At 50.3% G+C, this 70,237-nt stretch overlaps 2 protein-coding genes across 2 annotated transcripts; both read left to right on the top strand.

Moving 5' to 3' along the window:
• The first annotated feature begins 13,516 nt into the window (after positions 1-13,516).
• WNT6 (Wnt family member 6) lies at positions 13,517-27,574 on the top strand. Its single transcript, XM_084892131.1, has 4 exons — positions 13,517-13,744; positions 24,114-24,334; positions 24,550-24,884; positions 26,315-27,574. Exons 1-4 carry the CDS (start codon positions 13,665-13,667, stop codon positions 26,774-26,776), a joined length of 1,098 nt encoding a protein of 365 aa, XP_084748257.1. The 5' UTR covers positions 13,517-13,664; the 3' UTR covers positions 26,777-27,574.
• A 6,806-nt stretch (positions 27,575-34,380) lies between these two features.
• WNT10A (Wnt family member 10A) lies at positions 34,381-47,117 on the top strand. Its single transcript, XM_084892153.1, has 4 exons — positions 34,381-34,940; positions 35,923-36,185; positions 43,431-43,810; positions 46,059-47,117. Exons 1-4 carry the CDS (start codon positions 34,825-34,827, stop codon positions 46,554-46,556), a joined length of 1,257 nt encoding a protein of 418 aa, XP_084748279.1. The 5' UTR covers positions 34,381-34,824; the 3' UTR covers positions 46,557-47,117.
• Positions 47,118-70,237: the final 23,120 nt, after the last annotated feature.

Below are 70,237 nucleotides of genomic sequence, written 5' to 3'. Positions count from 1 at the left end.
ATGGGCCCAGGTGGGAGGTTTGGGGCAAGGGCAGGACCTCGGGATGATGAAATGGTCAGGACTAGCCTGGTTAATTGGACACCAATTAAGGAATAGGAACTGGCTTCCAGTATGATTCCCAAAAATGACCTTTTGGTCCTCGCCATAATGGTCTGCGACTAGAAGTTAGGTCTGGGCCCCCAAAGGAGGTCTGTGTCCTGGAAGAGCTTTGGGGGCCCTGAGGGGGTTTGGTACCTCACATGGACCTCTGGGTGATAAAAATGTTGGTCTGGGTTACAAATGGAGAAGTACACCCCTGATACAAGTCTGGATTCTGTGTCTGAGCCCTGGATGTAGGTCTGGACATTTAGACTCCAATATAAGGATAGGCAATGGGTTCTAGTCTGGGTCCCCTGAGTGGCCTTCTGGTCCTAGCCATAAAGGTCTGGCTCAGTGGATAGAGCATCAGCCTGCGGACTGAAAGGTCCCAGGTTTGATTCAGGTCAAGGGTATGTACTTTGGTTGTGGGGGCATCCCCAGTGGGGAGGTGGGGGTGCAGAGGCAGCTAATTGATGTTTCTAACTCTCTATCCTTCTCTCTTCCTTTGTATAAAAAAATCAATAAAAATATATTTTAAAAATAAAAAAATAAACCTTTCCTTACTCCAAACACTGAAATTTTGAGTTCATTTTTTAAAGCATTGGTTACATGGACTTTGGACCTGATTGGCAGAATATGGGCTGGGGGATGTGGAGTTAAGAGAGAGGGAGAGATTCGAACAAGGTGGGAGTAAGATTTATTATATTGTCCTGATTTTCCGGACTTTATAATGTGTTCCACACTCAAAATAACAAAACATTTTTAAATGTAAAGTTTAAAGATAGAAACAAAAATAATGCATAATCTTCCTACCAGATATTCCCTGTTGACATTTTAACATGATAATACACGCACATTGTTAGAAAATTATAAAGCAGTATATGGGAGAGTAAAACAGAGAAGTAAATCTCCATTTCCCATTGTTAACAGAGCACTAAATTACTTGTATTTCCTCCCAGAAATTTACCCTTCTCAGGATTTATCCTGGTGCATTGTTCTTGTTTTCTTCACAAATAGTATGTCTTTTTTTTTTTTTTTTTTTTAAGTGGCATCGCCTCTCCTCCACTTTCTTTTTTTTTTTCTTTTTTTTTTCTTTTTTTAATATATTTTATTGATTTTTGTACAGAGAGAAAGGGAGAGAGATAGAGAGTTAGAAACATCAGTGAGAGAGAGTCATCGATCAGCTGCCTCTTGCACACCCCCTACTGGGGATGTGCCCACAACCAAGGTACATGCCCTTGACCGGAATCGAACCCGGGGCCCTTCAGTCCCCAAGCCAACGCTCTATCCATTGAGCCAAACCAGTCCCGGCAAATAGTATGTCTTGACCCCATCGGTATCTGTAGAAAGTTTATATTTTATGGTATTTAGGTTGTTTTTAGTTTTTTTTGGCAGGTTTTTGTTGTTGTTGTTTTTACTGTTACCAGCAATGTGCTAACAAATTGTCTTATTTAAACATCTTGAAATGATAAATTCACTTTGAACTTAGATGAGGTCAAAATGTGGCGTTTGCGTCTTCTGCAGAACATGATCATTTCCATGATGCAACATTTCTTTTCCCCAAGTATTTTTAAAAATTTTTTTTGTAAGGGGAGAGAGAATATGCATGAATCTAACCTTCAAATGTCATCCAATAGTGGAAGCCCCAAGAGAAGTTGGTACTGGAATGAAATGTTGCCTTTGAATACCATCCAGTTGGTCTCTAATTGCCATTAGCCCGGAGCGGTAAAGTGCCTTGCCCCAAGCCAGGCTGGGGTACCTCTGGCCCTGTTCCTACACAGAGATTTTTTTCCTGAGCAGCCCTGTCCCTCCATCTTCAGTAGGACTACCCCATCACTCTGTCTCACTGTGGTTCTTTCTGGATGGTCTGAAGGTTGCTTTGAATCTGCTCCTTAGGGTCTGCTGCCCTCTGCTGGCCTTAAGGACCCACCACAGTCGTTACGGGACTGCCTGACCTGCACTCACCTTAAAGCTCATCCATCCCCACCCTTACTGTCATATGGGGAAACTGAGACAGACAGCAAGTGGGGACGTGAGTTGCTTAAAAACACAAAGCAAATAAGCTCCTCAAACCAAAACATAGGCCTTCTGACTCTTCTCCCAGCATACCTTGGTTGGAGGGAATGAAGAACATAGGACATGTCAGACTGGGCTCCCAGGCTGGGGAACCTGCCTTCCACACATGCCCCCAGGAACTCTCTGGAGCAGGTGACCCCTGCTGGCTCCCAGGATTGAAAGGAACAAATGTTAGCTGTACTCTGCTGTGCTTTGGGCAATGGACCCTTTACCTTCTCTGGGACTCCCCATTTCTGCCCTTAGAGCATGGATGGGTTTAATGACCTCGGCATAGGCCGTGCTTCCCCAAACACCATCATTTGCTGGCCCCTTCATGGATTTGCCATATCCACATACCATTTAGATTATAATTTGCCTAATACTATTCTTAAATTGTCTCATTTTAAACTGAAAGGTGGAAAGAAATGCATCACCTTTCCTGGATGGTAATGTGTAGATGCATCTGGTTGCCTAGGCATTGGCTGGGAGTCCTGTTGTCTATCTTTAGGGCAAGAAGACTTGGTCCTCACCCTGAATTCTTCACTTAAAAAAACAAGCATAGCTAGCAAATGAGAACCTGGTATCTTCCAGGCACTGATCTTGTCGAGTGTCTTCATCATATTGTTCAGTTCGCACTACAGCTGCAAGTGGTGGGTATTCTTATCTGCATGGGAAATCGAGGCATGGACAGGCTAGTTACTTGATCAAGCCCCTACAGTCTGTAAGTGGCTGACTGAATTTAATCCCACTTTATTTCCGAAGCCAACCAATGTGAACTTGCTTGTCTTTTGAAATTAAAAGTAAAATGATGCAGCCCTAGCCGGTTTGGCTCAGTGGATAGAGCGTCAACCTGCAGACTGAAGGATCCTGGGTTCAATTCCAGTCAAGGGTATGTACCTCTGTTGCAGGCTCCATCCCTAGCCCTGATCAGGGATCCTGTAGGAGGCAATGTATTAATGTGTTTCTCTTACATCGATATTTCTCTTTCCCATTCTCTCTCTAAAAATCAACAGAAAAATACCCTCGATTGAGGATTAAAAAGAAACAAAGTAAAATGATGCAAAGCTGTAGTTATGAGATAATGACTGGGGAAGCATCAGTGCTATGGAGGGGTTTGTTGTGCATGAGGAAGTTAGATAGTGCACATATGAGTGTTGTCCTAGAGGCATGAGGAAGTGTGATATCCTGGCCAATAGGAATATAGGAAGGTCAGAAACAGGTGGGCCACAAGTCCTGGGAGTAGAAACAGAGAGAGGAGATGAAGTGGATTCGAGGGGCATTCCAGGATCTGCCTTTCTGATGCCCCAGGTACCCTGTGGCCTCTTCTGATCACTTATAGGCTGTCTGTGACATTGGCATGGGAGCCTTCCTAATTGTGGCTCCACCTGGGCCTTCTCTTGGGGTAGAGCTGGGCCACTGGCAGACAGACAGAGGAGGATGGGGATAAGGCAGAAGTACAAGCTGGACTCCTCACTCTATTACTCGATGACTCTGACCTTGGCCTCAGTTTCCTCATTTGTCAAAAGTTCCATAGCAAACATGGAGATGCACCACCCAGGTTCCCCTTTATGGAAGCACTTGCTGCCCAGCTATAGGGAGTGGGGACAGCAAACAGGCTCCAGCTGACAGCTTCTTCAGAGTCAGCGTCAGAGAACACACTCTGCCTTTCTTGTGGCTGCCCACCTATCTGGTGACCAAGTGAAGTAGAGGTGTAAAGGCCCAGCCACTTCAATCAGCCAGGGGCATTCTGGTGGGTAACCCTCTCTCCAGAGCTGTTGAGAGAAGAAGGACAAGGAGGAAGACGGTCAATATTTCAGGCAGTTAGTTAATTGTTTTCATTTAGAGCAGGGGTGGGGAACGTATAGCCCGGCTGATAAAGCCAGAGAAATCATTTGGTCTGGCCCTGCCAAGGTATTAGAGGTGAGTTAATTAAGTTTTTGACCAAATATAGCAGGATAATCCCCTCCCGCCCCCCCCCCCTTTTTTTTTCTATAGCAGGCTAATTTTTTTTAAAATATATATTTTATTGATTTTGTACAGAGAGGAAGGGAGAGAGATAGAGAGTTAGAAACATCGATGAGAGAGAGTCATCGATCAGCTGCCTCTTGCACACCCCCTACTGGGGATATGCCCGCAACCAAGGTACATGCCCTTGACCGGAATCGAACCCGGGACCCTTCAGTCCCCAAGCCGACGCTCTATCCATTGAGCCAAACCGGTCTCGGCAAATTTTTAAGTTGATAACTTTAGTGCTCGCTTCGACAGCACATATACTAAGTTGATAACTTTATATGGCCCGTGAATGATGTTTTAAATTTCCAAAGGGCCCTTGGCAGAAAAAAGGTTCCCCACCCCTGATTTAGTGGCTCCAGAGACATTTATTGAGTACATCTATGTGCATCACCTTGTGCTAGGAGGTGGGCAGTTTTGGAGAAAAGCCTTAGAGAGGGTCTCTGACCCTGATTGCCCTTAAGGGAGACTCCTCAGCCCCATGAGCTTTGGGCATTTTCCTAATCGGTTCTCTCCTTTATTTGATTTCTTTTCACTGAATAGCTGAAGCCTTGATAATAATAATAATAACAACAAGCTTCAATTGAAGAGTAAATAAGTAGGCAAAACTAAATCAAAGCAAAACAAAAAACAACTCAAAATGCATCTTCAGTATTGAAGAACATCAACTACTTCTAAGATTTTTAATCCTCTTCTGATCCCCATTGCTGCATGTGCTGTTTCTATTTCAATCTATAAAAATAACATTTGGGGTACTCTTTTTGTCACTTGAAATTATTTTATAGATATTATTCTTTGTTTCAAATCATATGTGCTTTAGCTGTACCCTGTTGTTGGCTAGGCATTACATAAGTTTCTAGCTCTTCACAAATATAGAAAATACAAATAATTACATTTGCATGCATTGTATAGCTCCTCCTACTCCTACTCCTACTCCTACTCCTCCTTCTTCTCTCTCTGTTAAATCTCACCTAAGGATATTTTCCCATTGACTTTTAGGGAGAGTGCAAGAGAGAAGGAAAGACAGAGAGAAACATTAATGTGAGAGAAACACATCAATTGGTTGCTTTAAGAGGCCCGACCAGGGCGTGGGCCAGGGATGAGCCTGCAGCCAAGGTACTTGACTAGAATCGAACCCGGGACCCTTCAGTTTGCAGGCTAATGCTCTATCCACTGAGCCAAACTAGCTAGGGATTTCTCTTAAGTAACTTACACTGGTTATCACCCCAGAAGTAAAATCATGCAAAGTATATTAGCAGTTTTGCCAACATGCCCCCCAGAAGCATGAGCAAATTTAAAATGCCAGCAACACATGGAAATTTCTCCTCACCTCTTCCAATTGGACTTTTACTTCTAAAATTTTGTTGGTAATTTAGCAGGTTGGTGTTCTTCCTGGTTCTCATTTTTTATTTGTATTTCTCTGCTTTGGAGATAACCTTTCTTAAGGAACAGTGCTCCATCTTGGCAGGAGATGGCGCTGTGACCCTGTGCTTAGGCTCCCTGAGAAGAAGCCCTGAGGTCAGGGTGGGTTGTATGTGTGCTGCAGGAGAGGGGATGTTAAAAAAATCTCCTGGTCTCCAGTTTCCAACCTGAGTTCAGAAGACTTGGTTTTGGTGAGGAGCTTAGACCACGCCTGCTGAGTTGGCCTTGCCCTGCCAGCCAGCATATCTTTCACTCTCTCGAAATTCAACAGAACCCAAGGTTATGAAATGTCCACTGCAGGCCAGACATAGTTCTCACCCTCAAAAAAGACTCCTAGACAAGTGGGAGAAATTATGCAAACAAAATCCGTAGAAAGGCTGTACTTCCTATACAGGTTCAAAGTGCTATGAGTTATTGGGAATCTGAGTGATTGCCTCCAACGTCAGGTATGCGGGGTCTTGGAGGATGTGGGGGTTGAGCTGGGTCCTCAGAATGTCGGGGCAGGATATGGAGGCCTGACCAAGAGCCACTGTAAGCTTGGAGCTCAGGTGGAAACAAAAAGGAAGATGAGGCTGGGATGACAAAGAGACAAACTGTGTGGTGGGGCCTGAATGCCTCGCTAAGAAGCACGGGCTTGATTTTGTAAGTGAAGGTATGCTGATGGACGTTTTATAGCAAGAAAATGGTGGGGTGGTATTTGTGCTTTGGTAACCTTAGGCTGTGGTTTTCCTGGTTTATTCTGTAGATACATGTTCCTTCCCATCTCAGAAGTGGTTGGTATGGTTTTCCATGCTCTCTTCTCCAAGTGCTGTCTTTCCTGTGAACCAGAGCGCTCTTTCCATTCCTGCCTCTGGAGCCCCTCCTTCACCCCCGTTGCAGCCTCTTCCTCCCCATGCAGCCATTAAACACCGCACTTCATCATGGCTCCTCTCACTCTTCACTCTCCCCTGGGTGATCTCAGCTCTGCTCTGGCTTAATTACACCTTACATCAAGACTCGCTGAGGCCTCGCTGAGGCCTCCCCTCCGAGCTGCAGGCCCATATATCCTACTGCCTACTCGACAGCTCTTGCTAATGTTTCAGAAGCATCTTTAATTCATGTCCCAAACTCCCCCACCCGACCTCACCTAATGCTGGTCCCCTTCCAGTGTTCTCAGCTGAGTAGACACACCACCATTCATCCTGTTAGGCCAGTTAAGTGTTCAGAGGCATCCTTGCCACTTCTCTCTTCCTCACCCCCATTTTCACCCCCTCCCCAAGTCCACTCACCCCTACATCCCCAGTACCAGTCAGAACTGCTGGCTTTTTCCCATCTTCTCCACCGCTGACCCAGGCCCACGCCACAAGGGCTTTTCACCTTGGCCACACAGAGCCTCCAAATTGGTCTTCCCGCTTCCACGCTGGCTCCAATCCACTCTTCACACTGTGGCCAGAGCCATCTTTTCAAAATGTAGAACTGGCCCTGTCACTCAATGTCCCAGTGAAATCTTCACAGGGCTTCCTGTTGCTTTTTACCTTAAACCCTTTGATTAAGATAATGCAGAAAAGAGCACAGATCAAATGTAAATTTGAAGAGATTTGAAAACAACTGCCATGAAAGGAGACATAATTTTGCCAGCCATACCCCTCAAAATAGAACTGCCTCCTTCCCTCCACCCCAGAGCAAGTACTATCCTGAATTTTATGACAACTTATTTTTGTCATCCAAGCATGCATCTCTAAATGCTGTAGCTCAGCCAAAACCGGTTTAGCTCAGTGGATAGAGCATCGGCCTGTGGACTCAAGGGTCCCAAGTTCGATTCCGGTCAGGGGCATGTGCCTTAATTGCGGGCACATCCCCAGTGGGGGGTGTGCAAGAGGCAGCTGTTCGATGATTCTCTCGCATTGATGTTTCTAACTCTCTGTCCCTCTCTCTTCCTCTCTGTAAAAAAATCAATAAAATGAATTTTTTAAAATAAATAAATAAATAAATACTATAGCTCACATTTGTTTTGTTTTTTAATTTATACTAGAGGCCTGATGCACAAAATTCCTGCAAGGGGCTAGGACCTTGCAACCCCGGTTTTGTCCGGAAGGTCCTCTGGACGGCCTTCTGCTGTTTGGTCTAATTAGTATATTAGCTCTTTATTATATAGGATGTCTGTAGTTCTCCTTTAAACTAGAGGTCCCCTCCATCTCTTTTTTCTTCCCTCTTGTGATATATTTGTCTTGTAGAATTCCCATTGCTTTCAAAATAAGAAAAAAAATTTCCTTCCATGCCTGTAAGGCTTTACTTGGTCTGATCATCCAAATACCTTCACTCTCTCATCTCCCCCCAGGCTGCCTTTCACTCTTTCCCACCTTGTGATTCAGTGCCAACCTTAATTCAGTGCCAACATACTTTCTCCATATCCCCACATGGCTTTAAAAAAATCCTCACCCCAGGAGTGAGGATATTTCTTTCATTAATTTTCAGGGAGAGTGGAAGGGAGGGGGAGAGAGAGAAAGGAAAGAACTATTGATGTGAGAGAGACACTTTGATTGGTTGCCTCCTGCTCCCTGGCAGGGAAAGGAGGATTTCTGGCAGATTAAATCTGCACCCTAGGTACATGCCCTTGACCGGGAATCAAACCCATGACCTTTTGGTCTGTGGGCCAACATTCTAACCACTGAGCAAAACTAGCCAGGGCCCCACAGGGCTTTTGCAAAGGCTGTTCCCTCTGCCTGGAATGTTCCCCCCTCCATTGTGTCTCCCAGTTAACCATAACGTATTTTTGTATCTCAATTGGAGCATTCCCTTCTCAGAAAAGCCTTGTTCACCTTCCTGACTTGGCCAGTCCCCCAACCAGAGCCTCTCACAGCTCCCTCCTTTCTCCTTCACAGGTCAAGGTTGTGGATTTTCTATTGTTTGTGAGATGCTATGATTAATGACTGTCGGCTCCCTAAGGGTAGGGGTTATGTCTGCTTTTGCTCACCATTGTTTTTCCACTATCTGGCTGGGTGTTTGGTACATAGTAGGTGTTCGATTAAAAGTTTGCTGACTGCTGCTCAGGGAGGGATGATAGCCAGCAGACACCAATACAATTAGGAGAGAGTCTGGGTCTGAAGAACTGATTAAGGAGCCCGGTTTCCTCAGAGGTGAGAGCTGACACAGCCTGGATAACTGGTGTCACTTGGAAAAGAATGGAGCAGTGAGAAGAGGGTAGGGGCTCCCCCAGAATACCCAGGGTCCTCCTGCCCACTCCACTATCCATAAAGCAGGAGCTGGGTCTGGACTGGGATGGCTGGAGCAGCTCCTGGGTCCTACCGCTCCCACTCAGAGCCACTGGGGCCGAGCTAAGTGGAAACAAATGTTCCTTGGCTTTTCCTAGCCCAGTCCTGGTGGGCCAGCAGCCCCTCCCTCTCATCCCCTGCTCCCTCCTTCCCCCTCTTCTTTCTCCCTTTGACTGATGGGGTGATAGGAAGGTTGGGGACATGGATAGGGTTGAGAGATGTGGAAGATGGGAGGCAGGTGGGCTCTGTGGGGACCCTGGGCCTGGAGTGGGGGTTCCCTTGGACAAAGGCCCAGAGGGAGTCTCAGAGGAAACTTAGCCTGCAAGGCAGGGACAAGCCTGGCTAAAGCTTGGACATTTGAATTCCCACCCTCTCAGCTGGAAAGGTGCGTTCTTTTTTGTTGTTGTTGTTCTTTTTTCTTTTTTTTAACTATAGTGGTTTTTTTTTTTTAATATATTTTATTGATTTTTTACAGAGAGGGAGAGGGACAGAGAGCTAGAAACATCGATGAGAGAGTCATCGACCAGCTGCCTCTTGCACACCCCCTACTAGGGATGTGCCCGCAACCAAGGTACATGCCCTTGACCGGAATCGAGCCTGGGACCTTTCAGTCCTCAGGCCGATGCTCTATCCACTGAGCCAAACCAATTTTGGCAGGAAGGTGCATTCTGATGTCTTCAGGTGGGCTGGGAAAAGCTGGAGTGGAGGGATTTGGGGTACAGAAGGGAAAGGAAAGTGACTCTTTTTTCTATCTGTTTCCTTCCCTCCATCTCTCCAGAGAGTTGGCCTTTCCTCTGTTCTCCTGGGACCCAGAGACCCAAGGCCCTGAGGAATTCTGAAGCCCTGCCACCATCCTAAAGGAATGAGAGTTAGATCCCATTGCTGGGAAAGAAGGGAGGGAGGGCAATGGGGAGGGAGGAAGAGAGAGAGGTTATTGGGAGGGGAAGGGTCACAGGCCCAAATTCCTGGGCTCCTGCAGCTCCAGTCCTTTTGAGAAACAAAGAAATAGAGAAAGTGATTTAGAGACAGACACAAATAGAGACCAAATCATGGAGACAGGAGAAACGTGAAAAGACACTGAAAGAGAGAGAGAATCCGACAGAGACAGAGGGCTCTGCTTGTGCCTGCAGCAATTCTGATGTTATCTTTCTCCAGGTGCCTCCCTCCCCCTCCACAGTCCCCAACTCTACCCCTCCTTCCTCTCAAACCCACAGCCAGACACCCATGTCTCTCCTTCCCATCTCTCTCTTGCATCAGAGCCTAGACTTGGAATTAACAGGTTCTTGGGACTTAAGGCAGAGCAGTGGGGGGAAGAGCAGAGGGTGCCCAGTGCCCAGAGGACAGAGAGAGGGGGATTAGTGGGGCACCATTCCATTCATGTTGCTCACGTCTGGGCTGCTGTGTTCCCATTCCAATCTCTTGTGACCCTTTCTCTACATGCATGTCTGTGCAGAGGTGGTGTGTGTGTGTGTGCGCGCGCGTGCGCACACATTTGATATCCAGAGAAGCAGGTATGAGTCTCATCATGAGCCAGCCCATCTGTGTGTCCATCCATATGTGTGGGTTATCCAGCATTGTCTGGGGGAGATGAGGCTGTCCTGTGGTTTCTGTGGAGTTCTCTGAAAGTCTGTGCCAAGTTGTGTGTGGGGGAGGGGGTGCGGGCGGGGTGCATGCATCTTGATCTGTCTTTGTGTGTGTCTGTCTCTATATCCTGGTCCTTCTCTGTGGAAAGTCTTCCAGGGTGATAGTGATGGATTGAAGTCTCAGTAACTTCTGAATTCTACATGAAGGTTTGGAGGGCATATGGGCAGAAATTATAAAATAGGGGCTCTGGCTCTGCCCAGATGCCAGCCAACTCCTAGATGAGAATGCAGAGAAGGCAAAAGGAAGTGAGCAGAGGCAAGGTTTCCCTTGGAACCCAGGCCCTGGCAATTGAGGCTTTGGGAACCTGTCCATCACAGACTACAGCTACACCTGTACTGCCCCAGTGCTTCTGCAGGCACCACTTAGCCGATTGATTCTAGAATGGGACTCTGGGGTGGGAGGAGAAGACAAGGAACTGGGGAGTCCAGGGTTGGCCAGCTATTCTGCAAGATCTGGCCAGACAGAGTACTGCAGGAGGGGTGGGGCTATCTGTGTGTGTTTGTAGGAAAGGTGGGGGGGGGGGGGGAGCAGAAAGGCCGCCTGCGGGGGAGAAGGCTTCTTGGCAAACACCCCAGTTTCCTGAGCTGATCCCTGCTCCCTGCCACTGCTCCCAATTCTGTTGTTTCAATAACATCATTTTTATCCACCCCACAGAGAGACTGTGTCTTAGAAGGGGGAGGCGAGGGGCAGAGCTAGGGCATGAGGGGGTGGTAATGGAGAGAAGCTGGGGTCTGGAGGCAGCTGGGACCAGATTTGGGGCGCTCCCTCCTCAAGCAGAGGCAGGGCGGTCCCAGAGCCCTGGTCCCCTGATGACAAAGACAAATACATTAAAATTCTTGCCTTCAAGAAGAATGCAGGATAGGGAGAGCATTTCATAATCTGCAATAACAGTAGCAGGGTGGGGGCAGGAGGTTCAGAACCCAGGCAGTGGATGGGAGGGGGGGCTGATCATTGGCCACCTGCAGCCTCCAGGGACCCCCACAGAGCCCCCAACAGTCTGTTCTGGCACCATCTGGCCTGAGTGTGTGCCTAACCTGGGCATGTCTTTGAGTGTGCAGTGCCCAGAGTTGGCATTGCCTTGCAGAAACAGCAACCGTGGACAGAATTCATAGGTGCAAGGCTATGCGTGGCATCTGGATGCTTGTGTAGAGGGTTAAAATGGGAAAGGGCAGCACTAGCACCATGTCCTCCTCACCAACTCCCTCAGTCACCAGCTCCCCCCACAGGGCCTGTCCCCTTCTGGAGTATCCCAGCCCCTCACCTGAACTCTCTGTACCCAGGAATTAGACCAACAACACAGCCCAGACACTAGGGCCCTGGGGTGGAGCTCCCAGCAAACTCAGAGGCTTCCCTGTGTGCCCAGGGGAACATGTCTCCATTTCCTTTTCCCACTTCGCACCCATCCTTTCCTTTCCCGGATCTGCCTCCTCCTGTGGGGTAGGCACCTATGGTCTTCTGTCCCATCGCCTCGGTCCCCAGTCTCGTCTTGATCCACTTGTCTCTGCTCTCTAAGGGACTCAGAGACCTGCCTTCTCTGTTCACCACGGGTGTTTTTCTTGGAAGTGGCTGACCTCTCCAAGTTCAGAGGCTCCCCCACCCATACCACCAGGAGTCCTGCCGTGGGAGCCTGAGGTGTCTGCACCTTGGGGCTTGAAGTCGGTGCCCTCCCCACCCCATACATTCCTGAAGGTTGATGGCCACTCTAGATAGGAAATGGTGGTTTGGAGACAAGGCCCTTGCTGTGGAATGTCCCCCACCACCTGTCCCTCAGCACCCCTGGGGCATGTGGGGCCGGAGGGGAGGAGCAGGGACTGCAGCCTTTGCGAGCAAGCGAGCCCGAAGGCCGTGATGAATGGAGCTGTCCCTCCTTCCCACGGAGCCTTTGATCTCCCCACGTGGGGAGGGGGCCAGGGGCATCAAAGACATTTTTGTAGCATTAGAGAATAGAATAAATGCCATCTCACCTGCAGCTGGCTCTCCTACCCCTTCTGGCCCCCGCTACGTTGGGGAAGCAACGTGAGGCAGGAACCTGCTGGCACTGCGAGGCCTGGCTGCCAAATTCTGACCCCTCAATCTCCCTCCATGACCCCTCAATCTCCCTCGATGACCCCTCAATCTCTCTCTATGACCCCTCAATCTCTCTCTATGACCCCTCAATCTCTTGCTATTCTGCAACCTCTGCTCTATCGCTCGCTCCTTAGTCTGAAGAGCTGTAGCGCGTACCGTGGAGAGGCTCCTCTTGCTGTCTAATCTCCCCTCCGCACCTCCCTCCACTGCACTCGGGCTTGAAGAGGCGGGGTGGCTGGGGAGCCAGAGTGAAGGCCTAGGGCTTCCTCCTTTTCTGCAGGAAAGGCTGAGAAAGGGGCGTGAGGGGCGGAGGGGTGACCCCCTCCTGGGTCCGCCCGTCCCTACCCTCTAGTTCCATAGACACCCCTCCCGGGAGCATCCAGAGCCCCAGGCGGACTTCCTCGTCCGGCCCCCCGCTCTGGCATCGCCCGCACCACCCTCCCCGCCCCCGCCCCCGCCCCCCACCCACCCAAACTCCCTCATTCCTGGGAAGTTTTCTCTCTTTACAGTCAACAAACCTGTCAAACGTCTCCCTTCCAGCCCGTCCCCCATTCCTCAGCTCCTCTTCTCCCCGCCACCCCCACCCCACCCCGTTCCACCCTGTTTCCCCGCCCTCCTTGCCCCCGACTCCCGCGACGGCGGGGGGCTCCCATTCCGCGAAAGGCGTGGTGAGGGGGCGAGGCGGGCGGGTCGGGCGGCCACGAGCGCGGCCCCGCCCCGGACCCTCGCTCCCGCCCTCCGCGGCGCTGCGCCCGCCGCCCCGGGGCTCCCGGCTCCCTCCCGAGAGTCCCGCCGCCCGACTGTCGCAACTGCCACCCCGACAACCTCCCGGCCCCCGCCCCCGCCCGGGCCCGCTCCCCTCCCTCCCCTACCCCCGGCTCTGATTTCTTCTCCCGAGCGAGCTCGGCAGGAGACTCAGGCGCTGGCTGCCCCGTCCGCTCTCCGCCTCCGCCGCGCCCTCGTCGCCCGGGATGGGCCCCCCCGCGGCCGCCGCCGCCGCCGCCACCGGAGCCGTCGCCTCCCGGCCGCCGCCGGAGCCGCACTCGCCCTGAAGCCCGGGCCCCGATTGTACCGACTGGCCCCGCAGCCAAGCCCCTCCGCCCCCTGCCCGCACCGGCGGGCGGCAGAGCGGTCACGATGCTGCCGCCCCTACCCTCCCGCCTCGGGCTGCTGCTGCTGCTGCTCCTGTGTCCCGCGCACGTCGGCGGACTGTGGTGGTGAGTGCTGCAGCGCGCTGTCGCGGTGCGGCTCCCGGCACTCGAGGGTGGGGACCTCGCGACGGATGGCTCCGGACCGCGGTCCCGCTGCCTCCCGGCTCTACCTGCGCGCCGCCGGGGCGGTGCGGGGGAGGTGCGTACCGCTCTCCCGCCGGCCTCCACCCGTGGCACTTCTCACCTACCGCTCCGGCGGCTCTGATCTCCTCCAACCGCCCCCCCCCCTCCCGCACACTATTGTGTTTCCTCCTCCCGCCCGTGCCCTACACGCCAGCTCCCTCCCAGGTTATGCGCTCAGTCCAGGTCACTGAGGAATTTGGTGGGTGGGTAGGGAAAAGCTACCTGGGAGACAGGGGGGAAGAAGATCTGTCGTTAGAGATCCGAAGAAAAGAATTTGCGAGGAGGGCTCTGGGTTTAGGGGAGTTGGACTAGATTTGGGGGGGGGGGGGGGAGGAACAAGGTAGGAAGTCATAAGCAGGGTCAAACAGCTGCCTTCCCCCTCTTCCCCCCCCCCCCACTTTGCCCAGAAATCTACCTACTTCTCTCTGAGCTCCTTCAGTGTGGGCAGTAGTGGCAGGAAAGGGACGAAAAGGGGAAACTGAGTCAGGACCTTGGCTCTCTGCTCGGGGAGGAAGGACCCAGGCAGGAGAGGGACCCAGGCGCCTGGACCTTGCGGATATGGGATCAAGGGTCAAGTAAAGGTGCAGCTCAGGAACCCGGGAGGGTCCGGTGGAAGGAAGGGAGGCTTGGTCAACTAAGAAATGAAGACATCTCTCCGGAACTGGCCTTAGCTAGAGCAGACACCTAGGCAGCGAAGGGTGCAGGAACTTTGAGTCTTGGAGTAGGGACTGGGAAGGTGGGTGCCAAGTCAGGACCATTCGGATGTGTGGGTCCCGCGGACTTTTTCCTTTCCAGTCTCCAGGGCAGCAAAAACCACCCCGGAATAGCTTAGTGTCAAGAGAGGAGGGACTTGGCCGATATCAGCCAATCCTAAGAAGGCAGGGTCTTGCCTATTTGCATATAGCCATGTCATTGGCTGGATTCTCTACACTCCACTCCTCCCCCATCCCAGGATTTGGAAGGAGGGGTGAAGCAGGCAGAACTGTCTCTTCTAGGGAGATGGAGAGTAGGATGCCCACACAGGGAGCTGCTGGCGAGAGAGCATCCCTTCGGGTGTCAGTGAGGGGGCAAATTGAGGACGACCCAGGTTCCGGCTAGGCAACATGTGTCCCTTGCTTAGATCTTAGCATAATCCAGTAGCAGCTTTGAAATAGACCTGAGATCTAACCTGCTCCTTTTGTTAAATCTGCTACCCTTGGGCAGGTCACTTTTTTCCACTGCCCCACAACGTCTCAGCCATAAAACTGGGAGACAATCCCTCTACCTGGCAGGCTTAGTCGGAGCATTAGGTGGGATGATTTGCAAAATTATCTGACATTGGGAGGCACTCCTTAAACATGGTTCCCTCCTCCACACCCCCAGTTCTCCTCAGTGTAAAGGGATATTCATCTAAGTTTAAAGTCCAGGGTCCCAAACAAAACTTGGTAAAGGGGGTCTCTCTTTTACTCTCCAAAACCTTTCTTTTTTTTATTATTTTTATTTTTTTAATTGATTTTTTTACAGAGAGGAAGGGAGAGAGAGATAGAGAGCTAGAAATGTCGATGAGAGAGAAACATCGACCAGCTGCCTCTTGCACACCCCCTACTGGGGATGTGCCCGCAACCAAGGTACATGCCCTTGACCGGAATGGAACCTGGGACCTTTCAGTCCGCAGACCGAGGCTCTACCACTGAGCCAAACTGGTTTCGGCTCCAAAACCTTTCTTAACTTTGCCCTCGCTCAGGATGGGACAGAGGTTTCTCCCTGAGAGTTGTTTCTTTACCTCCCCCCTCTCTCCACTTGTCCAAATTGTTCTCATCCTTCCAACTAAAATGACACTTCCTCTAGGAAGCTGTCCCCCTGTCTTCTCTCCCTTGCCTTCTCTGTGCTCCCAATGCACCATCCCATGCATTGGGCAACTATGCCAGTTACTGCATTTTGACAACCATCTCCTCTTGTGTCTCTCTTCCCTGGTCTTGGAAACCAGAGCCTTGGCCTTTGGGGTCCTGGAAGCTAGAAGTGCTGGGGACAATTTTATGGAGTGTTTACTGGTGGGTTGATTCACTTTTCTGGGATTTGTATCTGTGGGGGTGCTTTTGTTCAGGAAGGGTTGCTGGGTAAGAGCCAAACCAGAGGGAGGGAGACCTGCTCCCTTGGAGACTGACCCTGAAACTGGGAAGCAGGGAGTGGGGGAGGAGGTGAGGAGGGCAGGTGTGGGAGAACACAGAAGCCTTCATGGCCACAGCTGCAGGGCAAGCAGGGTGAAGAGTGAGGCGCTGGGCTGATAAGATGTCCAGAGACTGCCTCTCAGATAGAACCTGCCTCTCCTGCCTGCCTTGGCCCTTCGCTCCCCTCTGTCTGCTTCTGATACTTAATTCTTTTGGTCTGAGCCCAGATTCCCTTTCTCAGGACCTTTGACTCTGGTTGCTTACACTCCTGTTCCCACCACACCCATCACTGCCCTCCAAGATCAGGAATGGGCTGATGGGCCAGACCCAGCATCCCAAGTGGCCTGAGGCTCCTGCCACTCTTCACTTCACCCTCACCCTCCAGCTTCACTTTGGCTAGGAGCTTCTTCAGGCCAGGGACTTCCAGGCTGTTCTCTGATGTCTAGGACCTACTCGCTGGCCCTCTTCTCCCTACTTCTCAGGTTAGGGCACTAGTGGTGGAGCAAGAAGCAGCGGCCTGCAGCAGCCCCCTGCAATCCTGCTCTGACATTCCAGCAGTGGCCAGACTAGGAGCAGAGAGGAGTCCAGGAACTATGAATGACAGGACTAACCTGGTTAGGAAAGGAGGGTCCTTCCTGGAGGGGAGTGGCCCCAACCCTGGAGTAGGCTCAGGGACCTGGCTCCTGGTTCCAAAGATTTCTCTCTCACTTCTGTCCCTCTCCCCCTTGCTCCCCTGATGGAACTGATGCTTTCTAAACTCTGCCCCAGCCTCTTTGCCTGTCTCTCTCACATCTATAACTGTATCCTTGTGAATTTCAGAATCCAAGATTCCAGGACACTGACCAGGCTGTCTTGTCCAGCCAATGTGCTGCCCCTGACAGACCCCATGTTGAGAATGAGTCAGAGAGAGGAACACACTATAGCTTCCTACTCACCAGCTCCCTTCTACCTGTTCCCTGACCGTCCCACCCTGAAAGTTCTTCTTATTGTCTGACCCATCTTTATTTATCCTTTAATTAGTGGTTGTAGAAAATAGCTCACTTTCACAGAATAGCCAAATTAATCTCCCTCTTTCTCTTTTCCTCTTTCTGTTTTATATTTCCTATGAAAGAAACTAACCCTCCCCTTGTTCCACTGGGAAAAACACCACCCAATTCCACCCTGTTCCCCCATCTCATCTTGCCTTTCACCACCACCCCCTTCCTATAGAAACAGGAACCGTGGGCCTAAGATAGCCTCATATCTGGCCCCACAGGGAGACAGGGGAAAAGACAAGGCTCCTTCCTGAAGTCCAGGTTTTCCAGCTGTGACCCCCACCCCACGCTGGGCCTGGCCACCCTTTCCCATCCCACCTTTATCTGGGGCCCTCCCCCTTTGTGGGCAGTCCTGTTGCTGGTCCTTGCCAAGCTCAGGGTGCGGTGGGGATGGGGGTGGGGTGGTCATCCAGTCCCACCCTCCAGGCCTCCTGCCTTGGCAGCTTCCCCTGGAGGAAGACAATGGGGCTGTGAGCAGAAAAGGGCAGGGGCAAAAGGAGGCTGGCTCAGTCTGGGCCAGAGCATGCCCTGAGCCCACCAGAGTCCTGGCACCGTGACACTTCCTGGGAGGTGCCAGCCCCCTCCTGCCCAGCTCTCATCAGAAGCCAGGAGTTGGTGGGGGGAGGTCAGAGGGAGGCTTGATCACCAGGGCTCAGCGAGGGGGATTCAAATGTGTACTTTGATGAAGAAATGCAGCTGTGGAGGGGATGAGGCCAGGGCGGGGCAGGCAGCCAGGCCTGGGTCAGGCTGGCAGCAGGCACCCAGCCAGCCAGAGCAGGAGGCACTCAGGGAACACAGAAGGCTGTCCCTGGGGACTGGGTAAGAGTCCTCTAGCCTGCGCCCTCCTTCCTGCCTGCAGTGGGATGGGAGGAGATCTTAGGCACTGCCCTGGACCACCTGAGGAAGGGAAAGGTTGCTGGGAGGGTTCTCCCACTTTCCACCTGGCCTCTTTGGCTGGCTCCTCCAGCTCCGAGCCCTCCATTTAATTCAGAAATGAGACTGAGAAAGGTCTTATATATAGATCATCTGGTCTCATCTTGTCACTTATAGTAAGAAGTCCAGCAAAGTCCAGGGATAGGAGATGGCCAGAGGCCACACAGAATTCAGGCAGCTGAGGGTGGGAGCCAGGAGCCTACCTCCTGCTGAGGATCTCACCCTGGGTGCCATTGGGTGTGGGCCTCAGAAAAGGGGTACTGGGCCTCCCCCATCCCTGCCCCCACCTAAGTATGGGAGAGCAGAAAGCACAGATTGGGGCGGAGGGGGGCGGGGGGGAGAGACCAGTAGGAGGTTCAATGTATCTACTCTTTGGCCTTGCACAGCCCTGATCAATAGGAAGCCCTCTTGTATGGTGAGGATGGGAAGGAGAGAAGTGTGAGGAGGTGGGAAGGCAGTGTCCAGGACAGGGCAGAGGGAACCAAATTGGGGTGGGAAAGGGGGTGGTGCTGGTGGTGGTATAGGGTGGCTGGTGGGTGGTGGGGAGGCAGGGGTTAATGGAGCTGGGGCATCACTGGCTTTGATGTGGTGGTTGGGGTGGGAGTAGGGACTGGGGGAGGGGTAGCAGTAATTAGGGAGTTAGACAGAGCAGGACAGGACAGGCGGGCGGGCACAGGCCCGGGCCCAGCCGCCTCCACAGCAGTCAAGCAACATTTTTCTGCCCCTTCTCCACCACCCACCTCCCCCACCCCCGTGCAGCCCCCACCCACAGCCCCAGGGTTCAGGGCTCCCTCTGCTGGCTCCTGGAGGTGAGGGTCAGATGAGGGACCCCCCTCCCCCGGTGGGGGGGGGGGGCGGATAGAGAGCTGGCTGTGAGACCTTTCAGAGGAGGTTGGGCATCAAAAGGGTCTGTGATCCCCTTGGCCTCATTAATCCACCCAGGAGTGCTCATCGGGAAGAGGGGGTGGGAGTCCTGGAGGGTCCCTGGTCCATGGGCAGGGCTGGTAGGGGAGGAGACACAGGCTGAGAAGTGTAAGTTGGAGAAAAGAGAGTTCTCAGGAGTCCACAGACACCGCCTGCACTCCCGCTGTTTGCTCTGCCCTGAGCAGGCCAGGAGGTGAATAAGGGTGTGAAAGGCAAGACAAAGATCACATGTGGAAGCCCACTCTCTGGACAGGCTCTTTTCTTTCTTTTTCTTTTTCTTTTTTTTTTTTTTTTCTTTTAATATATTTTATTGATTTTTTTACAGAGAGGAAGAGTTTGAAACATAGATGAGAGAGAAACATCGACCAGCTGCCTCTTGCACACCCCCTACTGGGGATGTGCCCTCAACCAGGGTACATGCCCTTGACTGGAATCGAACCTGGGACCTTTCAGTCCACAGGCCGACACTCTATCCACTGAGCCAAACCGGTCTCTGCTGGACAGGCTCTTTTCACATGTCACCTGGGAAGTGGGCAGGTGTTATTATTTGCTTCCATTTCACAGTTGCAAAAACCGACTCAGAAGGTTAAGTCTCAGCAGCCATTCAGCAAATACTAAATGCCAACTGCACGTGCTAGGGATTTGCTCAACATCAAAGAATAAGCAAGCAGCAGAGCCCAGATCCAACCCCATGTCCGCTGGATCCCCAAAGCCCTGCGTATACTCTACTACTGATATTATGCTTCCTCATGAGATCCTTGTCTTTAATGAGTTTCCTATCTAATTGGAGAGATAGACAAGAAAGCATGACAAAATAATTATGCCACTGGCAGGATAACAAGCACCTGCCCCTCTCCCTCAGTGAGTGACAGGCAGAATGAGGTAGAGGGAGGCATGGGGACCAGAGGAGGCACCTTAGGGCAAGTGGTATCTAAGGTGAGCTTGGAGAGACGCTGAGTTAGGTTTTCATGACTTAGGATCTAGGGAGGGGCTGGCTCTCAGTCCAGTAGAATCTAGGATGGCTGCAGAGTTACCCAATCCTGCTAGGAGTAAGGGCTGTATGGAAGGAGGCTACCTAATGTCTTCTGATACCTTTGGTGGCTATTTCCCCCTAGCCCTTTGGTTTTTAAAATATTTGCCTAAGTTTCTTGCAACGAGACACCCTCCTCCCCCTCCCTCCCCCCACACACACACACTGAGTGGTCAGTGTTAGTCACCTCCCTTCTCAGACTGTGCATCTGTATTAGGAAGGTCAGGTTGGTGGAGCTGGCCTGCATGACCTTGGGCATTCTCTTAGGCCCTGAGAATATGGGAAAGGAAAAGTAGAGCAGACCAGGACTCCGGGCCCACAGAGCAGGATCTACAGATGTTGTGCCCTGGGAGGAAGATTTTGGCGCAGGCCAAGCCAGTTAGAATGGCTAACCCTAGGCTTGTCCCTTCTTGTCTGCATACTGATTTCTTTTAAAACTAGCCTCATTGTTTCTATGCCCAGGAATGTCTACTTGATTAGGATCACAGACCCTACATATTCTATATTACATATTTCTTACCACCCTGTGTCCCAGCCCCCAAAACATGCAGATGTTCCCAAAGGGGCACAGCCTCTGTGGGCTGATCCCAGGACAATGCTGACTCAGAGCATGAAGAGCAGAGTTCATTCCCTAAGGAAGCAGAAGGGAAGGAAGGAGGGCAAACGAAGAGGAGGGATGGGGGAGTTATTTTTTTATGTGGAGTCAAGTGTTAAAGTGAGAGGGGGTATGCGAGCCTTTCATGCTAGCTCCTCGTGTTTCTGAAACCCAGAGAGGGAACTGACTTGCCCAGAGTGGCTCAGCTCACCCAGAGCTGACAGAGAACAGGGTATCCAAGTGAGGCTTGGTGTTTTGCCCAATGCTGCCCGGCCACTCGTTTTCTGGAGTTCCCTTTCCTGTGACTTGAGGATGGGAGCAAGAACAGGAGGGCAGGGAGCAAACTGGTCCCTTGGGATTCTGGCTGCTACTACTGCCCATCCCTTCTCCTGACCAGCTTGTAAACAAGTCTAGTTCCCAGGCAGCCAGGAATCCTTCTGAGTCTTCTATCTCTAGCCCCTGGGAAACAGATAAGGTCAAGAGATTTCTGCCTTTCTCCCCTGCATACCCCCTTCATCCCCTGGGACTGGAGGAGGGAGAGGAGAGGGATGGGGCAGAGTAACCTTGGGAAGATAAGGCCAGTCGACCTTGGGAAACTAGGGAGTTAGCACAGGGTTTGGGGAGGAGAATTGGGGAACTTAGTAGCATGGGGGAGTGTTGAGTGTGCAGAGCCCCAGACTCCTAAGTGGAGGCCTGGACATGTGGTGGCAGGAGAGGACCTGGACAGCCTGGGGAGGCCTGCTTCCCTGCCTCTGAATCCAGTGGGAGAAATAAAATGTTTATGGAAAGCAATTAGGAGGAGTCATGAAATGACATGTGGACAGGGGCTGGGCTCAAGTAAGGATTGTCTCCTTAGAAGGCTCCTTTCTTCATTCAAAAACATGTATTAAATGGTATTCATTGTAGCATTATAGTAATTGTTTATAATATGCAAATTTTCCATTAAAATCCAGGGGAAATAGGAATTAAGCATCTTAAAATCTGCCTAGGAGACGAAAGAAAATGATGCTAATAGCTCTCGAGGTGCTTATATCTTATCTATTGACCCTATATGATCTTATTGGAAGCTTCCTCAAATTCTTTTTGTAATGAGGTGAAATAAGTGGCAGGAGGTGGGGATAGATAGATAAATAGATAGAGGTCAACTCTTTTAAAAATTAATATATATATATATATATATATATATATATATATTTCAGAGATGAAGGCAGAGAGAGATAAAAACATGCCTCACACTGGGGATCGAGCCTACAACCAGGCATATGCCCTGATCAAAAGTCAAACTGTGAACTCCTAGTTCATGGGTCAACCCTCAACCACTGAGCCACACTGGGCAGTAGAAATCAATTCTTGAAGCACCTAAAATTCTTGAAGGTCACTGAGCCACTGGGAGCCAGCTTGGCTGTCCTACCCTTGGCCCACTCCCCACTGCTCCATCCATCACTTCTCTAGGGTTGGGAAAGGATTGGGGCTAGACCTTCCCAGGATACAGTTGGAATACAGTGATGGGCAGGTCCTAAGCATGGAGGGGAGAAGGTCTGGATCAGCGATTTTCAACCTTTTGCATCTCATGGCACACATAAACTAATTTCTAAAATTCTGTGGCACACCAAAAATGTGTTAATCTGACCCAAAAATTAGGTATAATTTTTATTCACTCACACTGGACAACTATTGTTGTCATTTTTTTGTTTATTTGTTTAACAATCTAAGGAAAAAGAGGTCAGTACCACCCTAGCTGGTTTGGCTCAGTGGATAGAGCGTGGACCGGAGGATCCCGGGTTCGATTCCAGTCAAGGGCACATGCCTGGGTTGTGGCCTTGGTTCCCAATTTGGGGGGGGGGGGTGCAGGATGCAGCTGATCAATGATTCTCTTTCATCATTGATGTTTCAATCTCTCTCCCCCTCTGAAATCAATAAAAATATTTAAAAAAAAAAAAAAAAAAAAAAAGGTCAGTGCCCTGGCTCAATAGTCAGTTTTAAAAATTCTTGTGGCACGCAGGTTGAAAATCACTGGTCTGGACTATGAGTCTCTCTCTCCACTGAGGAGAGAACTCTGGCTCCTGGACTACTTAGAAAGGGATGATAACAAGGATGTCGGGTGGTGTGTGTGTGTGTGTGTGTGTGTGTTAGACCGTAAAGGACTTACATATCTCCCTGCAACCACCTCTTCAAGCATCTCACTCCTTAGTGTTAAGTTCTATCTTAAGACCTAAATTCCTCTTGCTGCTATTTAAGCCCATTACATTTCATTGTTGCTGGGCCAGAACATGCCTGGGAAGCCTGTACTTGTGGAGCAAATGGGGACAGTGGGGTGGATGTACACTGAAGCTAAACTGAAAAGAAGGCCACCTTGAACTTTGGCACCTATCTGCCACCATTTTCCTCTACATTTTCTATTTCCTGATGCCACTTTTCTCTCCCGGCCCAGAGAGTCTTTTTCTGCCCTCTGCTGAAGGGTTTTCGAGTGGTCTCAAATTACCCTCAGCTCCCCAGTGCTCAACGCACTCATTCCTACAAGACAGGCATACCAGTTAAGCATTCAAATAAGAGCAATCTGATGAAAGCCCTTTCATCCAGGTGTGAATACCCAGCCAAGTTAACCTTCGAGGGCCTGGTATGGAGACCAAAGGGTAACTAACTCTCTTGTCAGAATGAAGGCTGGGAATGTGTGTGGGAGCCAGCATGGTGGTGGGAATGGAGGGATTTCTGAAAGTGTGTGGAACTTCCCACAAGGTCTTTACCCACCCGCTCAGTGTCCCCCCTTCTCCAATCAGTGATGTCACCCCATTGCATAGGGCTTGGCTTGCTGCCATGCTGCTCTGGGAAGGCCACAGCTCGTGGAGTGGGAGAAGGGTCACTGTCACCTGCTTCACAATGCTTCAGAGACTCAGCCCCAGCTCCTCCTTCCTGCTCTCCAATTCAGGGAAACAGAGGATCTGAGGGTGGGAGGGCCCTCCTTAGAGGTCAAACCCATTCTTCCATTTTACAGAATGAGAAACTTGGGCTGGAGAGGGAGTGTGACTTCTCTCAGAGGCTCCATTCCCCAGCCACACTAACATCAGATGGTTTTCTATGTCCCTTGGGATTGCCCATGCCTTGCTAGCATCAGGACTATTCAGCTGACACATATCCAGCTTGTGGTCCACTAAGACCAGTTATTTTTCTGATCGTTTTCTAAAATCTTTTTCTTTTTCTTTTTTTTGACAACCTTCTTGATCTTCCTTCTGTTAAATTCTTCCTTGTCTCCCTTTGGGTGAGGCCTGTTGAGTTTTAGTCTTGGCCTGCCTGCTGCCAGCTGTCTTTACCTTGAGTCAAATTAGATAAGGATTTATTAGTAAAAACATGCATAGAAGGATAAGATTGAATTCTTGCTCTACAGTGGACTTCAGTCTAGACTCTAGTTAAAAGGGAACACAGACATGGATGAAATGGCAGGGGAACCAGATAGGAGAGTCTCAATCTTAGTTGGTGGTGGTGGGAGGCATAATCAGGCTGATTGGGGGGTGGGGGTGGGGTGTTGCTCTCCCTCTCTGTCACCCCCTACCCTTGGAGTTATACCCCTGACTTGCTGTGTTTTGCTTCCTAGGGCAGTGGGCAGCCCCTTGGTCATGGACCCCACCAGTATCTGCAGGAAAGCACGGAGGCTGGCAGGGCGGCAGGCTGAGTTGTGCCAGGAGGAGCCAGAAGTGGTGGCCGAGCTAGCGCGGGGTGCCCGGCTTGGGGTTCGAGAGTGCCAGTTCCAGTTCCGTTTCCGCCGCTGGAACTGCTCCAGCCACAGCAAGGCCTTTGGGCGCATCCTGCAGCAGGGTCAGTGTGTGTGTGTGGGGGGGGGCGGGGGGAGGGCTCTGGGCTCAGGGGAGAGGGCGGAGGTTTGGGGAGGCTGCCCGAGCCCCACCTCTCCCAGAATCTTTGGGCACCCTGTCCTGACCCTGTCTGCCAGCCCCACCTCACTGCCCCGCCCACCACAGTCCCCTAGGACCCAGCTTTGGTGCTGTGCTGACTGCTCCTCCCTGTCCCCACAGACATCCGGGAGACCGCCTTCGTCTTTGCCATCACGGCTGCGGGCGCCAGCCATGCAGTCACGCAGGCCTGCTCCATGGGCGAGCTGCTGCAATGTGGCTGCCAGGCACCCCGCAGGCGGGCCCCATCACGGCCCCCTGGCCTGCCAGGCACCCTTGGGCCCCCTGGCCTTGTGGGCTCCCCAGAGGGCAGTGCAGCTTGGGAGTGGGGAGGCTGTGGGGACGATGTGGACTTCGGGGATGAGAAGTCCAGGCTCTTCATGGATGCGAGGCATAAGCGGGGAAGTGGAGACATCCGAGCATTGGTGCAACTTCACAACAATGAGGCCGGCCGGCTGGTGAGTATGGGCAGGGGTGCGCGAGTGGGTGTGTGCACGACGGTGGAAACGTGTGCGTGTGTCAGTGGATGTGGGACAGTTGTGTGGCTGGGTGGGTGTAGGACAGTGTGGTGAATGTGTAGGAGCACTTTGTTGAAGTGGGAGAAGTGAGTGTGTGAGAGAGGGTGTGTATGTGTAGGAGTATGTTAACGTGTGTGGGAGCTAGCGTGGCGGTGGAGGGCCACTTGGGAAGATTGGTTGGGGGCCTGGGACAGGGTAGGGAAGGTCACCCAGGGGAGAGGCTTTTAGGGACCCCAGGTAGAGAGGGCATACCTCTGAAACAGGACAGGTGAGATAAAGCTTGGGGTGGGTAGAGATGTGGCTGCCAGGGCAGGGACAAGAGGATGGAGACAAATGTCTTAAGGTAGGGGAACCAGGAGGTGTGAGGGAGGCCTGGAAAGGGGCTAGACCAAGGAGCAATGGGCTGGATCCTGGCGGAGGCAGGAGGGGGTCAGGCAGAGGCCAGGAAAGCTGTGTCTGAATCGGGATTCTTGTCAACTGGCTTCCCAGAAATCCTAGACCAGGCCCTGCCCAGAACTCTGGCAGCCTGTCCCGTCCCTCTGCAGTGAGGAGGCCCCAGGAGCTTGTTTAGGGACAGAAAGCTCTCTGGGTCAGAAGTCTCCAGGGGGAAGGACAGAACCTGGGAGGGGAAGGACAGAACCTGGGAGGGGAAGGGACACAAATGTCTGTAATAGATGCTGAGATTCCAGAGATGATCTTCCTAGGGCGTTTGGCTCCATAAATCTCTGGTGGGGTTGTGACTCTTAGACACAAACAGCAAACAGAGGACAGGACTCCTGGGGTTCTAGTTCTCAGTAGTACGTCTACAGTGGGCACCCTGCCTCAGTTCTAGGGTGCTCTAGAGGCATCCCCACACATAGCCTGTATCTTCTAGAGTTTGCGGCTGAGGCATGGGCAGAGGGTGAGAAGGGGCCCAGAGCAGTATGTCCTGACAGGCCCACATACCTGCCAGAGAGGGCTGGGGAGGGATGGTGGAGACAGGCACCCAAGGAGCGGGCTCTGCGCCTCCGCTCAGCCCTGCCTGGTGCCTTGAGGGTTGGCAGAAGGGAGAAGGTGCGACAGCTACCACCGCCACCTCCCCTGCTCCAGGGAGATTCTCACCCGGCGCTGTCCCGCTGTCCGTTCTACCTTCTCCCCATTCTCTGGCTTTGGATCCCAGAGTCCCTACGCTGCATTCTTTCCCCCACTCCCCACTTCTACCTCTCCATCATTGTCATTCTTACCTTCGACTCCAGGCTGTCGCTTCCTTAATTTTTTTTATTTTTTGTCTGCTCTTTCCTTTCTTCCAACCCCCCTATTGGTCCATTGGGCCTTTCCGAGACCCGTACCCCACATGTGTCTCCTTTTGCCTGCTCCTCTGCTCCCCGCAGGCGGTGCGGAGCCATACGCGCACTGAATGCAAGTGCCACGGGCTGTCGGGCTCGTGCGCTCTGCGCACCTGCTGGCAGAAGCTGCCTCCGTTCCGGGAGGTGGGCGCGGAGCTGCTCGAGCGCTTCCACGGCGCCTCGCGTGTCATGGGCACCAACGATGGCAAGGCTCTGCTGCCCGCCGTCCGCAATCTCAAGCCGCCCAGTCGCGCCGACCTGCTCTACGTCGCCGACTCGCCCGACTTCTGCGCCCCCAACCGGCGCACAGGCTCTCCAGGCACGCGCGGCCGCGCCTGCAACAGCAGCGCGCTGGACCTCAGCGGCTGCGACCTGCTGTGCTGCGGCCGCGGGCACCGCGAGGAGAGCGTGCAGCTCGAGGAGAACTGCCTGTGCCGCTTCCACTGGTGCTGCGTGGTGCAGTGCCACCAGTGCCTCGTGCGCAAGGAGCTCAGCCTCTGCCTCTGACCCGCCGCCCGCCTCTCCCCCAACGGCGCGCAGCGCTGCCTCTCGTACCTGTGTGACCTCTGGGCTCCAGCAGGGGGCGCTGTCGTGGCCCAATTTACCCTTGAAAAAGTCCATCTCCCAAGCCTCTGGAAACTGAGGTTGGAGTCATTCGCGTGCCCAGGAAGGCCCAGTGCATCGCAGGGATTCCCAGGGGTGCTTTAACGCGTTCTGGGGAGACTATACGCTGTAGGGAGCTCTGCAGTTTCCCTCTTTTGGTCCCAGATGGAAACTTCTCTAGGCCTCTGGATGCGGGGTCCCTAAGAACTGCTGGCCATGTGTTGGGTGGGTGAGTTTAGTATCAATAAAGATATTTAAACCAATAGGACTGGGACCACCGTTTGGGAGGGGGGCTGGTCTCCTGCGGGTTAACATGGGCCAGGTTCTGGAAGGTGGTTTTGATAGAACTGGGTCCCTATCCTCTCCTTCCTCTGCCCTCCCATGGGACTGGGCTCTCCTGTCAACCATGGTGAAGAGTGCCAAATCTCCCCTTGGCATTCTTCTTGTTCACTCTTGTCACACATGTAGAGCCTGGGTCTACAACCTGGGGAAGAAGTAACAATCCCTCTTTAAAGGAACAGACTCTAGAGAGGGTCTGGGGAAAGCAGGCGGAAAGCCTCTGCTGGCGTACTCAGCTCTCATCAACATTCTAGGGGAGTGTGACACCCTCATCTGCCCTTCTGTTTCTGTGATCCCTGGGGGATTTGTGGGTAGACTTTTAGGGCCACCCAAGCCCATAGGATTAAAGCACTTTATGAACCGTAGAATGTGATGAAATATGTTATTACTAACATCAGACTAAACATTTGAAACTAACTTTACCCCCATTAACACTGAAAAGACTGCTCAGAACAGCATTTCTAATTACACGTAGAGGGAGACAAAGAAAAGTTGTTCCAAGGTTTTTCCTGGCACCCAACTACATTTCCTTCCTTCTAGTTCTTTCTCGGGAAGCTGATGGTTAGTGCGGAGGGAAGAGGAGAAAGGTGTGGGAGATCTGGGCTCTCCAGAGCTGAACTTCATGCCCCCATCTTCCTCCAGAGAGAAGGGGAAAAGGGAGAGCCAAAAGGCTAGCATTCAAAGCCCCCAATATTCTCATAGTCCAAATACTGTACATGCCCCCTTCAAGGTATATAGGGCAAAGCAAGAGCTTTGGGTCTGAAGCTGGTGCTGCTGCTTAGAAGTTTACAGTACAGATCATGTGAGTCTCGGTTTCTTTACCTTTATAATGGGGCTATCATCCTGTTCCAGTTATCCATTGCTGCATAACAAACAACCCCAGCATAACTACTTCTCACAGTCCTTTTGGTCAGGAATTTGTCAAAGCTCAGCTTGGTGGTTCTGCTCCTTATGGCAGAACTATTGGCTGTAGTCATTCACTTGGCTTACTCCACTGGTGGCTGGGCTGGGCTGGACACTCAAAGGGGCTTCACTCATATGTCTAGTGCCTCAGAGCTTCTCCAGTGGCCTCCTTCTCTCCATGTGTCTAGCTTGGGCTTCCTCATAGCATGGTGGCCTCCGTGTGGCGGGACTTCCTACATGAGGCTGACTTTTGACATAGACTGTGCCAGCCTGGGAGGCAGAAGCTGCCTTCTCTTCTTTTAGTCCCAGCTTTGGAAGCTGCACAGCATCTCTGTTACTCTCTATCGGTCGCCACTAGTCATAGAACCAGACAAAACTCAAGGGGAAGAGAAATAGACGCCACCTCTCCATGGGAATGTGGCAAAGAATTTGCAGCCATTACAATCCATCCCACGTCCTCATAGAATTGTGGGGAGGATATCTTTCAACTATGAAAAGCACTCAGCACAGAATAATTTATGTTAAATTTATGCTAAATAATTGATAGTTGCTGTAAGAATGAGAATAGAAAGCTGTGGGATGTTGTTGTTTTTGTAGGTATTAGGCAGGCCCTGATTGGAAATAAAGATACCCAACTCAAACTAGCTTGGTCCAGCCTGGCCCATGTGGCTCAGCGGTTGACCTTTGACCCAGGAACCAAGAGGCCACAGGTTCTATTCCTGGTTAGGGCACGTGCCTGGGTTTTGGGCTTGATCTCCAGTAGGTGTCGTGCAGGAGGCAGCTGATTAATGATGCAGGAGGCAGCTCATCAATGATGCTTCTCTCTCATTTCATTGATGTTTCTATCTCTCTATCCCTCTCCCTCTTTTCTCAATAAAACTCAATAAAGACATATTTTTTAAAAAACTAGCTTGGTCCAAAGAAATTTAATTAATGGGTCTTATACCTTGGAAGTCCAGGGGTAAAACTGAATTCAGACACAGCTGAACCCAGGGTCCCAAAGCGTGTCATACATCTCTTTTCCCACCTCCACCCCACATCTACTGTCTCTGCTTACCTCTGCCTCTCTCTCTCTCTCTCTTTCTCTCTCTCTCTCTCTCTCTCTCTCTCTCTCTCTTTAAAATATATTTTATTGATTTTTCACAGAGAGGAAGAGAGAGGGATAGAGAGTTAGAAACATCGATGAGAGAGAGTCATCGACTAGCTGCTTCTTGCACACCCCCTACCAGGGATGTGCCTGCAACCAAGGTACATGCCCTTGACCGGAATCGAACCCGGGACCTTTCAGTCTGTAGGCCAACACTCTATCCACTGAGCCAAACTGGTGCCGGCTCTGCCTCTCTCTTCATGCCATCCTCATTCTTGCCTACTGCAGATTGATTTTCTCTAAATGATAGCTCTATGCCTACATTCTTAGAGCTAGTGATATGAAAAAGAATGGCCTTCTAAGCAGAGGTCCTGAGGAAGACCCTGACTGGGTCAGCTTGGGTTTCTTGCCTATTCCTGAAGCAATAACAGTGTCAGAGAGATGTACTTCTTTGACTGGGATTGACAGCCCCACCAAGACCACAGAGAATAAGGGCACAGGGAGGATGGCAAAGTTCTTCAAATGAAACAGAAGGAAGGAGAACTCATCCTGGACATGCCAGACCCTAACTATGGCTTTTAGTGCATCTGTCCTCCCCCCTCCATGCCCCTCCATCCACATCTATCACTTACTCTGGCTAAGCTCTCAAGGATCAGGTCGGGCCTCAGCATGTGGCATGTATGGAGAGGGGGTATAGTCTGCTGTGGGAAGGAAGGAACATCTAGGTTTTTCCTTCCTGCTTCTCCTGGCTCCCTCAAGTCAAATGCCTGGGCTTCAGGGAAGCATTGTGGAGAATCTGGACTCAGACCTTCTCGTGCAAGAGGACTTGGGTAACTTACAAAGGGAAGAGAGAGGAACTGACATTGTGAGCCATGTGGAAGGGAAATAGGGTTTTTATTCACATCTCTGCCTTCCCCAGAGCTCTTTGATAAAAAATAATCTCCCGAACTTCTTTCAGAGACCACCAGAGGGTGCACAGAGCCCAGTTTCCCTATTAAAAGGGACCATCAGAACCTGCAGAACAATTAGGGAACTCAGAATGGTAGGCAGGAGAAAGGATGAAAGGAAGCCAGAAGACCCAGAGATAGTTTAGGATAAGCTGCTAGGGCTCCAGACTGTCTGGGATGCCTGCCTCCCCATCTTTACTTCCAGGTCCAGGAGAGGGCGGGGGGAGTGGAGAGTGTATGGGGTGGGTGATTCTGGACATTCTTCTCCATGATGCCAGAGAAGGAAACTGAGGCAGTGGCATGAACTGATACCAATCCAAGCATGTTAAAAGGAATTCAGAGGAAGTAGCCTCATACAATGAACAAAAGACCTATTTTGCTAGCTCAACCTTGATCAAATTAGCTAATCTCTCTGAGCCTCAGTTTTCCCATTATGAAATGGGGGGGGGGGGGAGAGGGGAGAGTGCCTGGTAGTTTATTAGTACTACACTGTAAGAGTACACTGCAATCTTTTTTAAAAATATATTTTATTGATTTTTTTTTTTTACCGAGAGGAAGGGAGAGGGTAGAGAGTTAGAAACATCGATCAGCTGCCTCTTGCACACCCCCTACTGGGGGGGAGGGGGATGTGCCCACAACCAAGGTACATGCCCTTGACTGGAATCAAACCTGGGACCCTTGAGTCCACAGGCTGATGCTCTATCCACGGAGCCAGACCGGTCAGGGATACACTGCCATCTTTAAAGTGCTAGTCACTTGTTAGTGGTCCATCTTCTGTGACTGTGCCTAGCAGGAGTCTGGGAACAGCTACCTGTGAAGGGTGAGAGTGATGGCTCCATAGGCACCATTTTAACCATTATCCTGGCCCGCTTTAGGATCAGGCTCTTGCACTGCTGCCTGGGAGGAGGCTGGAAGCAGAACTCAAAAATATCCCATCATACACACACACACACACACACACACACACACACACTTGCTGGCCCAATTGCTCAGCCCCAGACACAATCTGAGTCACCAAGGCTTCCTGCTGGCTGTGTGATGGAGGACATGTGGAATCAAGGAGATGGCGGGAAAGTACTGAGATGCTCCAGATGTGTGAGTGACCAAATCAAGAACAGCCTGGCCGAAACCGGTTTGGCTCAGTGGATAGAACGTCGGCCTGCGGACTGAAAGGTCCCAGGTTTGATTCCGGTCAAGGGTATGTACCTTGGTTGGGGGCACATCCCCAGTAGGGGGTGTGCAGGAGGCAGCTGATCGATGATTCTCTCTCATCAATGTTTCTAACTCTCTATCCCTCTCTCTCTTCCTCTCTGTAAAAAAAATCAATAAAATATATTAATAAAAAAATTTTTTTAAAAACACAGCCTGAATGCTAGATGGATGGGGAAGCTGGCTGGAAGGGCCAGGATCAGCTGTAGGCTGAGAGCTCCAGAAACATTTCTCCTTCCCTTCAATGACTAAACAAACTAGGTGTCTGGGAGACCGAAGCAGCAAGCTATGCTCCCTTACCTTGCTGAGTGTTGGTGGCCCCTGAGACCTAGACAATAGGACAACAAACTCCCTCATCCGTCTGAGACTCCTTCCCTCTCTTCTTCGCTATGACAAACGTCTCCGGCAGAGCATCAGGACCGAGGGCCCACCTGTTCTCACCCTGGTGCCTCCCCAGCACTCCCCTCCCTGCCACCTCCTCCAGAGCCGCCACAGCTGGAACCATTCTCAGAGCTGCTTTTCAGCCATGGTGCTCCCCCACCCTCAGTGGCCCCTGTAATTGTGGTCTCAGGCTGCGCTGAGGCTGCTGCGGGGGCTGGGGCTGGGCTGAGGGCCAGAGCCCAGGGCAGGGCCAGGGTGGGGCCTGGGGGCTGCCTGTGGCGTGGGTCATATGAGGCTGGGGCAGGCACTCTCTCTGGGCTTCATCTGCATGTAGGCCAAGACCCTACATAGGCCCTCTCCTCCCCGAACTGTGAAAGGTGCCCCAGGCTTGGTGCTTCTGAACCCTCATGACATCAGGCCAGAACCACGCCCTGGTGCAAGCAGGGCTTGGGCAACATTATTTGCCTCCTGGGGATTTTGAAGAAAGGGCCTTCTCCCTCTCCTCCACATGTCTACGGTTCATGAACAGCAGGGGGTGGGAGAGCAAAGAGACCCTCCCTCATTAGAAGGAGACCGAAGGAAAAAAACCAGCCACTCAAGCAGATCAGTGTTTCCCAAATGTGATCCTCACAAAAATCACTGGGATGCCAGTTAGAAATGCAGATGTCCAGGCCTTGCCCCTGGAAAGGATGATTCGGCTACTTGGGACTGGAAGCAGTATTTCCCACAATGGCCCACCCCAAGGGATACATATGACACATGGGTACTGGGAAATGCTAGAGTGAGCACTAGGCAGGGAGTAAGGATGAGGAAGCCATTCCTCATGGAGCGTGTTCCTTTCTGGGCCTCCGTTTCCCTCACAGCCAATGGGAGCATGGCTTCCCAGGCTGGCTTGCCCCTGCTGGGGCTCTCTCTCACCCTGGGTCCATGCCTCCTTCCTGTGTTGAGGCTGGTGCTGCCCTGTCCCTCTCTATACCCTTCCCAAGTTTAGTTCCAAATTCCCTGTGCCTGCAGCATGGTGCCTGAAACATGGGGGGGGGGGGGGGGAGCAGAGGGCAGCTGGGGTCAAACAAGGCTCTGGCTGACACAGACTGCTCTCCCCGCCCCGCCCCCCCCCCCCCCGCTGTTTTCCTGCTGTCCAGCCAATCTTCTCCCCTCCTCCTTGCCACCCTCATCCCCCACAGCCTCAAGTCCTTAATTCCTGACAGCTGCAGTGGCTACAGGCAGAGAGGGGGGAGAGAAGGGGAGTGTGCCACCAGCCTGCTGTTGCTCAGGCTGCCTCCACCACCTGACAGTCTGGGGACAGAGAAGGCCCCACCCCTCTCCGCCAGTTCCCCCGGGGTGGGCCAATTCCAGGAAAGGGCCCCTTTTGTCTCTGCGGCCAGAGGTTCTGTACTTTGTCCTTAAACCAGCAGAGGCTCTCTTCAGAGAGGGAGGGCCGTGAGGTTGGCAGGGAGGTGTGTGTGTAAAGTGGGAGGCTTGTGCCCATTTTAGAGAGGAGGATGCTAAAGCCTCAGTAGGAATAGGATCCACTATCAGGGCACAGATTAGAACCAGAATCAGGCACGGAAGCCTCTCTCCCAACCCTTCGGCTCTCGGGTGCTTGCCTGGATCTAGTACACTCACCCTGTATTGAGGTGAACCCAGTGTTCAGCTACAGAGAGAGGACAGGAAGGATACCAGAGAGGAGTGAGCCTGAGCCTGAGCTGGAAGCTAGTGTTGGGGAGCTCCCAGCGGACCAATTACCAGTGGCAGGGCCAGGGCAAGCAGTCCCTGGTGTTGGGGCAGTTGCTGCTGTGCTCAGGATCAAGCAAACCTGTTTTGGTTCCAACTCTTCCACCTACTTGCTGTGTGACCTTGAGTAAATCGCAACCCTCTCTGAACCTAAATGTTTTCTTGCGAATAAAAGAGGGTGAAATAAGGCGCCCTTGAAGCACACCTTTGGGATTAAGAGGCTCTCTAACCCCACCCCTCCCAGGGTGTGCCACCTCTGGGTGCTCTGCGCCCAGACAAGCATTTACTACTGGAGTCCCAGCAATTTTATCTTCCTTGGCTGGATGAGGTGACTAGACGAGGGGGCCCTCGTTAACCTCATTTCACAAAGCAGCTAAGGGTGCTCAGTGAGCAGCAGGCACCTGTTTAAGGTCACACAGCGAAGGAGAGAGCAAGATCCAGAAGCTGCCAAGCCCCCCTTTGCAGGATCCAACACCTGCCTCGCCAGCCAAGCCTGGGAAGTCCCCCCTGAAGTGGGGGAGGCGAGCAGAGGGGCCAGCCCTCCCCCATCCAGCCCTCGCAGGTGTGTGTATGGGGGGGGGAGAAACCGCTCCCCAGCAGCTGTGTCTCCGCCAGGCACCCACACCTCCCAGTAACACACACCTTCCAACACAAACCAGCATGTCCGGAGTGCCGGCACCTCCCTGTGCCTGCGCGCACAGACCCCTGCCCTCTCCTCCTCCCCACCCCCCGCGTGTCCGCTCCCACCCAGAGTCCCGAGCGGACGCAGTGGCCTCAGGACGCGTACACGCCTCCACTCCTCCACCCCGTCGTGACGTCACGTGGGGTAGAGCCCTGAGACACTCTGGGGGGTGGGGAGGCGGCGGAGCTCCCTGAGCTGGGACAGTCACTCACTCTCTGGGCGGCGAGGCCAGCACAGACAGCGCCGCCCCCCCACGGCCCCCACCTCTGCTCGCCCTACACGCCCTCGGAAGCGAAGGCTCGGCGGGGCAGCGCCAGGGGGCTGCCCGGCACCCCAGCCTCTCGTCTCCAGCCCGCAGCACCTCCGGGCCCCCCTTACCCTCAAGAGGCACCAGGAGTTGTCGCAGGGGGGCCTCGGGAAATTCCCTGGACCCCTGTGCCAGGAGGTGCCCGGTGCGCACGCCCGCTCCCCCCCCCCCGGGGGCGGTGCCCGGGGGCGCTGCCCCATGGAGCGGGGAGGCGGGCGCCGTCTGCTCCCGGAGCCGTGACCCAGGTCGGAGCTCCGTGTCGCAGCCACCCCGACCCCCGCGGATCATGCGCCGTCGCCCCTGGCTCGAGGGTCCTGCCGGGCTGTGAGCCCCCTGCTCCCCGCCCATCACGGCCCGCGCGCCATGGGCAGCACCCACCCTTGCCCCTGGCTGCGGCTTCTCCGACCTGGGCCCCAGCCGCGGCCCGCGCTCTGCGCGCTCCTGTTCTTCCTGCTGCTGCTGGCTGCCGCCCTGCCCAGGTGAGCCCTCACCTTATGCTCCGCCTTCCCAGAGAGCCGGGACCCCCAGCCACAGAGGCTTCGGGGGACCCTGGAAGGAGGGAGGGACAGTGTCGCAGGAAAGTCCTGCTGCCCAATGAAAGACAGTGTCCTCCTAGGAGGTGTAGAATTGGTGACAGAATATGGGCAGTGCAGGGAGACAGGGCAGTGCCCAGGAGAGTGATGGCTACCAGAAGGGAAGGTGTGTGTGTGTGTGTGTGTGTGTGTGTGGCAAGTACCAAGTTGGAGTCAGTGCTGTACTGGGAGCATGCACCCCTACCCCAGAAATAAGTCCAAACTGCCTTGCTCCACCTTGGAGATGGCTCACAGGCAGGGACAGGGCTGGGGGTTGGAAGGGTGTAGTCCCAGGTGGGTTCAGCGAGGTACTGAAAATGGAAGGGTTGTGTGTGTGTGTGTGTGTGTGTGTGTGTGTGTGTGTGTGTTTGAGTGAGCCCAGCAAGGTGTGTTATGTAAATAGCAGTCTGTGTGCACAGGTATGTGAATGTGAGAGCTCCTAAATGTTAACATGAACACCTATGTGTACTTGTTTGTGTCTCTGTGTGTGTAACCATGTCTGGTAAAGTGTGCATGCATGTAATGGGTCTGGGTGTTCACCTAATGTGTCTTCAGGAATATGTCTGAAACATGTCTTAAAGGGTGGTCTTCTGGGGAATGCTGTGTGGGTAAGCATCCATGTCTGCAGATGTACTTATAAGATACTGTGTGTGCAGGCATTCCAGATGTGTGCGTTTGCACATGTTTACCTGTGTGGGTGTGCCGCTGGGTGGGTTTTGTTGGAGTTGATGCTGGTGAGAAGGTCAAGGAAAAGAGAATGCTTTAGGGGTACACCGAGGGGCCGAAACCCAAAGGCCAGGGGATTAGAGCCTTTGGGACAGGCTGTATATCGTTAGATGGGGTCCTCCTAGTCCCCCAAACACTCACCCACCCCCATCCCACTCTGCAGGTCTGCACCCAACGACATTCTGGGCCTCCGCCTTCCCCCGGAGCCCGTGCTGGATGCCAACACCGTGTGCCTGACATTGCCCGGCCTGAGTAGGCGGCAGATGGAGGTGTGCGTGCGCCACCCTGACGTGGCCGCCTCGGCCATCCAGGGCATCCAGATCGCCATCCACGAATGTCAGCACCAGTTCCGGGATCAGCGCTGGAACTGCTCTAGTCTCGAGACTCGAAATAAGATCCCCTACGAGAGTCCCATCTTCAGCAGAGGTAGCTGCCCCTCATCTTGCCCCTCTGCCTGCCCCTCCCAGCACCTCCACCTTAGAACCTATCTGCCAGCCATCCCCAACCCACTCCCTCAAGCTGGCAACCTTCTCAGTGCCCATTTGCCAGCCATGCTACCTTTATCTGGTCTCAGAAATGCCCCTCCCCACAGTGAGGGGGGTAATGGGCAGACAAATGGGGGAAGAGTTGGCTTGAGGCTAGGCTGTGTGGCCCCAGGGTGGCAGGTACCATGCTTGAGAAGAGGACTCCTGAGTTACCCTGCCCTGTCACTGGCATGGCATTATCCCAGGCCCAGGAACTATCTATATCTGTGGCCTGCCTCACTTACCCTCCTCCTAGCAAACAGCACTGAGGTTAGAACGCCTGTGATAAACTACCCAGAATCAGCATGAGGAGGCATGGGGGACTTTTGCCAAATGGCGTAGGTGAGGGAAGCCTGGGCAGGTAAAAGGTCTGTACTTCCGAAGAAGCTCTTCCCAGCAGGATATGCCACCGGCCTCTGTGTCATCCTCACCTCCCTGGAAAGCTCTCTCTGAATCAGAGGCACTGGGTGTGTGTGCCTCCAGCCCAGTAGGCCTGGAGGCCCTGCCAATTTCTTTTTCCCTCACGACACAGAGAAACTTAAGACTCCTGCCCTCCCTCCTCACTGCTAGGTGACCCAGGTCTCACCTGGGCAGTCCCTAGAGTGGCCTGGGCTGGAAATCTAGGAAGGTTTTGTCACTCATTTCTGCTCTTCTACCTCCTGGGTTGGAATCTTAGGCCTTGAGTAAGGTGCTGTGGGAAAGATAGGGGTCCTGTCTCCTGGCCCGGCCGGCTGGATACCCATCTCTCCTACTCAGCTGCTTAGGGGAGACAATGTGGGGACCCGTGTGTGGGGACCTAGCTCCTTGGGATTTGTCCAATTCTAGTTGACGGTGAAGAGGGAAGGAGGGGTACTCCTCTACCCTTTGGCCTAGGGGTCTGCGGCTTCTGGGGAGAATAAGGCTCCAATGAACCCCCAACAACAGAGAGAACGTAGAAAGCCAGCGCCTTCCCCTTTCCACCAGGACCCCTCCCAGGACCCCTCCGAGCATTCCCAGTCTCCCCCAGCCCAACCCCGGCCGCCCGCCCCGCCCCCGCGCGCTCTCCCTCCCGCCTCCCCCGCGAGCCCGGGGCGCTGTTTCTCCCTGGCGGAGCCCAGCCCGACGCGTGTGGCGGCATGCAGCCGCGAACTAATCCCCGCGGGCCGCGGCAGACGGCTCCCGGCCCCGCCGCGCCGCTCCGAGAGGGCGCCCCCCGCCCGGCCCTGCGCTCCCGCCCCGCCCGCCCGCCCCGCCGATCTCCAGCCTCTCCAGCCGCTGGAGGGCCGCGGGCCCGGACCCCGCTGGCGGGACCCCCGCGCCCGCCCTCCCTCACCGGCGGGGCGCCGACCAACCCCAAGTGACAGGCCTCCGCATCTGCCCCGCCCTGGCCGCCACCGTGTGCCCGCTTCCACTCCGGGGGGTCTCTAGGTCACCCGAGTTCCCCGAAGCCACGATCTCCCTCCAGCGCCATGAGGACACCGCGGTGCTTTGCTTCGGTTCCGCTCCCTGGGACTCAGCCCTGCCGCTTCCGAAGGGCGAGGCAAAACTAGCTCTCTACCCCTCCTGGCCTCGGCGCCCCTCTTCCCCTCTGGTCCTCCTGTCCCCTCCAGACCGAGCGAGCCAGGCGTCCCGATGGCTGCGCCCTGGCGAGGCCCTGCGCCCGGCGGAGGACGCAGGGTCTTGGACACGGGGGGCGAGTTCCGAGCGGTGGCACCGAGCGGGCTTGGCGCGGCGCCAGGCGCTCCCGGGTTCACCTGCAGTTTAATAAGCGGGAGGTGAGCTGGGGGGACGGTAGGGGGAGAGGTTAGGGGTGGAGGGGGAGACTTGCCAGGGCTAGCCGGGGCGGGGCGGCGCCCAAAGCGGGGAGGGGGCGGGACAGCGACTCCTGGGCTTGGCAAAGAGGCTGGGCTCCTTCCTTTGGCCTCAGAACACCGTCGCACACCTCTGCGGCTTCTGCTCCAGGCATTACGACACCTCATTGTACCTCTCCCTGGAGGATGGGACTCTAGGCTTCTGGAACGGAATTGCCACCCCCATCCCCCCCTACCCCCACCCCACCCCCACAAAGGACCTCTCTCATCTCCACCTCTCAGTTCACCCTAATGGGGGTCATTTCCTGCTCTACCTGAAGGACTAGCTGAGTTTAAGTCCCATGGAACCACTTTTGGGGGCAGCCAGCCCCTGGTATAGGCCCTTTCCACAGTGTCACTTCTTTTTAAGCTGTGGGCTGTCCATTGTGAAGCCAGGTGACCTCAGTTCTGCCACATAGAATATCAAGGTGCTGAGCCTAGGCTGCCAATAGGGCTTCTTGAAGGTGCATCCTGCCATGTTTAAAGTACAGAAACTGCTGGGAAGAGGTGGTCCCTTGGGCCTTCCACTTTAATGCTGTTGCTGTCATCTAATTGTCCTGGCATGGTTCCTGAGATGGGTTGGGCTGAGGGATGGGGTTCTAATGTAGGAGAGAGAAGGAAAGGAGGTTAAGTACCTGGAGTGTGTTCTTGGGAAGGCAAGGCACATAACAGGGCTTTACCCAGCCAAGGAGAGGAGATGGGTGTGTGTGTGTGTGTGTGTGTGTGTGTGTGTTGGAGAACAAGGAGAGGGGCCTCTAGGAGGCTAGAGTCAGAAAAAAGCTGTGAGAGGACTCCCAGCCCATACTGGCTGTTTTATCCAGCGCAAGGGCAGCTGTGACCTAAATGTCAAGGGCACTGGCATTCCCAGCTTTTAGTTCTAGGACCCAGAGGGTTAGTGCCTGGGTGGGTGGAGCGCTGGCAGAAGACCAGCTAGAGGGGAGCTCTTCCTTGTGAGAACTTGAGAACCCATCTCTCACTCAGGGACCAGAGGGAGATTTGAGGAAAGGGCTTCTTCAGGCTGGACTTGGACCCTGGAGTGAGAAGGGATCGGAGGACAAAAAGAGGCTTGATGGAGAAGACGGCAGGAGATTCACACATCAGGTTCTGGAGCTCCCACACAGTTTGGGTACTGCCCTCCCTCAGACCCAGACCTACTGGAAACTGATAGAAGGCCCCACAACAAGCCAGGCTCCTAGTGCAGGAAAAGCCAGCAGATTAGAGTCCAGTCTCTGTTCTCCAAGGTTTTGGTTCGTTCTTCTCCCACTTCCTCTTCACATTCATCCTCACAGAGTCTTGGTTTCATGCCTAGGTCTCCAGGCTTGGGGTAGTTGGTAGAACTCAGATGGGGACACAGAGGCACAGGCAATCGTATCTCAAGGTCACCTAAGATCCCACTATTCTAATGGCATCCAATAGATCAGACAACACATACTAAGACTTGCTTTGTGCCAAGCACTCTTCTAAAGCACTTTATCTGTACTTTAGGGTCCTCAAACAATCCCCATTCGTAGGTCCTATTATTATCCTCCTTTTCCTAATGAAGCTAAGAGAGGTTAGGTAACTTGCATTTAGTCACACAGCTTGTAAGTGAGCTGTAGAACCAGGACTCAAGTGCAGGCCAGCTGACTTTAGAGAGTCCACTCAACTCCTGCCATACTGCCTCCCAAGCTAAAAGGCCACCATGATCTCTGTGCCCAGAGGTGAACTGTGCAATGTAAGTGTAGTCCAAGAACTAAAACTGACATGCACACACACACTCCTACCCATGTTTGTGCAAGCATGTAGCCACATTCAGTGTCATCCCTAAGTGTTGCCGTATGCACACAATTCTCGCCCTCTCAGCCCAGGCACATGAGCACACACAGATTGTTTGCATAGAGGGAATGGGGACCAGACCTTTCCCCTTTCCTGTCTGATTCAAATGGGCAAGGCTCAAGCTTCTCTACCCCCTCCAGGTTCCCACTGGCTCCTGAATCCTCTCTCCTCCACACTTCCCTACCCTCCAAATCTCCTCCCCCAGCCCTTTTCTGGCCATTGACTTCAGCCTGTAGCAGCAGCTGACTCCACTTAGATGCTGGCAGTCCCTGTCCCAGATCAAAGGCAGAGAGGCTAATTGTGCGTCTTAACGAGCCCCCCACCCCCACCCCAACCAATGCTCCGGGCAGCCCAGCTGGCCATGGCCCCACCCCTCTCCCCCTCCAGCTGGCCAGATGGCACAGTGCCTGCGTCTGCTCCAGACAGTCGGGGCCAGGACCGAAACTGGGGCCCTGAATGGGAACTGGAGGCAGACCCAGTGGGCTGGACTTCTCGAGGCCTGGATGCTTAGAACAGAGGGTGGCCACACAAACTCTGCCTGGTCACACCTACATGGGGCTGTGACAGCTACTAGAGACCACGAATGGTTTCTCTTGCTGCCTGTGGTAGGTATGGGTGGTCATTGCAGGCTGTGGACTAGATTTCTCCAGATTCCTCCAGCCTATCCTTGAATGTAACAGAGCCTAGAATATGATGGTTGGCTTAGCACATCCCCCTGGACCAGCCTCTTGCTCTTTCCTGGTGCCATCCATAGTCAGGGCCATGGGAACTGGGACCTGGGCTACCTGGTCTCTTACTCAGCAGCAGGTCTTCCCTGTCAAAAGGCCTTCAGTAGAAAGTTGTCAGGCCTGGAAACTGGGAGAGCTGGGGCTGGGTCCAGCTCCATAAGCCCCATGACCTTGGGCATCTCCCGTTCACTGTGTGTGTGTGTGTGTGTGTGTGTGTGTGTGTGTGTGTTTGGGGGTAGATTTCTGAGGTCTGGGCTTCCCCTTGAGGTTTGAATATTGCCATTTGTCTAAGGAGCAGGCTGGTGACTCCCTCAGCAATAAGAGAAGTGCTTCAGAGATCCACAGACAAAAGGCAATGGATAAACACAGGGTGTGCTCCTCAGCGTGAATCTGTCCTCCTTTCTCTTGGGTCCCATCTCCCAGAGCAGTGTCTACGCCTCTGCAGCTGCCACCAATTCCCAGTATCCCCTTTGAAGGCTCCAGCAAATACCCATCTCTTTTTGTCTGTTCATAGCTGGCTTCTTATGGAAAGATCCCAAAGATACCACAAGTTGGAAAGAGAAAATAGAGAGGGACAGTCTGCTGTATGGGCTTCTGGTGAACCAAGTAATTTATTGTAGAGTGGGTTGTGAGCTTCTGGGCTCTGTCCCTGATCAGGGAAACAAAAAGCAATGGGCTGAAACTATAGAAATAGTGAGTGAGGTCAGACAGCAGGAAGAACTTAATAGTTAATGTTTATATAGTACTTACTATGAGTATTTTTCTAAGTACTTTAAATTTACTAACTCATTTAATCCTTAGAACAACAGTGAGGCAGATAATAATAACCCTGTTTTACAGATGAGAAAAGTGAGGCACAGAGAAGTCAAGTCACTTGGCCAAGGTCATATAGCTATTGACATCTAGTAAGTGGAAGAGCTTAGATTTGAACCCAGGCAATCTGATTTTAAGTTCTTAACTACTACTATATATCTTTGGGGGCGTGGGGGTTGTTTGTTTGTTTGTTTTTTGTTTTGTTTGTTTGGTTTGGCAGGAGTGCACATGGTAAGGTTGGGCTGGGGTCTCTGTCCAGTCTTGGTTGGCTCTCTGGAGCTGTAAGTCCTCTGAGAGCTTGTCCTTCCATTCTTTGATGCTGAATGGAAGGCCCTAGTTTTTCCTCTGAACCTCCGGCATCCCCCAAGGCCTTCAGCCTCTGGCTAGTTTTGGGTTTCCTCAGCAGAGACCTATGGCAAAAGTAGACTCTCTTTGTGTGAGGACTATTGTTACTTTTAGCGTCTTTCATTGCCATCACAGGTTCAGAGACTGGTCAGAAACTTGTACCAGCACCTGCTCACAGCTGGTCCTTTCTCAGATGCAGAATAAGCAAGAAGCAGCTGTGGTTGAGAGCCAGATACCCTTCTGCAAGTAGGCCTTCCCCTGCCATAGGCCCAGACCTACCAGGGATGCCCCAGAGAAAAGCTCAGGCTGGAAACACCAAGGAGGAAAACAGTGTAGATAAGTCAGTGGCCAGGTTAGCCCAACCCTGAGCCCCTGAGAGTGGCTCATGAGGGAGTCTTTGGCCCCCATCTCCCCTTCACCTACCATCACCAGCGTCTCAGGGAAAGTGTCTGCCTTAGCTCGAGTCCCTCTCAGTTTTCAACACTATTTTGCTTGACCCCATGCAAGGCACAGGGCTCACCTCTAGTACCCCTCAAACAACCTCCAGGTGACCTAGATGTTCAGGAATGTCCTGTGGACAAGAAAAGGGGAAATTCTGCCAATTGATTTCCCTGCCTCTCAATTCTGGCCCCAGAAAGGTTCTATGGTGAACCTGGAGAGGGTGGGGGGAGAGACAACCAGGCAGGCAATCTTGGGGCCAGGAGCTTTAGAAGGACACCAGCTCCTCTGACTTGCCCATCTGCCCAACATTTCCTGCAACCTAGAATTCAATCACTGGTGATTTATTCTTTAGGTTACCTAATTTGCCTTCCTTCTGCAGGCTTATTTTTACAATGCAAATATTATAAGAGAGGTAATAGATTAAGTCCCTGACTTTGTTTTATTTTAAATATATATCAAGTCCACAACCCAGGCATGTGCCCTGACCAGGAATCGAACCTGGGACCCTTCAGTTCACAGGTCAACACTCTACCCACTGAGCCAAACAAGCTAGGGCAAGTCCCTGATTTAAAAAAAAAAAAAAAAAAAAAAAGGAAGAAGAAGAAGAAGAAGAAGAAGAAGAAGAAGAAGAAGAAGAAGAAGAAGAAGAAGAATGTTTAACAGATACGATACCTTCTGTCCAAAAGGAGAGATGTAGACACAAATTCTGAGCTTGTTAAGGGTGATGTTAATGAAACAGGGAAATAAGTGCCAAAAAGGAGGGTTATGCTGAAATCGGAACTGAAGGCTCCCAGGTTCTATTCTAGTCAAGGGCATGTACCTTGGTTGTGTGCATATCCCCAAAAGGGGGTATGCAGGAGGCAGCTGATCTATGTTTATCTCTCATCAATGTTTCTAACTCTCTCTCTCCCTTCCTCTCTGTAAAAAACCAATAAAATATATTTAAAAACAAAACAAAAAGGAGGGTTATGAGGGAGACTCCCACCACCTGCATGCTCTGGGCAGGATTTCTGGTGTGCTTTATGACCCCCTTTGACTTGGTGCCCTGTAACAGGCCTTCTCCCAACACTGGGCTTCAATTTCCCCTCTGTTTGGTGAGAAGCTTGGGTAGGGAAGGCAGAGGGATGGCTTGTCAAGGCTGCTCAGAGCCTAAGTTTCCTGGATCTCTACCTGCAGGTTTCCGAGAGAGTGCCTTCGCATATGCCATCGCTGCAGCCGGCGTAGTGCACGCAGTTTCCAATGCCTGTGCCCTGGGCAAACTGAGGGCCTGCGGCTGTGATGCATCCCGGCGCGGGGATGAGGAGGCCTTCCTTCGGAAGCTGCACCGCCTACAGCTGGATGCGCTGCAGCGGGGTAAGGGCCTGAGCCACGGGGTTCCCGAGCTCCCAGCCCTGCCCCCTGCTAGCCCTGGCCTGCAGGACTCCTGGGAGTGGGGCGGCTGCAGCCCTGACGTGGGCTTTGGGGAGCGCTTCTCTAAAGACTTTCTGGACTCCCGGGAGCCTCACAGAGACATCCACGCACGCATGAGACTCCACAACAACCGAGTTGGTAGGCAGGTAAGAGCTACCCTTCCCAGCCCCTCACTCTACTCCCTCTGCCATGGGCCCTCCCCTTCCCCAGCTTGCCTCTCCCCTGGGAATCACAGGGCTCCCCCTAACTCAGCAACTTTCTCATCGCCTCCTCCTAATCCAGTCAACAAACATGCATTGGATATCTACTGTGTGCCAGGCACTTGAGTAGGCCTGGGGATAGAGGGCAGGAACAACCCCTGCCCTCACTAACTCACCCTCTGCTGGGCAGCCTGCTCTGCCCATTTCCTCTGGGGAATATGGTGAGAGACAGGTTGTAGTCAGACCTCAGGGGTCTAGGCCTGGCTCTGCCACCCTCTCGCCTCCCCTATGAAGTGGGAAATTTGGACTGGATCATCCAGAAGGCCATCCACTCTAGTGTTCCATGATATCCTCTGCTGCAACCCTTTCTCCCCCAAGCTTTCTGTGCAGAATGGGGAATTTCTCAAAGTGAGGTTCCTAGGAACCTCTGTAGGACTGTGTCCCAGGCTCCCCTAGCCTCTAATGGTCATGCTACCTCAAATGTCTCATTCATTTGAAGAGAGAGAGAGACCAAAGTAATAATAAACTAGATTTATTGAGTGCTTACTCTGAGTTAGGTACTGTTTGGAGCACTTTACTACATATTAGCCTATTTAATCATACAACTAACTATTGAGGATACTATTATGAACCTCAGGTTAAGATATGGAAACTGAGGCACAGAGCGACTAAACTGACTGAAGGTGATGTAACCAGTGAGAAAGGGGTAGAAGCAGGATTCGCCTCTGGGCAGTTGAGCTCTGAGACCCTGCTCTTTTGCTTACATCTACACTAAGCCTCATGGTAACTCAGCACTCTCCTTTCCTGGCTATTCCACCCCTACCCTGCCCCTTTCTTGCCCTGCCGGGCCTGCTCAGGCCTTGGTCCTGGCTTCCCTTCACTCTGGCTGGCACCTTCTCCGTCTCACTCCCCTTTCTCCTAGGCCCTCGGTCAGGATGGTTCACCCTCTCCTTCCAAAAAAAAATCTCCAAGCTGACTTAGCTCTTCCCATTTCACTTTAGAGGTGAAGTAAACTGAGGCATATCCACCCTCAGGTCAAGTCTAGCTCCCACCCAGCCCTGCCCTGTCCATGCAGCTCTTTTCCCAAGCTTCACTACTCTCCCAGCCCATACCAGCAGCGCCTCCTCCTCATCGTTAAACTGGTTAATTAATGGCTGCTGCCTGTGGGAAGCAGATGTTCTGGAGCTGTTGGCCAGGGGAGGCTTTGGGCTGTTTCCCACGTGGTGCTGACACCGCAGGCTGCACATACAGGCTGACGAGCCCTTTAAAACATGGATGAGCAGGGGGTCTGTCTGTGGCCCTCTTGCCCAGGTCGAGGGCCCCAGGTCATTGCTCTCCCTGTCTGAGGGTGCATTTTTTATGTGGAATGGGGAGAGAGAAGGATGTGGTCAACGCCCTCTGGGTCCTCTGGTGAGGATCGTGCCAGAGAAGAGCAGGGCGTGAGTAGGTTCTGTTCCCTAACTACCTCCTTTGGAGGTCTGGGAACCTCTCTCCACTTTCACTGGGTTGGCGGGTCTGGCGGGTCTTTGGGTTCTGTTCCCAATCTGCGTTCAGGTAAAGCCTTTGAGCCCAGTCGGTGTTCTGCTTCCTAGGAGGAACTGTGCTACTCGGCATTGGACAGAAAAAGCCCCAGACAGTATACTGTCTCTCCCCCCTCTCCCCCCTCCTAAGTTCCCTGCAAAGGGTTTCAGGGCCCAGAGAAGGAAAGGGGCTTTTTCAGACTCCCCAAAGCCCCCACTCACAGCCTGGAGCAAGGCCAGAGGCTTTGGGGTTGGGATGTAGTGGGGCTAGCAAACCCCAGCTCTTGGCCCTCACCTGAGGGATGGAAGGAGAGGGAATTTCCCTGAGGATCTGGGATCCCCCCTCAGGAAGCAAGAGCCTCCAGCCCCAAGGGCCCCCTGCAGGTGCTGGGAAAGGCGGGAGGGAGGGAGGGGGGAGCAGGAAAGAGGGAATTCCCCCAAGGCCTGGCCTGTTGGGAGGTGGGTGCGAGAGCAGCAGAAGAGCAGGCAGATCTCTCTTCTGAACCGCTTGGCTCAGGGGCTGTGCGACCCCCGCCCTCCAACCCCCGCTTCGGGCCTCAGTGCAATGGGAGTTGGTTTCAAAAAGCCTCTGGCTCTCTCAGACCAGTTGTCTTGTGTTGGAAGGAGGGCAGTGGCGTGGCCTGGGTCACTTCTCACCGCGCCTCCCTCTGCAGGCCGTGATGGAGAACATGCGGCGGAAGTGCAAGTGCCACGGCACCTCGGGCAGCTGCCAGCTCAAGACCTGCTGGCAGGTGACGCCGGAGTTCCGCGCGGTGGGGGCGCTGCTGCGCAACCGCTTCCACCGCGCCACCCTCATCAGGCCGCACAACCGCAACAGCGGCCAGCTGGAGCTGGGCCCCGGGGGCGCTCCCTCTCCGGCCCCGGGCGGCCCCGGGCCGCGCCGCCGGGCCAGCCCCGCAGACCTGGTCTATTTCGAGAAGTCGCCCGACTTCTGCGAGCGCGAGCCGCGCCTGGACTCGGCGGGCACGGTGGGCCGCCTGTGCAACAAGAGCAGCGCGGGCCCCGACGGCTGCGGCAGCATGTGCTGCGGCCGGGGCCACAATATCCTGCGCCAGACGCGCAGCGAGCGCTGCCACTGCCGCTTCCACTGGTGCTGCTTCGTGGTCTGTGAGGAGTGCCGCATCACGGAGTGGGTTAGCGTCTGCAAGTAGCGGGAGGCTCCCCTCCCTGAGACTGGCCCTTCCTCTGCCGCTGGAGACCTTGACAGAGTCGCCTTGTCTCCTGGGAGAGGAGGCTGAGTCACATGATCGTATAGGAACCTTACAGTTCTGAGGGTCCTCAGGTGTGTAATGGCGGGGAAAGTCTAGACCTCATCGCTCACTTCTGTGGGCTCCAAGCTCTGGCTGCTCAGTTGGACTGGGGCGAGTGTCAGCCGCCAACCCCACGCCTGTCTCCTTTCATCCTTCACCCCTTCCCCTGAAGTGGGAGGGAATGAATGGAAGCTGCTGGGCAGCGGGAAGAGGATTGAAAAGAAGAAATGGACATAATGGAGCTGCAGAGATCCTAGAGAGGCCCAGACACCCTCCCTGACAGGCTTCTGCCCCTCATCATTCAATTAACAGATATTTATTTTGCACTCTTTGTGGCCTGGTACTCTTCAGGGGACGAGGGGTGGGTGCTGGGAATACAGATGTGAGTGAGAGAGACAGCACCTGCCCTCTTGGAGTTTACACTGTGGCTGGGGGAGATGGACAATAAACAAGTAAATACGTAAACAGGTTCATTTCAGATGATGTTCATTTCAAAACATTGCAATGCTATGTGCGATGAAGAAAATAAAGCGGGGTGCTGGATGCAGAGTGATTTGGAGGAGTGGGGCTCCTTTGGATAAAGCCATTGACTGGTCTGGAGTTGTGACACTCTTGCTGGGGGCCCCATGATAAGGACAGCCATACACAGATTGAGGGTAAGGGCTTTCCAGGCAGAAGCCATGAGAATGCAAAAGCTCTGATAAGGAATAGCAAAGAGGCCAGTGTGATTGGAGTGAAGAAATCAAGGGATAGATTAGCAGGAGAGGAGCTGGGTGCAGGGGGAGGGTCATAATCTGTGTCCTGGGTCAAGGTAAGGAGTTGGGATTTCATTTAAGAGGAATGGAAATCTTCACAGGGTCTTAAGCAGGTACAGGCAAATGTCACGGTCTAATTCCCACCTGGATTGCTGCATGGGGAACTGGCGGAAGGAGGACACGTTGACAGCAGGGGATCCAGTTAGGAGCTGTCTTCCCACCCAGAGATGGGGCCCAGACTGGATGGAGTGGAGGCAGGGGATGTTGACAAGGGGCTGGATCAAGAGCCCTTGATGCCAGAGCTCTAGCAGTCCGGCTTGTATCTGAACCTTCTGCCACAAGCCAGGACGAGTGGCTGTGCCCAGCAGCACCCGTCAGCAGAGACAGGAGGCACTCTGAGAGGAGTAATCCTGGGCAAGACCCAGCTCAACCCAGCCCAGTGCCCCAGGGAGCAGGTGGGGTTAGGAGGTGCGGCTGGGAGAAGGGTGGCGGGGGAGGGCCAAGGAGACTCACTGTCTGGATTCTGGTCTCTCTGAGTCCGGGCAGGGGAGGTGGGGTATATAAGGCTGGGGTGGGGGAGAAAGGCATCCTTCCTGGACCTCTTGTGCCCCTAGATCCCCAACTCAGGGTGCCCTTAGGTCAGCAAGCACATCCCCATCCCCATGTCCCCGTGAAAAGTGCTGAGCTGGTTCAGTGTCACAGTCTCCTTGGCTCTCAGATCTGATGTTTTCTGGAACAGATCCTCAAAGAGGAGGCTGGAGTGGAGAGGAAGGTGGGATCAGGATCTTAGGGAAAGATTGCTTCACCTCTTCTTCCAGGCCTCCTCCTGCTCACGGTTGGGGATCCTGTTGTCTGCCTCAGTTCACCCCAGAATGCCACCCTTCATGACCCACTGGACAAGGACAGAGTGTCATTCCTCTCCCCAATTGCCAGCCTACAAAAATTCTCCATATTTCCCCAGCCCTGCCCCATGTCTCCCTACCCCTAGGAAAGGGTAAGAAGTAAAGGATGGACCCCTGTAGGCCCACCAGCTGGGAGATTTGACCTCACTAGCTTGTCTTCAGCTCCTTCCCCTCCAAATGCCTGCTCCCAGACATGCTAAGGCAGCATGGCTTCCTTTCACATGCTCAGCTCTTCTGCCTCTATGGAAGACAGGGTTTCTCTTACCATCCCCCAAAAGACAGCTCCACAGTGAGGCAGGCAGGCAGGTAAGAGTCCCCAGGGAGGAGGGGTAAGCAGGAGCAGCCAGACACACCTGCCTCATTCCTTTCCTCTTGTTCACCCAGGAGAGCTGTGGGGGCTGGGTTCCCTGCCATACCATCCTGAGGTGAGGAGGAGGAGGAGGAGGGAAGGGGAGTAATGGTGGCACGTGGGGAATGGAGGACTAGGGGGTGGACACTTCCTCCCCCAGCAGTGTCCACTACAGCAGAAGCTTTGGCCCCATCCTCCTCTGCCTCCCATGCTTAAGGGAGACAGAGCTGGGGGAGGAGAGACTGAAAATGGGTGATATAGGATCAGGGTTGGAATTTGGAGGCAGGAGGTGTAACTTTGGAGAGCATGCTGCCTCTAGAAGGAAGGGTGGGCGGTGAGGTGTGGCAGAGGGCTGGACACCAGACCAGCTGAGTCATAGTGATCTGATATATGCTAGTCTGACATGTAAAGGAAGACAGGGAAAGTTGCGGAACAAATAGGGTGTTGCCCACCCCCATCCTCTGTCTGGGCCAGAAGCTGACTAGAGTCCTGAGACCAAAGCTGGATCCCACAATTGAACAGGCAGGGGTGTGTGGAATTTGGGAAGGGCCCGAAGGGAGATGTGGAGATGATGAAATGGGGCCCAGGAGGCATTGGGCTTATGCATACTGGCTGAAGGGCGAGGCGGGAATCAATATACTGATTGCAAATAGGGGAAATGGGCTGAAATAAAGTGGGACAGGGGAGGTAGATGGAAGAACTGTCCAACAGCTCAGAGAGGACCGTGGCTGAGATTTGGAAATGGGAACAGAGGGTGGACCAGAGAACATTCAGAGGAGAAGGGGACCACTCCACCCTCAACACCTTTCACCTTGATGGACACTGAGTCATCTTGCCGAAGGAAAACGTTTGGTCTAATGGAACCTGGAAGGTCCCAACGGGAGGAATGGGGGGAACTGGCAGAATGAGGGTGGTGGACAGATCAGCAGGCAGCAGGGGGGAGCAGCCAGCTTAGTGTGGAGACCAGAAATCCAAACCTCCCAAGACCCTAGGGTTGGCAAAAAGAGAGAGGCAAAGGTAGACTTTGGTGGCTGTTGTAGGAGGGCCCTGGTGGGTGAGAAGCAAGGTCAGGGGTATCCTCACCCTACCCCTCCTTCCCGAATTAGGGTGCCCCCAGCTAGCCCCTGGCAGGGGGCCTTCCACATTGGAGTTTGGCCAGGCCCTAGTCGCGGTCCCCCTCCTCCCCTCCCACTCCCACTTCTTATGTGGTTGCCGGCAGCTGCCTGCGGTCGCCCCAACCCCTGCGCTCAAGGCGCGGGGACTTTCCAACAGGGGAAAAAATGACTTAATGAGAGTGGGAGCCGGGGGCGGGAGGGACAGGTCCCTGTAATCACCGCTCCGCTGTTGGGCCTGCGCGCCTCCGGGCCCTACCCCAGCTTCCTGCTGCCAGCGCCCCCCTCGGGCTCTGCTGCGAGGGGAGGACGGGCTCTTGGGGACAAGGGGGGATTCCTTTTCAGGTTCCAGGCTCCCTGGGGCTCTCCAGCTGCTTTTGCTCCCTAGGCTTGCAGAGCGTCGAAGCTGTAACACCCCATGATCCCTCCCTGGACTCTGTCCTGGAAGCTGGGGGAGGGTGGTCCCCTGCAGGAGCCAGGGTCCTCTGCTGGTGAATTAGAGGCGCGAGGGATCGCGAGCCGAGCAGAGCCCTTTGCCACTTCGCGGTTGCGCACTTCGGAACGCCCCCGGTTGCCGTGGCAACCAGGGCAGTCGAGGTGTGTCCGCAGGGCTGGGAGGCGCCCCCCGCCTCTTCTCGCCGCCCTTCGGGCCAGGCCGGGCTGCTGCGGTGCGCGGGGGTGGGGGTGTGCCGTTACCATGGCAAGGGTGCGCTAGTAGGGCACATTCTTCCCCAGGGTGGGAGCGCCTTAGGGATACGGGAAGGGGGGGAGGTGACGGGGGTGGCAGAGAGAGGAGAGGGAGGGGGGTGTCAGGACGAGGGAGGAGACTCGGACAAGACTAACCAGGACTTCTGGGGTTGGGGTGGGGAGTTTGGAATCTTCCCCTCCCCCCCACCCTTCAGCTCCCGGGGAGGTTCCCCTCCTCCTCCTCCTGCATTCTCACTGGGGTTTAAGCCCCCCAACTCCCAGTTTCCGGGGAAGGGATCCCCGAAAGCCCTGCAATTAAGCCCCTCGGCTGCCCCCTGGTCCTCGGCTAGGTAGGCCCACACCGCCAATTACAACAGCGCAGCAGCTGATTGCTCCCGAGTCCGGGAAGCGGCCGGGGGTGGGGACGGCGGGCAGGTCGAAAGGGCGGTTCCCTGGGGTTGTCCTCTGCCCAGGGACCTTAATTGGAGCTTAGGGGTGAGGCCTTCTTAGGCCAACTTCTCTGCTCCAGACAAGACGCAGAGGATGGCTCTACTAACTGTTAGTTCCGTCCTGCTGTGCCTCAGTTTCTCTCCTGGAAAGCACACCGCACCCAGGACAGGAAGAGAGCGCCGGGAGAGAGAGAGAGAGAGAGAGAGAGAGAGAGAGAGAGAGAGAGAGAGAGAGAGAGAGGGAGGGAGGGAGGGAGGGAGGGAGGGAGGGAGGGAGGGAGGGAGGGAGGGAGGAGAGAGAGAGAGAGAGAGAGAGAGAGAGAGAGAGAGAGAGAGAGAGAGTTGGAGCGTCTGAAGTCGAGGGTTGGGTATTTCAGAAGGTCAAAGCCCTCAAGGCCGGTTCTCTTTCCCCCTGCAGACGGTCGCGTGGATGTCTCCTGGCCCCGGGCCCACCCCGTGGACCCGGCTCTGTCTTGCTGAGGTCCCCCTGCAGGTCCATACCGCACTTCTGTGGGAATCAGAAAACGGCGCCCCCTCTGGGCGAATGGCTACCAGCTTCTGTTACACAAGTGAAGGCAATCTGGGAGCCTGCGGAGCGCAGACAGTGGGGGACGCTGCCACTCCCCTCACCCCCTGCCATCCCTTCTTCGCTCTCACCCCGCCTGCCCTGCGGGTCTGCAGCGGCTGGGCCAGAGCTCAGTCCTCCCGCGGTCCGGCAGTACACATCTGGCGGGCAGCTGGGACCCGCCCACTGAGAACCTCTGCGGTCCCAGCGCCCTCTGTTGGCGAGGAACGGCGGCGCACCAGCTTTTGAGCCTGGACCGCCCGCTGTCGCAGCAGGCCTGGGTAGGGTTTGGGGTTCCACCATTCCACGCCTCTAGCTCTTGGGTACCACCCATCCTCTGCCGCCCATCGTTCTCAAATCGACTCCTTTAGGCCCTATGCATTGCGCCGGTCACACCCTCCCTGACCTTCTTTCCCCCTTTTCTGCGTGCTTAAAATCTTGTCCGGTGATTTAACCATTCCCCATTCTTCCATCTTTTCTAGTCCTTTTTGGCTCGTGCTGCGGTGCGATCTCTTGGAGCCCACGATAGAAGTCATCAAATAGGAACATGATTACATAAATCACCGCCTATCTGCTCAATGGAATTCCTCACAGCGTCCTTAAAAATGAGGTGGTTGGAGTATATTTAGTTACTGAGACAGTATTTGCTCTATTTGGGGTGTGAGTGCAAGATATAAAATAGCAGAGGGCAGGATCCCTCCTTTATTGCAACACAAAATTGTAGGTGTGTTTTGCATTTAAAAACACAGTCTAAAATAGGCAGTAAAACGCGAACAGAAATTATTTTTGGATGATGGGGTTATAGGTGGCTTAAAATTTGTCTCCTTTTTATCTACATTATTAATTTGTCCATAATGAACATATATTACTTGGGTACAATAATAATTCCACATCCAGGATAATTTTGCCCAAAGTGTGAGCATAAAATTATATCATTATAATATACCAAATTTAAGAAAGACCATTTTTAAAACTAGGTGCTAGAGACCTGACCTCCTAGCAAGAGCTAATATGATTATGTCACTGGGATTTTCTTCTTAAAATCTTACTGATTGTAATGAAAACAAGTTTCCAACCTTTGAATCTCAGGGCTCAGAAAACCCAAGAAATTATTAGAAGGGTCCTCAAATCCATATATCCATCAGTATTGTTGTGAATGGAATTGCTGATTTATTTTCCATTGTACTGCAGATGTATAAAGATGCTGCCATAATTCTCAATATAAAAAGTTAAATTTTAATACCTTTTCCCAATCTTGATCCTCCTTGATGTCTTTGCAACACTACACATTATTAGCTGTCCTCTGCTTTGACATATTCAACCTTTTAGTGCACATATTTGATGTTATACTGCCTGGCTCTCCTCTCATTCTCTACTGCTTCAAGCGTTCCATTCACTCTTTCTTTGTCTTTTTTCTTTTGTTGTAACAGAAAGTTACAATAGTACAAAGAAACTTCCCCTCCCTGAAACCACTTGATGATAGGTTGCCTACATGATACCCCATCACCCCTAATACTGTAGTGTATGTTTCTTACAAATAACAACATTCTCTTACATAACCGAATACAGTGCTCACAGTCAGGAACTTAACATCGATACATTAATACTATCTAACCCCTAGACCTTATTGGACTTTCATCTGTTGGCCTATAATGATAGAATATAGTCCCGAGCTATTCACTGCTTCAGTCTGAGGCAATTTCTAAGGCTTCTTTTGCTTTTATGATTAGGACATGTTAGAGACTACAGACCTAGTGCAAGAAGAATGTCCCTCAATTGTGGTTTATCTGTTGTTTCCTCTCGATTAGATTGGGGCTATGTATCTTTGGCAGCAATATTACAGATGTGAGTATTTTACTCATTGCCTCATTATTTATGTTCATGCTTAAAATTCCCCAGAATTGGCCAGCTGCCAAGATGGCTCCTGTCACCATAATTCTTTTGAGTATTTCCTTACTTTCTGGCACAAGATGTTCTGGGCTCATCTTATACTTTCTCTGCTCCAGCCCTGCAAGCAGCCATTTTTCCAAGGCACCTTTGTTTCCTTTAATGGAGAACAATAGGTAGAAGTCAAGATCTGGGTGCTAAGGATGCTCACTGTCTCTCAGTGGACAGTGCTAGGAAATAAAAGTATGATTGATCACACATTTATATCTATTTATCATCTATCAACTTTTCTATGTAGAAAATCTTGAGTTCACATACCTTCAATTCCAGTCCAGTACCACAGGATTTATTCTAATTTTCTTCCTATTTGTGTAGCTTCCTTCTCCCTTCTTGTTGGATTAATCCCTTCGTAACTACTAACCTATTCCCCACCACTGCTGCCACCCCCTTCAACTCCCTTGCAGATGCCATCTTCTCCCATGCTGGCCTTGATAACCTATGTCAGTCAATATTTCCTCTGCTCCCACATAGATGCTTTACTTTGCTTGGTCCACAGCATGGCTTTTGAGCTAAATTATTTTAAAAGGCAGGTAGGAAGGAAGGTTAGAAACAATTTTACTCTCTCTTTGAAACTTTAGATATAATTCTTATCCTTTCTATTCAGTAAATGGCAACTGCTCTTTCAGCTATTCTTGTTGAAAACTCTGGAGGCACTGGAATCCTTTATATTTCTGACATCTCATATCCAAACCATCAGCAGATCCTGGTCCATACCTCCATCATTACCATCCTGGTCCATACCCCCTTTGTTTTGAATGACAGCCGTCATCTCCTAGTAGATCTCTGCTTCTGCCCCTGTCTCTCCCCTCCCTCCCCCACCCCTATCGTTATCTATTCTATACACAGCAGCCAGAGTGATCATTTTAAAGTGTTAGTCCTATAGTGTGCCTCCTCTGCTCAAAACTCTAAAGCTTTCCTTTCTCACTCAGAACAAGAGCCAAATTACTTACCACGCCTTTCAAGGCCTTACAAGATCTGGCTCCCATGACCACATTCACCTTGCCTCCTCCTACTCTTACCGTCATCCATTTTGCTTTAACACTTTGGCCTCCTGGCAGTTCTTTGAACAAACCAAATTATCCTGCCTCAGAGCCTTTGCATTCATTATTATCTCTGCTTGAAATAGGTTTCTTTCAGATAGCCACATGGATGTTGCCACTCTTCACTCAGGACTTCACTGAAATATCTCCTTACAAGAGAGGCCTTCATGATCATCCTGTGTAAAATAGCAAACCACCTCCTACCCTTACCTTGCTTTATTTTTTTTTCATACTACACATCATATCTTTGATATATTTGTGTATTTGTTTACCATCTGCCTACACACTCTTTAATGGCAACTCTATGAAAGCTGAGATTGTCTCTATTTTTTTTTTTTGCTGTATTTCTATAGCAAGAAGGGCACTGCCTACATAAGTAATGTAAATATAATATAATATTTATTATATTCAATAAATATAAGTGCATGAGTGAATGAATGTCTTTGGGAATAACTACTAATCTGTCCTTAGGACCAGCCTTTCATCCTATGGTCTTTATTTTTATTTTAAAATATATTTTTATTGGTTTCAGAGAGGAAGGAAGAGGGAGAGAAATGGAAACATCAATGATGAGAGAGAATCATTGATTGATGGCCTCCTGCATGCTCCCTACTGGGGATTGAGCCCACATCCGGGCATGTGCCATTGACTAGAATCGAACCCCAGACCATTGAGTCCACAGGCTGATGCTCTAGCCACTGAGTCAAATCAGCTAGGGCCTATGATCTTTCTTAAAGTTCTGGTTGCCAGCTAGACATGCTTTACTGTGTTTCTGTGGCTCCACAAACTAAAGCTTTATTAAGGCAGCTTCATTATTTCATGTATTTGTTAATTTAAGGACTGAAACTTTGTTATGTTACTGCTTCTTCTCGCTGCCTATAACAGTGGCTGGCATAAAGCAGCCGAGACCGGTTTGGCTCAATGGATAGAGCGTCGGCTTGGGGACTGAAGGGACCCGGGTTCGATTCCGGTCAAGGGCATGTACCTTGGTTGCGGGCATATCCCCAGTAGGGGACATGCAAGAGGCAACTGATCGATGACTCTCTCTCATCGATGTTTCTAGCTTTCTATCTCTCTCCCTTCCTCTCTGTACAAAATCAATAAAATATATTTAAAAAAAATAAAAAATAAAATAAAGCAGACATTTAATATTTGTTGAATAAATAAATGGTTTCCTTCTCCAAACTAGTTCTCCCTGACTTGCTCGTTTCTCTTTGTAAAACCATCATTTTCCTAGTTAGTAAGGCTCAAAACTCTACCAGCTTGGACTTTCCCTTCTCTTCTTTCTATATTCAATCAGTGGCCAAAATCTGCCCATTTTCCTATTTCATCAGCACTGTCAGTAGTTCATCACAGACCTCAAATATCACAACAGCCTCCTAACTGACTCCTGCTATTCCTCTTTTTTCCTCTTTAATTCACTTCTATCAGATTTTTCTATTTCTCTCTCTCATAAAGTGCTCTGATCATGTTATTTCCTCTGACTGAAGCATTCAGTGGGCTCTTAGTACCAATCAGGGTTCTTAATTACAAACAACATAAATGGACTCTGCTTAACTGAAGTAAAATAGGAATTTACTGGAATATCAGGCAATTGCAGAATTGACAGGTTCCCTCAAGAATCAGGGTCAGGAAATAGGCAGGAACCAAGAGAAGCTAAGCAGCCAGAACCTCAGCAAGGTCTTGCTCAGGAGCAGCCTGATAAGGGGGCTGCTGCCCTGGGCTCTAGGGGCCATCTCTAACACAACCATCATCACCCTGAGATCTGGCTGTTGCTGCCTCTAGGGTGAATTATAAACAATTCTCTGCTTCCCTGGGTCACTTACTGAAGATTCATAGTCCTGAGTGAGATCATTGATTTGGCACACTTTTGAAGTCACAGTTCTGTGACCTTCCTGTCAGGAGTCAAGGGAGCAAGTATGTGACTTCCCATTAAAGATTTCCATTAAGGAGGATCCTCCAACACAAGAAGGAGACTCAAATGCTGGGCAGCTGATGACCCCAGTATGTACCCACATACAGGTTTCTGGGCATGCCATTGAAGCCCTTCACCATCTTCCACAAATGATCAGTTCAGATTTTTCCCTTGTACACCATGCTGCACTAAAACAGGACTATATGCAGTTCCCTCAGTTGATCCTTCCTGCCTCAGCCTCTTGTATCAACTTATCTCCAAAAATCATTGAACCAGAGCTGCTCCGGAGGTAGTGAGTTATCACAAATGGTTGTACACAGTCAGTTACAGATTGAAGTCCTCCTCCTATATATGTCTCCCTTCTCACTGTTGCATTTGACTAGCCAAAAAACAAAAAAATAAAAATAATAATAATTGAACCAAACTTCCTGGTATTCATACCCATGTATCATTCATTCTCCTTGGATCTGTCTGGGCCTGTGATTCATTTTCACTTTTGCAGTGGAAGTGATGCAGCATGACTTCCAAAGAGAGCTCATAAGAAGTCTTGCAGCCCTAGCAGGGTTGGCTCAGTGGATAGAGTGTCGGCATGTGGGCCAAAGGGTCCTGGGTTTGGTTCCAGTCAAGGGCAACTGCCAAAGTTGCAGACTCCTCCCCAGTCCGGGCTCTGGTTCGGCTGTGTGCAGGAGGCAACCAATCAATGTGTTTCTCTCACATCGATATTTCTCTCTGGATTTCTCTCTCTCTTCCACTTGCTCTAAAAGATCAGTGGGGGAGAGGAGGGAGAGAAGAAGTCGTCTTGCAGCTTCTGCCTCAGCCTCTTAGAATGTTTACTTTAGGGGAAGGCAGACACCATGAATGAGATCTGTCTACTCCGAGACCACCTAGGCATGAGGTGGTCTCATGCTATCAGGAAACCTAAGCAAGTCACATGGAAAGATTGTGTGGAGAGATAAATGCCTGGCTAGTCCCCATCTGTTCCAGCCCATTCAGATGAGGTGCCAAACATGTGATTTTAAAAGTCATCATGGACATTCAGCCTGGTTGGCTTTCAGATGACTCCAGCTCCATATGATCCCAAGTGAGAACTGCCAAGCTGAGTACACTCAACCCATAGGAGTGTGAGAGATAATAAATTATTATTTTAAGTGACTACATTTTGGAGTGGCTTGTTACACAGAAAACAGATACAGCCCCTTTGTGGTACATGTTTTGCTCTCTCTGAAATGTCCTCTCCCCTCCCCACATCCTGTTCTACCCACGTACCCACTCATGTCTGCACTTGTCAAGATCCCTCTGCTTAGTGTGGCACAGGGCAGAGGAAAGAGAAAGCTTTGGGGTGAGGCTGTGGGATGGAAAAGGTTGAATCCTACTTTAGTCTCTCACTATCTTTGTGACATTGGGTAACATAATTTCTCTGGAATTCAGTTTCTGCATTTTCCATATGAAAATAAAACATGGTTTTGAGGAGTAGATATGTAAAATATATATACACCTGGTCCATTTCAGTCTATTTAAGATATACCCAGCCTTCTAGACCGGCAGTAAAGAACACTCTAAAGTCTAATTCTTAACACTTATGAATTATCTGTTTTTCGACAAAGCCCTTTATTATCTGAGCCTTACCTTCCTCATATGTAGCATGAGTTTGATGATATATCTGTGTACTGGGGCTTCTTAACTGGGTTATGGACTGGGCTGTCTCATGATTGTAGGCAACACTGCCCCCACCAGGCAGAATGCCCAGAATCCTTAAACCTGCATGGCATCAGGAATCCTCTGGGAGAGGATGAAAACCATGCTCACAATTGAGGGTTTGGGCATGAACAGACAAGTCTAGTGGGCCAGGGGACGGTGGTCGATACCAAACTACAGGGAGGAACAGTGAAGGCCCTAAGCGTTCATCACCCTGAACGAGAAAGAGTTTTTCATGAAAGAGGAAGGATTACACAAAACAGAGCAGAGGGAGGAGTGTTATCTAGAATGATGTGAGGGTGAGTATGACCATCCTGTGGCTCAGCATCAACGATACCCTACTCTATCAGGAAGGTCGGATTTCATTTCTCCCTCCATTCATTCACTCACTCACTCATTTATGGTTTATAACAGCAGCTCCTACACATTGAACACTGTACAACATGTAAGGGGATAAAAAGATTAGCAGTAGCTTCCATTTATTTGTGTTTTATTTTGGAGTTGGCACTAAACAAACACCCAACATTCACCATGACCCCATGAAGTATTATTATTCCCATCTGTCAGTTGAAGGGTCTCAGAAAAGTTGAGGAAGTTGCTCAAGGTCACACAACCTAGAAAGTGTCTGGATTTTCATTCCTACCTTATTCTGTGTGAATCCAAAGCTGGGACACGTTTCACTAAGAATCTAGGATGTGGCGGGATATGCTAACAAACTGCTCTACCACAGCAATGAGGCCCCAGAGCTGGAGTCAAGGCTGTCTAGGTTTGAATGTTGGTTGCATCCTTTCTGTGGTCCTCCTCAGGCTCCTTCACTTTTGAGCCTCAGTTCCCCGTTCTGTATAATAAGAATCTAAAAATACACCTTTCTCTCAGGGTTACTGTGGGGATTAGATTCGATGGACGGGTGTAGAGCCGGGTGTCTGGCACCCTCTGAGCGCCTAGAACAGGCAGTCATTCGTATCTGGGTCCTTATCACCCAGACGCGGCAGAACTCCACCCGGGCTGGGGTGAGGCGGAAAACGGGGTGGAAGGCGGTTCCATGCCCTTCGGTTTCTGATCTGAACCTTTAGGACCCGATGGGCCTGCATAGCCCGGTCCACGCTGCTAGGAAACAGGTTGGGCTAAGAGCTCCGTTCCCATTGCCAGCCAGAGCAATCAGACCCAACACCTCTGTGGGTGTGGCCGTCTAGCTCGGCCGGGGAAGGCGAGAAGACGTGATGTCGCGAGACCTGGCGGGACCAATGAGCTTCCAGGCCGGAAGTGAGGGGTGGGAGTGAGGGAGCGCGCCCCTTTTGAAATCAGAGACGTGGGTCTGCAGAGGAGGAGGGTATGTTGGAGTTTTTTGCACCTTCATGGAATAGAGGGGAGGCCGCAGGAGGGAGAAATTGGCCCAGCGGAGACGTGAGGTTGCGCTGGCAGCTACCGTGGGCCGGCCACCTTCTGTGAACCAGATGAGAGAGGTCATCTTTGCTTCCCCAGCGCACAGCCAGGTCCGCTGCGCCTTCCTCCAAACACAAGTAACATTCCCCACGTGGGTTGAGCCTTTGAGTGAGTCTTGGGGTCGCAGAGGTGGTTTGCCCGATGCTGATGAAACTTCACCATCAGGTTCCTCTCTAGCCTGGCCCCCTGTCATGAAAGAGGCCTTACGATCATCTTTGTATAAAATTAGCCAAACTAAATTATTTTAGCTTTTGTCTTTTCCCCTGAGACTTCCCTATCTGGGGGTATTGAAGTGGCTGCTTTTAGGCATTTTGGAGTAGGGGATATTCTTAATTTAAGTGGGATCTATCTATCTATCTATCTACCAACCTACCTATCTATCTAAGGTTCATGCATACCTAAGTTATTGCCAGCCTTTCCAGTGGAGTGACTTCTACCGTGTTTCCCCAAAAATAAGACATCCTTCGAAAATAAGACCCACTTACAGGTTTCCTTCTGAGTGAAATATAAGGCATCCCCCGAAAATAAGCTCCCCCTAGGCTAAACATGAGAGATTTGGTCCACTGATTCTGAAAGAAATGGAGTCACAAGAAATTCACCAGGAAATTCAGGAATTGGATTGTTATGATGATGTTCCAGAAAATGATGACATGATTGTCATTGAATAAATGAGTAAATTCTTGATACTGTAGGATTCACAGTTTGTCTGGTTTGTGTGGACAACTACCGTACCACCATACTGTATACAGGTAATAAATTTCCTTTATTTTCATTTAACAACAAATGTGTACCATATTCTTCTTCATGGAAAAATAAGACATCCCCTGAAAATAAGACCTAGCACATCTTTGGGAGCAAAAATTAATATAAGACACTGTCTTATTTTTTGGGATACAGGGTAGGAATACTCTAGGGCTGAATTACAAGCATAGTGACCTGAAAGTGCCAGAGGTCAAGCAGCAGAAGAATGAGGAGATATAAAACATCACTGTACAAGAAATGTGAAATTCCTAGAAATCTTACAGCTCACAAAGAAAAGAAGCGTGATGTGTCTAAATCTTGATTTTTGCCCAAATTGACAATCAGCCTAAAATAATGAATTAGGAAGCTGTAAGAAGCTTTCCTAAACTAGCGATAATAAAGAACAAATCTTGATCAACCACAAGAGAGAACAGACTGATTTATCTTCCTGGTCTCTCCACAGGAAGCATTACAAAATTGTTGCCTTTGAGGCCATTAAAGAATATGCAGCCAAAAGTAGTGAGGGAAAGAGTGTATAAATTAAGAAGTTAACTTAACAAATATATTAATTTTTGTATGATTTTGGGGGGTATTTGTTAACTTAAAAAAATTGTAGCTTGATGTAATTTCTCATTATAAATACATATTCATATCTGTACCTAATTTTGTATTTATAATTATATATTTTTCTTAAAAGGATCCCATGAAATAATATAAACTTCAGGCCCTACAAAATCTAGATCTTTTTACATGGCTGTCCATTCCTCCTAACCACTCGGATCAGGGCAGGACATATATTTATTCTCTTAATTTTTGAGATGAGGTGATGGAAGCCCAGAGGTGTTAAGTTATTTTCCCAAGGTTTTGCTACTGTGACTGGTAGAACTAGAATTAGAACCTAGCCCTTTTGATTCTCACTTCCGGTCAGTCCAGAGGCAGGTGCCCTATTCTAAAACCTTTCACCTTTTAGTGAGTAGGGCTTGAGTGTGTATCTGTTTGATCTGCCTCCAGGGTTTGGATTGTAAATAGTCCAGATCAGAGGTCCGGTAAAACTAAAAAGAAACAAATTATGTTTCTGAACTGCCCCTAAATCTCAGATGATGGCAGCCTTCTCTGTGTCCTCCCTGCTAGTGATGAAAGAAGCACAGCATCTGGTGGGAGAGAATGGCAGAACTGCAGCCATGGGTCCTCCCTCTGTGTCAGGGTAAGTGTGGAATCCTTGAATAGAAACAGAATCATCTGGTGAACTGGCTATATGTGAATATGCATGCAAACATGTCTTTTGTTATTTTTCAAACCAAGTATATTTTTGGTCGGTTTCCCTGGAGACTTGAGAATATGGAGAGGCCTTACCAAGTGTAGTTTAATTTTGCCAGCTCTGCTTCCTTTCCAGTTCCCAAAATTAGTCATTCCATCTCTCTATCTAGACCTATTTTGTCCAAGGTCACTAAACTTTGTTGTTAAATCTAACTTTTCAGTCCTTATCTTAACTGACTCTTCCCTGGAGTAAATCTGATCCATCGTCATTTTGAATCTCTCAGTAGCTCCACATTGCTTTTAGAATTAATATCCAAATCTGAGCTGCCTGATCAGATCCAGTCCTCTCCAACTCATCTCAGTCACATACACTGATCTTTCATTTCTCTAATGAGCCATATTCTCTTCCTTCATCCATTGCATATAAATATATATGAAATGTGTGTGTGTGTGGATACTATTTTATTTATACTAATATATATGCTTATATTTTGTCACCAGTATGTGTGTATGTATGTATGTATGTATGTATACATATATACCATTTTATTTGTACCTACAAATATGTATAATATTTTACTTATACCTATTATTTTCCAGACATCGTTTTGGTGCTGGGATACAACAGCAAACAAAGCAGGCAAAAATTGCTGCCATTCTGGGATTCACCTTCTGGTGATTGTTTTTTGCTGGAATGCTCTTCCCCTTCCCTCTTTTTATTATTTTCATGTTAAGGAGTTTATTTATTCATATATATATACACTGAGTGACCAGATTATTATGATCTCTGAATGCATAATAATCTGGCCATTTAGTGTATATCCTACATAATAAAAGGCTAATATGCAAGTTGTCCCCTCGACCAGGAGTTCTACCAGCAGGCAGGCCGGCCAACTGCCCATGTCCCCTCCCCCTGGCCAGGCTGGCTGGACCTCACTCATGCACAAATTCATGCACTGGGCTATATATATATATAAATATATACACACACACACACACACACACACACACATACACACATTGAGTGGCCAGATTATTATGAGTTCAGAGATCATAATAATCTGGCCACTCAGTGTATATTATATATATATATATATATATATATATACACACTCATATATATATTAACAGCTTTATTGAGATACAATTCATGTACCATAAAATTTATCCATTTAAAGTGTACGATTGAATTTAGTATATTCAGAGTTGTGCAACCATTGCAACAATTTTAGAACATTTTCATCACCCCAGAAAGAAATAATTTTAGAACATCTTCGTCACTACAAAAAGAAATGTTATATTCATTAGTAGTCACTCTCCTTCCTCCTGTAAATCTCCCCAGCCCTGGGTAACCAGTCTACTTTTCATCTCTATAAATCGGAAAATTCTTGGCATTTCTTATAAATGGAACCATACATTATGTGATCTTTTGTGACTGGCTTCTCTCACTTAGCATAATATTTTCAAGGTTCCTCCATGCTATCATGCTGAGGCATATATCAGTACTTTACTTCCTTCTTCTTTTTTAAAAATTGAGATATAATCCTAACTAATAAAGAGGTGATATGCTAATTGACCATCACTCCATCACAAAGATGGCTGCACCCATAGCTGAGGCCAAGTTCCCATAAGGAGCCTTAAGGAACAGTAAGCATGTGTGTGTGTGTGTGTGTGTGTGTGTGTGTGTGTGTGTGTGTGTCCCCGCTCTGGCGTCAGGCTGAGAGAACTCAGGCTGTACTCCCTGCCCCAGTGCCAGGCCAGGAGACCTGAGGCCACACCCCCCACTCTGCAGGGCTTGACGGGGACCTCAGGCTACACCTCCCACCAGGTGGGGCTTGACGGGACCTCACGCTGCGCCCCCCACCCCAGCATTAGGCCAGGGGACCTGAGTCTGTGCTGGGCCGGGGGACCTGAGGCTATGGCCTCCCGTCTACCAGGGCTTGATGGGGGACCTCAGGCCATGCCTTCCACCCAGCAGGGCTTGACAGGGGATCTCAGGCCATGTCCCCCATCCTGGTGCGGGGCCAAGGGACCTGAGGCTATGCCCCTGCCCAGCAGGGCTTGACAAGGGTAGGACTGGCCGGGTCTGGATCTAGCCCAATGGGGGGCGGGGGGGGGGGCGGCCCTGGTCGGGTCTGGGTCTCACGCGATTTTGAGGAGCACATGGGTGGTCAGGGACTTGACTCTGGGTCCCGTGATGTGCCCCAGACTCTGACAGGAGGAAGGTTTTCATTTACATTTTACTAATTTTCTTTCATCTCTGACACTTCTATTATAGAGAAAGGGCAAATAGCAATATTAAATTATTTTCTCTAATTAATCCCCTTTTAATGTGCACGAATTTTGTGCACTGAGTCACTAGTTGGCATATAACATTGTATAAGTTTAACTACTTTATTTCTTTTTATTGTGAAATAATAATATTCCATGTTGTTCTATGTCACATTTTGTTTATCTATATGTAAATTGCAGGATATTTGGATTATTTCCACCTTTTTACTACTGTAAATAATGCTGCTATGAATATTTGTGTATAATTTTTTGTATGAACAAATGTTTTTCTTTTCTTGGTTATATAGCTAGGAGTAGAATTGCTAGATCATATGGTAGATCCATGTTTAACATTTTGAGAAACTGCCCGACTGTGTTTTCAAAGTGGCTGCACCACTTTACATTCCCACCAGCACTGTATGAAGGTCCCAATTTCTTCACATCCTTGCTGTTATGGGTTGAGTTGTGTCCCTCCAAAATTCATGTTGAAGTCCTAATCCAAAGTGCCTCATAATGTAAACCTATTTGGCATTAAGGTCATTGCAGATGGTATTAGTTAAAATGAGGTCATATTGGAATAGGTTGGCCCCTAATTTAAAATGACTGGTGTCCTTTATAAAAAGGGGAAATCTAGACACAGAGACCCACACTCAGGAGAATACCATGTGAAGATTGGAGTTATGCTGCCACAAGCCGAGGAACTACCAGAAGCTGGGAGAGAAGCCTGGAACAGATTCATATCCCAGCACCGATGGAGGGAGCGTGGCCCTAATGATAGTTTGATCTCAGACTTCTGGCCTCTTTTAAAAACAAGACAGTAGACTCAAAATGGAGTCACTTATGCTAAGACCCATGTCACCAAACAGACTTAATTAGTTTTAGCTCTCCCAGAAATGGAATCTTAAACCAGTCAATCAGGAATCACTGACCAGCACTAGTTAGTTAATCTGCCTGATAGACCCCTGCCATATATCCCTAAAGAAAAGTAACCAATCCACTTTTTGCTTAGAATAACACTCTCATTCCTGCTTCCTTATGACTCAAAAGGTCTTTCATTTTAATTATTTTAAATGTTTTATTGATTTCAGAGAGGAAGGAAGAGGGAGAGAGAAACATCAATGATGACAGAGAATCATTTATCAGCTGCCTCCTCCATGCCCCACCCTGGGGATCAAGCCCACATCCGGGGCATGTGCCCTGACTGGATATCAAACCATGACCTCCTAGTTTATAGGTCGAAGCTCAACCACTAGGCAAAACCAGCCAGGCAAGGTATTTCATTTTATACAGCTCCTCAGAGCGCCTCTATCTGCTAGATTGAATACTGCCTAATTCAAATCAATGTTTGCTCAAATAAACACTTTAAAAATTTTTAGTATATGCCCTGCTGGCATGGCTGAGTGGTTGAGCATCAACCTATGAACCAGAAGATCACAGGTTCGATTCCCAGTCAGGTCACATGCCCAGGTTGTGGGCTTGATCACCACTGTGGGATTTGCAGGAAGCATCTGATCAATAATTCTCTCTCATCATTGATGTTTCTATCCCTATCTTCCTCTCCCTTCCTTTCTGAAATCAATAAAAATATATTTAAAATTTTTTTTAATATGCCTCACTTTATCTTTTAACACATCCAAAACTGTGAGACAATTGCAATGGCAGCTTTAGCAAACTAATACACTCATAAACACTTGTTATTTTTCATTTCAAAAATATTATAACTATCATTTTGGGTGTCAAGTGGTACATCATTTTGGTTTTTTTAATTTGCATTTCCTTAATGTGAATGATTTTGAACCTACTTTCACATACTTATTAGCTATTTATGTATTTTATTTGGATAAGAGTCTATTCAAATTCTCTGTTTATTTTTTAGTTTGGTTAGTTGTATTTTTACTATTGAGTTTTAGGAGTTCTTAATATATTCTAAGTAGAAGTTCCTTATCAGATATATGCTTTGCAAATATTTTCTGTGCTCAGGTTGTTTTTTTTCACTTTCTTGATTGTGTCCTTTGAAGTACAAAAGTTTTTAATTTCGATGAAGTCCAATTTATCTTTTTTTTTTCTTTTGCTTGTACTTTTGGTGTTTTATCTGGTGCCCTTTGTCTTGATCTAACTCAAATGTTACTTCCTCAGGGAAGATAGCTTTCCTGTGATATATGCTCGCGCCTAAACCATCTTCATAATTACAAATTTATTTGATTGTCTTTCCCTGTAGACTATAAAACCCAGGAGAGTAGAGAGGAATTTGCTTTTTCTTTTCCCTTTGTATCCCCAGCCTCCTGCATAGTACCTGCTATGTAGAAGGTGCTCAGAGTTTTCGCATGAATAAATGCAGTCTTGACTCCATGGGTCATTCCCTACATGAAACACTGTTCATGTAGTCTTGATAACACCCACACTCATTCTAATTCCTCAGGCTGCTCTGCTGATTCCTCTTCCTTTACCATTCCCTCCTCTCTTTTCACCCTCCACACTCTTTGCCTTCACTCCCAAGCCTTTAATTACCATTGGAAAGCTAATGACTTTCAAGTCTGTTTCCTACATAGACGTCTCTCCTAAGCTGCAATCCTGCATGTCCAGCTGAAAAGTATGTGTGTTGTGGAGAGGAGTGTTCTATAAATGTCATTTAGGTCAAGTTGGTTAATAATGTTCATTTTCACAGCAAACAGGCAAAAAAAAAACACCCCAGCTACACTGTAGTTGTTCCTTCTGATCAAAGATATCCATTCATTCAGAATTTATTTGTGAAATGATTGTTGTCTCCTGGGCACTGTTCTAGGCATTGAGGACATAGCAGAGAACAGAACCAGATTCAAGGAGAGTCCAGAAACATTATGAAGAAATATTCAGAAGTGTCTGTAGTTTTGAACCTCTGATCAACACCACCAGAAAAGGAAAAAGTGAAGCACTGTTATATTTTCCACCAGGTACCATGAAACTGCCCTTGCGTAATTTAATTTCATCAAGTCTTTAATGTAAACCCTTTATGTTCCCTGTGTCACATGTGGAGACACTGGCCCAAAGATGGAGAAGATGGGAAGTACAGATGGGAGACAGACAGATAAGTGGATAATTATTTTACAGGTGATTTGTGCTGTGATGAAGGTGTGAATAACAATATCCTATTGAGCAAAAAAGAGTGACTAACTCTGACTGGGGTATCAGATAATGTTTGATGGAGGAGGAGACATTTCAGGTGGTTCTGAGGGAAGATTAGGAGATGGCTAGGTGGAGAGGGATAGAAAAGACATCTAGTCATTTCGGGTAGAATGACCAAGTTACAGATGCTGTCTAAATTCTGATATATAGACAAGAGGACAATGCACTAGAATCAAGCCTTAGAATGTGGAATTCAAACAACTCAGTCTGCCTACAGGAGGACCAAGAGAATCCACACCTGCTGTAGTGACTGCAAAGCTAAGAACTCCAGATCAAGCCATGTGGTCTGAGAAGTCATTCACACAACTAAAATTGTCTGTCAGTATCATCCAGACAATTTTAAGGACTTTCATGACTTACTTGGCCATTCATTAAAAACAAATATTTGTCCCCTGCACTCTGTAACATGCTAGGAATACAAGTGAGCAGAACTGAAATAGCTTTGCCTTTATTAACTTTCAGTCTAGAGGAGAAGATGGCAGTTAGTTGAATAATTATCAAATATGTATACAATTATAATTTAGTTAAATATTATAGAGGAAGTGTTCATAGTGAAAAAGAGTACTTAAGGAAGTACCTATTTTCGAATGGAATCAGGAAAGTCTGCCTGAGGAAATGACATTTGAGCTGACATCTAAAGAATGAGTGGGAATTAACTTGATGATTGTGGGAAAGAGCATTCTACAAAGGTCTTGGGGTGGGGGGAGCATGGAACACTCAAGGAACTGGGAGAAGGAGAATGTAATTGGAGGGCAGAGACTGAGGGGTTTGTGCTGAGAAGTAAGGCTGGAGCCTGGCAAGTCAAAGCCAAGAGGCATGTAAAATATTTTTTGTGAAAGCAACGGGAAACACTTGTGGGTCTTCTAGCCCCAGTTAAAATCTCCAAATGGCCGAGATCGGTTTGGCTCAATGGATAGAGCGTCGGCTTGGGGACTGAAGGGACCCGGGTTCAATGTCAAGGGCATGTACCTTGGTTGCGGGCATATCCCCAGTAGGGGGTGTGCAAGAGGCAGCTGGTTGATGACTCTCCCTCATCGATGTTTCTAGCTCTCTATCTCTCTCCCTTCCTCTCTGTACAAAATCAATAAAATATATATATATTTTTTTAAATCTCCAAATGACTGAAGTCCTCTCTTTGTTACCTTCATTGTGACTTCATGGGAGACCCTGAACCAGAACTGTCCAGCCAAGCTATTCCCAAACTCCTGATCTCAGAGGCTGTGAGATAATAAGTGTTTATCATTTTAAGCCACTAAGTTTTAGAGTCATTTTTTTTTTTTAATGCAGCAATAGGTAATGTAATGGGCATTAAAGTAGCTTCGAGTATGGTACTATTTCAGATATCCCTGTTGTGTACATCCTAATGTGTGTCTTATGGTGAATATATGTGCATTTCTGTGGGTTATGAACCCAAAAGTGAAAAGGCTGGGCCATAGTATATACCTATGTCCAGCATTAGTAAGTTTTTTTTTTTAAAATATATTTTATTGATTTTTTACAGAGAGGAAGAGAGAGGGATAGAGAGTTAGAAACATCGATGAGAGAGAATCATCGATCAGCTGCCTCTTGCACACCCCCTAATGGAACCTGGTACCTTTGAGTCTGCAGGCCGATGCTCTATCCACTGAGCCAAACCGGTTTCGGCCAGCATTAGTAAGTATTACAAAGTTTTTTGGTGTTTTCCATAGTGCTTATATCAATTTACACTCTCATCCAGCAGTGTGTAAGAGTTCTTGTTACTTATAATCTTATTAACATATGATATTTCTGTCTTTTTAATTTTAGCTATTTTGATGGTTTATAGTGAAATCTCACTGTAATTTTAATTTATGCTGTTGTGGTATCTAATCAAGTTTAGCATCTTTTCAAAAGTTTAATGTCCATTTATTTTAAAAACTTGCCTATTTTACCTGTTGTAAAAATTGAGTTGTCTGTCTTTTTTCTGATTGGTTTTTATAATTTTTATTTTTTTTATCATTCTTGCCTGGCCCCAGAACATCAATAAGTAAGTTTCAGATTAATATACAATAGTATAGTTTTACTTACATAAAGTTAGAATATGAATGAATGTCTCTCAATAGAGGGACAGTTTCTTTCTATAGAAAGACAGAGAGATAGAATTCTGAGATAACTTTCTTGGTCCCTCTTCCCCGTGTTACTCCCATGATTATGTAATGTTACGTAGCAAAGGGGATTTTTGCAGATGTAATTGAAGTTACTGATCAGTTGACTTTAAAATAATGGGGAGGTTATCTGGGTGAGCCTAACTAATCTACTAACATGAACTCTTTAAAAGCAGGAAGTTTTCTCCAGTTAGTCACAGACGTGGACACCACCCCTCTCTCTCCCCCCCACTCCCCCCTGCATTTGTCTGCCCCACCATAGCCATACCCCTGGCTTCTGTAATCTCGCTGACAGTGAGAATAGGGAGGTCTGCTTGCGTCCATGCGATACTCTCTGCCCGAAGTCTGGGGACTTCCCCCTAGGCACAGATAAAGAACCCAGTCCTCCTTATGAACTGTAACCAGTATGGAAAGCCCATTGAAATATCGGAAGTTTAGCACGTAACCTAGAAAGAAATCTAGAATGTGTATGTATGCCATATATGGGAGACAGAGAACCTAGGGATGTATATAAGGCAAAACCCCACCACGTTTGGCACTCAGACTCTGGAGGGGACTCTGCTGGCCAACGCCGGTGCGAATAAACAGTCCTTTTCTGAACCTCTAAGTTCGTTTGGTTTGTTGCTTCCCAAAGACCTGATTTCTGCCATAACGTAAGTTTGTGGTAATTGTTATGATAGCAATAACACACACACACACATATTTGCTTAATCGGCATCTACATGTGTAGTAAGAATGAACAAATATATAGAAAAGATAAATACCAAATTTAGAATATTGGTCATTCTGTTGAGGGCGGGTGGCTGATAGGAAGAGGAGACTATTACCAAGGAGATGATAAGAGGATTAAAATATGTAAGGCAGTATTATTTAAACTAGGTGGTGGATATATCATTTTATCTTTTTCTATATCCTTTTCTATATCTCACATGTTGCACTTCAGCCACAGACTAGAAACAGTATAAATACTCCAATAGGGTTGGGCTAGAAATCAGATTTAACAAACAAACAAAAAGAAAGGAAGAAAGAAAGAAATAAAATTTCTTTTAAATTCAAATTTGTGGAGTGAATAAATGAATAATTGAATGAATAGAAAGATGAATTACGAATGGATGCCCATAGAATCATCATCAAGATTGTATACAACAGAGTGGGAAAGGAAAATATTG

This window comes from Pipistrellus hanaki (genome assembly GCF_964339955.1).
Source record: "Pipistrellus hanaki genome assembly, chromosome: 8".
NCBI lineage: Eukaryota > Metazoa > Chordata > Mammalia > Chiroptera > Vespertilionidae > Pipistrellus > Pipistrellus hanaki.
The sequence above is the reverse complement of the archived record's forward strand: the minus strand, read 5'-3'. Positions and strand labels throughout refer to the sequence as shown.

Excerpts from the sequence above, each read along its gene's own strand:
- WNT6 (XM_084892131.1), top strand. The coding sequence starts at position 13,665 with ATGCTGCCGCCCCTACCCTCCCGCCTCGGGCTGCTGCTGCTGCTGCTC. Across the intron at positions 13,745-24,113 it reads CACGTCGGCGGACTGTGGTG|GGCAGTGGGCAGCCCCTTGG; the intron begins GTGAGTGCTGCA and ends TTTGCTTCCTAG. Across the intron at positions 24,335-24,549 it reads TGGGCGCATCCTGCAGCAGG|ACATCCGGGAGACCGCCTTC; the intron begins GTCAGTGTGTGT and ends CTGTCCCCACAG.
- WNT10A (XM_084892153.1), top strand. The coding sequence starts at position 34,825 with ATGGGCAGCACCCACCCTTGCCCCTGGCTGCGGCTTCTCCGACCTGGG. Across the intron at positions 36,186-43,430 it reads GAGTCCCATCTTCAGCAGAG|GTTTCCGAGAGAGTGCCTTC; the intron begins GTAGCTGCCCCT and ends CTCTACCTGCAG. Across the intron at positions 43,811-46,058 it reads ACAACCGAGTTGGTAGGCAG|GCCGTGATGGAGAACATGCG; the intron begins GTAAGAGCTACC and ends CTCCCTCTGCAG.